This window comes from Cryptomeria japonica, chromosome 5 (genome assembly GCF_030272615.1).
Source record: "Cryptomeria japonica chromosome 5, Sugi_1.0, whole genome shotgun sequence".
Classification (NCBI taxonomy): Eukaryota; Viridiplantae; Streptophyta; class Pinopsida; order Cupressales; family Cupressaceae; genus Cryptomeria; species Cryptomeria japonica.
The window spans coordinates 858,761,587-858,833,675 of NC_081409.1; the positions used below are offsets into that span (position 1 = coordinate 858,761,587).

Below are 72,089 nucleotides of genomic sequence, written 5' to 3' on the forward strand. Positions count from 1 at the left end.
AAAACTGGTACACATAGAAAGAAATGTTGAAACTGCAAACAGAAAGCAAAAAAGAAAGTAGCTATGTTTGGTTGATGCAAGATTTCCATGAACCGGGGCTGATCCTGCATCAATATATATATATATATATATATATATATATATGTATGTATGTATGTATGTATGTATGTATGTATGTATGTATGTATGTATGTATGTATGTATGTCTATGTCTCTCTCTCTCTCTCTCTCTCTCTCTCTCTCTCTCTCTCTCTCTCTGTGTGTGTGTGTGTGTGTGTGTGTGTGTGTGTGTGTGTGTGTGTGTGTGTGTGTGTGTGTGTGTGTGTATTGTAATGGTGGGAAAATGGTGAATGATAGAACAAGAAAGAAACTACCCTTTCCCTCAAACAGAGATGAGAGTTCACTATTGATTACCATTCAAGCACTTTTCACCATGTTACATTAGGAAGAGGAGAGGATAATTCACTAGATTCAATCTCTCCACATGAAGATGGTAGATTGAATTTTGAATGAATTGGGAATGTTAAGTTGATCCCCTCTTCCTTGTTTGAAATGGAAAGGAAATTGATTGAACTATGTAGTGCAAAAGGGACAAAGAATTGATTATAACTTGAGATCGGAATATGGGATGAAGCTATGCACCTGGATCTGGCAGTAAAATGTCAAGATGAAGTCACCCTGCAAATTTGAGGAAAACTTGCCCGGACTGTGGCAGGAACGTACACGGTCCTCCGAAAAATCCGTGAAATGAAAAGGGTTTTTCTACCTCTGCAAACGGAGCCCAAATCCAAAAGTATATTTGGGCACTTGCACTCTACACAAAAAAGAGAGGAAAATGGGTTGGGATTGGGGGTTTGCCTTTAGGTCAAACCCTAGTTTTTGAATTAACCAAGTAATGAAAGAAAGTACTTGCAAGTAGATGTAAATGAAAGATTGAATTGTAAATCACCTAAAGGGATGTTGTAGTGGCAATGTTGATAGAAATTCTTTTGTGGAATTGAATGTTGAATTAATCTCCTCTTTAATGGTTGAATCCTTGACTTGAATGCAAAACCTAGCCTTGAAGGGATACTTGAGAATACTCACTGCTGGAAAAGAATGCTTGGATGCTTGAATGCTCTTGAATGATTGATCTCATGTAAACTTCCCACTCATCCAACCTTATGCAAATGAGAAGACAAATTCCCCTTAAATACATGATATTGGATTTGATTTTTGTCATGGGCTGACATCAGGGGAGTTTCTCGCCCGAGGCACAACCAACAATGCAACCCTAGGAAGGGTCCTGCCCCGAAATAGGGCAAGGATAGGGGCAACACACCCCTATCCTAGGAGGACAAGGGCACCATGCCCCTGTCCAAGGAGGCATAGTGGTGCCATGCCCCTGTCCTACCCCTTTCTCCAGGGGAGAGTGCAGACAAGGTGATGCAGAGGCCAAGAAAGAAGTTGTTTCTATAGACTGAGCAATCTCTGGTCTCCAATCAGGCTAGAGGATTCGAACTCATGTGTGTGAGGACCCTAATGCAATCAAAAATTGCTAGGGTCGCAATTTTATTACACTACAATTGGCCCCCACTTTAGGGGGAGTATAAGCGTATGCCAATACTGTTGGTAAAGTTCAAGGAAAAAAAATTGAAAGACTTTTACCACGTCAAGGAGGCAAGATGTGCCAAGCCCCCAGTGGACTTAGGATCTTACGATTTTGATTGACAAAGTAAAAGGGAAGATCGAGAAGGGGAGAACCATGACTGCAAGTAGCAAAGTTCCCTTCACTATGAGTAATGAAAGAAAGGATACAAAATATTACAAAGCAAAACAAAGTTCACTAAGTAATTTTAAGTATCACAAGAAGGAAAGTATGATCGGAGTGTATGCCCCCACATTAAAGCGATCGCACGTGCCTTATTGGGAGCAATTTCTTTAAGGTAGGATACACCCAAGAGAGAGAGAAGAGAGGGAGCACGTTATCACAAGGATTTAGCCCCTAATCGAGGTATAAACCCAAGGATAATGAGAACAAAACATGAGGTAGTGTTGCTTTCCTCGGGATCAGTATTTTGTATGATAACTAATGTATATCATGTATGTATATGCGTATAATAATATTCATTCCCCAAAGAAGGACACTACCTTGATAGAAAGGGAAGAGAGGATGTCTTTTGAGTCAACATGAAAGAGACCAAGAAAAGATCTCAATGCTTTGCAATGTCCCTGAGTAGACATAAAGAGAACAATAGAAGAATAAGGATACACATAGAAGAATGGTCACAAAAGAGAAATAAAGGAGAGGGAGAAAGATCTACAATGCGAATATTGCTAATGTAGCATGACATCCGCCTCCTAATCTTGTTGATCACTATTTCGGGAAGGCGACAAACATGCCAGAGGAGCGATATTGAGAACAGCAAATGGAGCTATCACAAGATCCAAACAAGGACTATGCTCATGTTGTAAGTCACTTTGTTTGATTCTAGGAGCTAGGATTAGGGTTTGTGAAAACTCATCTGATAAATGCTTCTCCACATAAATATACTCATACTTACCATCAGAAGCATTAGGAATTGTATTGCCATTATGAATAACATTTTCACCCATTTCTTCATCAAATTTAAGAGAAAGAGGAGCAATAACATGAATAGGAGTAAAACCATCACGTGTTTTATGCAACTTATGATTTGGAGATGTTGGTTGAACATCTTACTTAGGAGAAAAGGGAATCATGTAAACTATTGGAGTCTGAGGAGATTGAATATTTTGAGGGAAAGCTTCATGAGCTCGAACACGGCATCTTTGTCAGCATTCTCTCGCACAACAGTTCCATCGAGTCTTAGTGGAAGGCTAAGAAGGAGGAGGAACACTTGAAAAAGTAGGAATGTTTCTCTCCTTGATGGTGGAAGGTTTAGTTTGAGGTCTTTTTGGTTGAACAATAGGAGAAGCATGCCTCTTCTTTCGCTAAGAGGGAGGAGGTGGAACTGTGCCATAGAAAGGAGGAATATTAGGTGTAGGAAGGAGACCAGGTCCATCATGAGGAGGAGGTATAGGTCTAACCTTAGGAATAATATTGTTGTTCTCTTTAATAGAAGGTAAAGTCACATCCATAGGTATAGGTGGACAATCTTCTTTATGAGGGAGATTAGTTCTATCCGTGAGGGGAAGAACCTTATCTTGAATAATAATAGGAATGTCAAGTGTTGGTGATCTTAGTTGACATAAGGATAAGATCATATCGTTATTCAATTTTTAATAAGATTGAAAAAGAGCATTGCTCCTTGATGGAAGAGATTGAAATTGTTTAGGCCAAAAGAGATCAATAGGAACACCAGGGCTTCTTTTGAATGGATGAAATAAATTATGGTTCACAGTTATGATTTCTCTATTGTGAGGAAATTTATGACACTTGTGGATTGGAGAAGCAATAGCCTTCATGGAATATAGCCAAGGATAGCCCAACTTCACACGGAATTGCTCAGAAGAAGGTATGATAACAAATTCAACATCCATGGGTTTAGTATGAACTTCAACAGGAAGGGTGATAGAGCCAATGGTAGGAAAAGAGAAGCCATCAAATAACTTCACAACCACATTAGAAGTATCGTTTAATGGTTTTTGCAATCATAAAGTAGAAAGATACTCTTCATTTATTACATTAACCATGCAAGAGGGATCAATCAGGGCACCACGGTAAGGGATATCCTTAACCTTCGCCACTATGTATAAAGGGCCATTGGGTGCTCTAATGGTCTCGCTAGGGTCAAATGTAATACAAGGATCCTTAGGCACATCATGTGTCTGTACCATATTAACCAAGTTTGGATCCATAGAGGTGAATTCTTTAAAAGACAGAGAATTAGGCACAATCTCAATAATGTTAGAGGTATGAGATGGCAAGGGATTAGTGAAAATCTTAATATTTTGATTAGGAGGAGCTCCTGATTAATTCCCTTTATCATTCACACCTGCCACATACATAGTATTATTATCAATCAAGTCTTAAATCTTATTCCTCAATGCAAAACATTTCTTCTAGTATCATGACTGGGTTGACGATGAAATTGACAAAAGTAATTGTTATCAAAATAAGGAGATGCAAGTTTGGAAGGATCGGTTTGTTTTATAGGAGGAAGTTTGATAAAAATTTATGTTCAACAACTAAGACATAATACTATTTAAAGATTCATTTAAAGGAGTAAATTGTCTTTCTCTTTGGAAAAATTTAGAAATAGAAGGCACACCTGTTGTAGCATTCACATGGTTGTTGTTGATTGGATCATTGAGCTTGATGAAGCTTTTCATTGGTTTGAACTTTGCAAATGGTTGTTGAATTCTCTCCCCCTTATCACTCAGAGCCATAAGACTGGATTGCTCCATTTGACTCACAACCAGTTGATAATTGTGGAGTGTTGCGCACAACTGCAGAAAGAAAGTAAACTCGAACAAAAGAAGTTTTTCCATGATATATTTTTATAAATTAGAAATGAAAATTATTTGAATATCATTATCAGGCACATGAAAATAAATTTGAGCACACAAATGCTTATATCTACCAATGAAAACAGTCACTTTTTCTTTAACACCTTATAGGACCAATATTGTTTTGAAACTATTGGATGAAAGCATTTGCCAATTGTTGAAAGGAGGTGATAGAATAAGAAGGTAAATAGCAATACCATTGTAAATCCTTATCTCTTAGTGTTCTTGTAAACAATTTTGCAAGCAATCTTTGATCATAAGCAAAATAAAGTACACAAGGTTTGATTTGTTTTTACATGTGTAAGAGGATCACCTTTTTCATTACATAGTCCCAATTGAGGGATCTCAACATGTTTATGTGGCATGACTTTAACAATATCAAGAGAAAGTGGGCACACTAAACTTGGATTGACTCATAGAAACAATATGTTGTTGTAAGGAAGATAGGGTTTGGGCAAGATTGTTGATTGTCATTTCGGTAGAAGAATTGATATTAGACATAGGTGATTGAGAAAGTGGTGTGATGTTGTTGAAAGAAGGCATGGACTGAGAATAAGGTGGTGAGACATTATGATAAGTAGGCATAGGTGATGATTGGGTAGGAAAAGGGACACTTAAAGGAGAAATAAAGTTGTTGAAGGAATCACCCCCTTCTATCACATTGATTGGTTCAGGAATAATAGCAACACTCATGGAAGACATAGGTAACGATGGAGGAGTAAATGAAGAAGAGGGATTGCCCCCATGACCACTTGTTGTAGGGATGAAATTTTGAGTTGAAGTAGCCATGATGTTGGATGTGAAAGTAGGAACACTAGTCATAGGATTAGTCAAAGGAGTAGAAGAATTGACTTGTGTTGAAGGTTGTGAGTAACCTAGGGTTTTGGCAGAACTCTTGATAGACGGGTGGCTGCAAGAAGTTGAGTCCCACTTTTGGGCAGAAAGTGGAAGTGTTTTCTCTGTTTTTCAATTTTTTTGTCGATTGATGTCAAATTTGATGCACTTGGAGATTGAATCTCAAAAACCTTCAGTAATAGAAAATGTAGTGCTCGGAGTCTACTTTTCAAATATATAATTTATTTTAATACCCACATGGTAGAAATCACTTTTTAGTAGGCATGTTTAAAAACCATTTTTTCAAAATGCTTGTTTCAGGACCATACCACACGTGTACGACCACCCTTTTTTGATGCAAACAAATAAATTTTTGCATTTAATCCTTTTGGGAAACAATACCTAAGACACCAAATATTGATGAGAATATTTTTGCTTATTTTTTTGTTGAATATATTTTTTTTTATTAATTTTTAACTAACAATAAAGTATATTTTCAAAACATCTGGTGTACGACCACCATAATTTGATGAAAATTTCATATTTTTCATTTTATTTTTTTTAATATTCAATTGAATTGTATGTAGATCGATGTCATTTAATTTATTTTTCTAAAATCCTAAAAACAAAAAGTTATTAAAGGTTTAGTGAACCTTGGAATTTTAGGTTTAGGTTCCACTTTTGATTAATAAATAATACAAAAATAGTAAAAATAATCTTATCACTATGAAATTTACATTTCTAAAATCAGAACGTTGAAAACTCTAATGGGTTTTTGTTTCGTCAAAAAATTCAATCAGAAAGGCCCTCAAAAAATTAGGCCAAGGTAGAAATCTAATGTTGTTTACCTTAGTCATTTTTTTGGAGGTCCAAGCATAGGCTTGGTGGGACCAAGCCTATCCCAAAGCAAAAAAAAATGCTAAGGGTTGTTTCCCGCCCCTAATTTTAACAAACGAAAAATGGGCACATGTTTCGCTTTGTACCGTTGAAAACAAAACGGGCACCTGTTTCATTAAATAACGGGTGCCCCTTTTTGAAAAGATCCATTGGGCCAGAATCTAGCCCACAAGCACAAATCCCAATGATTGAATGATTTTTCAATCATTACCTAACAAGTACGATCTGCAAAGAGAATGTTTTGATTAATCATTCTCTTTTTTGTCTTATTGTCGATTTGGTAAGGAGATCGATTGGAATTCAAAATTTGGTGCATCCATGGGATCAAATCAATGCAGGAAGAGGCAAAGGAAGGTTCTGACAATTGAGGAGATTGCATCAAATAGGGAGAAGGAGGTAATACGTCAACGAGAGAGAAGATCAAGAATGACACAAGGAGCTTCAAGTTCCACAATCATTTTAGAAGAGGAGAACATCAACGAGACCATAAATGTTGATGAAGGAAACACAATAGAACCATTTAATTCAGGTGCATCTTCTAATCCATTATTGGATACATGTATGTCTTCACAGCCCTATGTTTTTTCTCATGAAGAAATTGGTGATTTAGTAGAAGCAGGTTACTTATTGAATCAAACGCCAATTGAAAATCAAACCCCAAATGAAATTAGAACTCAAGTTGAAACTGAAATTGAAATCCAAATTGAAACCCCAAATGAAACTAGATCTCAATTTGAAACTGAAATTGAAACTCCAAATGAAATTGAAAATCCAACTGCAACTAAAACCAATAATGTGTATGTAGACATGGAAACACCAATTGAAAATGAAACATGTTTGAATGATAATCAAATGATGAAAATATTGAAATTAAAAGTGATGTACTAGACAACCTTCCTAGCTTGGTTTCATTGAGACAGATTAGGACATATGCAAATAGATTGTTTAGTCATTTTTTTTATAATAAGAAACTTGGGTTTCAATGTCAATTAATGGTACAACTAATTAAAATGACTAAAATGTGAAAAGTGATGAAGAAGTTAGGCTTTTATGTCAAACCCAAGAAGAAGGACGCATCTTTAAAACAAGTTGTATCGACTATTGCTAGCGCCTTTGATACAATCAGAAAGAAAAGTTGTTCTAAAGATAAAAATATGGCACGACGGTCAATAACAATAGCTTTAGTAAGCCAAACAACTTCTAATAAAAGAATGATGAGTAACATAAGTGGATATCTTAATATTCATCGTAAAACTTTGTCAAGAGCTGTAAAAAGAAGAGTTAATTTTGAAAGTGATCCGGCAAACAAATTGTGGACTTTTAGTGGTAGACTACCAAGGTCTTATATGAAACTTACTGGTGAAGTCAAAAAATTGATCAAAAAATTCTGGCACGATAATACGAGAGTATCACCTAATGTTAGAGATGTTCTTAAATTAAGAGTTGGGTCAAAAATTCGTGATCCATATCCAAAACACCTATTGGGCATGACTCAAATTGAATTGTACAAAAAAAATTTGGATGATAAGGTGTTGACTATTAGCATTTGTCAAAGGTCTTTTGAAAAGTGTAAACCTTGGTATGTTTGAATTAACAAGGAAAGAGTCACATGTTGCTGCAAAACTCATGTTCAATTTCGCTACCATTATGATGTATTTCGATATATACGTGTTACCATGCATAGTAATGGAATGTTCCAAGAATGTGGTATAAATATACCACCTGAAACTATAAAGGAGTTTATATCAAGTTTGTTTTGCAACCCACCAAATGAGCAAAATTTTCTTTTCAATGCATGTGTTTCCGGTGTATGTGATATATGTGGCAATCTTGCATTGTTGGATGAATGTTTGCATGAAAATATTTCAAATGATTTTAGACAACAATTAGTTGATGTTAAAAGATTTGAAACTGTTGAGTATCCACTGAAGGATGGAAAGGTTGGAAGACGATGCGATCTAATCACTGAAAAAGTTAGTGTTCATGCATTTATGAATGAATTTAAGAGTAACATCGTACCTAAATATGTTAAACACACTCAAAATTCTAGATGGCTCGATGGTCAATTTTGAATATGTAAGGATACATTTCTTGTTGGTAGTATACTTTTGGTTGCTGATTTTGCAAAGAACTACACCCTTGCACCACAAGATGAGGTCCAATCACAACACTACAATTTAGTGCAAGTATCGATTTTTGTCCATATTGTCAATAGGCATGCACCAGATAGCACAGAAGAGGATCGCAAAATTTTGAGAGAGTACCATTTCTATATGAGTGATAATAAATTACACTCATCTAAGTTTGTCCAGTATTGCTTCAAGAACTTTTTTCAAAATTTCAGGGAGAGAGAAATTCAGATGAAACAACATCTAATATGGTCTGATAATTGCACAGGGCAATTCAATAATGCTAGAATGTTTTATTGGTTGAGTAGGATTCATAAGAAAACTAATATCGAACACATGTGGAGTTTTTTGAGGTTGGACATGGGAAAGGAGAACGTAATGGTGTCGGTGCATGTGTTAAGAGATCCCATTGCAGAGAGCAACTCAAATTCGAGGAAAAGGCTAAATTTAAAAATGCAAGTGCAATTGTGGATTGGTGTAGTGCAACTTTATACATACAATCAAGTCAAAACTCTACAATTAGACGTTTCTTCTAGCTAGTTAAAGAGGAGAATATCCTTCCAAGATATGTTTGTGATACAATCAATGGGTCAGCTAGATGACATTCATTTAAGAGTTCTAATTCTAACACTTGGGCTATATGGACTAGAGAGCTTGCATGTTTTTGTCAATTTTGTGTTGCAAGTGAATAGGAAGAATGCGAGAATATGGAATGGGTTGAAAAATGGCAACACAAATCCTTAACACCTAGTGAGACACAATATCAAGATGTTAGAAGAAATGAAGACCTAGATCATGCATTTGCATCAGAAGATTATGATCGTGTTTCAGACCTCATACAACCTGGTAATTTAATTCAATTTCCTGTTTATAGCTTTAAATTATATATTTTTATGTATTGTCATATAATTTATGATTGTATTTGAATTATAAATTCTAACAAGTTTTTTTTCTACATGTACTTAAATTTGTTTTCTAGGACATGTGTATGTTGTTGTTGCACCTGAGGATAATGATGAGTAGGTTGAGTATTGGCTAGCTAGATGTGTAGAACCTAAGAAAAAGTTGATATGTGATCAAGTAGATGATGATGGTTTTCAGTATCTAGTTGGGTATGTTGTGGTAGTTGGCACATGGCTACGGAAATACTTAACAAGAAGGAATGGCTTACTAGCTTATGAAGACTACCAATCAAAAAAGAAGATTATACACTATTCTCATTTGGTGGTGGCAACAAACATCAAATTAGAAAGATACAAAGGTAGACCTACTAATAAGGTATTGTGGACACTTTTAGTAGAAGAGCATGAGGCAATCATAGACGCATTGCAGAAGAGAGAGGATGCAGATGGTACATTAGGTTGAATCAAATTTATATGCATGTAAGTTTGTGTTACTTGTGTGAACTCTTTTATATTTAATCATGATAACTATTTTTCTTTGTCTCTTTAACATTGTATTTGTCTACATTTGATACAATTTTGGTTTCATAAACAACATTGTATTAGTTATCTTGTTCTTAATGTTATTTTGTGCACATTTTAATTGTGTTACAATCATTCTAATTTTTTATGATGTATTTATTTTATCGTAATCTCTTCATAGATTAATTGTAAGTTCTTGATTTTATTATTATTTTAAGAATAGGATGTTATTGTAAATTGGGATAATTATTTTATTGAATTATAAACTATTGCACTATAAGATGATCAATAACAATGTTAAAATATAAAGTCATAAATAGATCATATATAATCACTAAGAGCACCAAATCACAAAACAACATCACATATATATAATCACTAGAGGGCGCCAAATCACATAACAAGACCTGATATCATAATAGCAATGAAATGACATAATAAAAAGTCCTATATATAATCACATAACAATTCCTGATGACATAATAACAAATCTTGAAAAAATAATAATAAGGAAATGACATTAAAACAAGTCCAAATAACATAATAACAAAACAACATCATATATAATCACTAGAGTGCACCAAATCACATAACATGACCTAATATCATAATAGCAACAAAATGACATAATAAAAAGTCCTATATATAATCACATAACAACAAGCCATATATATAATCACATAATAACAAGTCCTAGGATAACATAACAAGTGTCATCATAAAAATTCCATAATACAATAACATGACATGATCTAAAATATATAATCTAAGAACTCGTGTACATCTCATCTGCAGTCCTCTTCACTCCATGTGAAGGTGGCTGAGATGAATCATCCTGTTGCATGTGGTCCTGAGATGCACCATCCTGTGTGTGTGCAGTATCAGTGTCTCCACCCTCCTGTACATTATTAAAATATTTTACATGAGAAGAAGATTTAACATGAGAAGAAGTTACTTGCATAATTCACTTATAAAGTAATTAAATACTAAAAATTTAAAATAAATTACCATACGACCATGCTCTACAATGCCCTCACTGGTACGTGGAGGTCCACTACCATGAACAAGAAAAGTGGTTGTAGTCAAGTTTTGCAAAAAAAATATTGTACATAAATTTTGATAATCCCTATAAAAGCCAAGTACACAGTATAAACAAATTAGAAATTATTTTTCTAGTCATCACCACAAATGATAATGTCAACGGTTGCATCTGGCTCAAACCCATAGCCATACCAATACTGGCAATGGTATCAACCTGAACAACATATATAAAGCATGAATCAAACTTGTATATATACATAAATTATAAAGTATATATATAGACAACAATTTTGTCGCATAAAAGCATACATGTGATGCAAGAAAAGTAACTGATGGGTGAAGGCATATATCTGATGCACCATCAAACAATCCAGAAGCCTACAATTGCAAAAACATAACGAACATGAATCAAAGTTGTACATAAATTAGTAAGCATATAAACAGTTCAAATTAATGGATGAAAAACATACTAGTGGTATATGAGGCTGAGCCTCAACGGTCCACGGGTCACGTGAAGAACTACCCACCTCGGTGCTACATGAAGCACCCTACAAAATTGAAAAAACATATCATACACATCATTACATTAAAAAATTTATTGTTTATTTTAAATGTACATATCAATACAATGTATCTAGATGAAAGTGCATACCATAAATGAGGCACCAACATCTCTAGGTATTGAGGTAACGTGATGTCGGTTCCTTAATGATGTGGTATGATCCATCCTCTGTTTAGAAAAAATTGCCTCATGTTATGGTTCATATGTGTATATATAAGGAATTTAATATTGCACTATAAATTATATAAATAAATTAGTACCTCTGTAGGTTGATCATCGTCTACCCAGAGGAGATCAACATATGAAGAGATGGCATCAGCATGTGCAGCCTCCTCGGCATCATCATAACCACCATGGGCAGCATCAACATCATCAAAATCACCATCTCCTCCAAGGGAAGCCTCACTCTGTGGACCCATACATACATCCCCACAGCTCGTGCAAACATGTGCTAAGCTAGGGGCATCCCTTACCTCGTGCAACTGCTTGTTAGGTCCAACTAGGAAAGCTAATGTACTGAGAGGGGAGGGGTGAATCAGTACTTTAAAACTTTTCTTCTAAAACAATCTTACTGATAAACATAAACTGTGTATAGCTGATCTCATAATATATAATGCTAAAACATAATCATAGAAATAACATTCAAACACATTTCACTCCATAACTCAAATATTTTGGTTACGCAGAAACTCTTTGTTAGAGAGAAAAACTGTGGTGGGGATGGCACGCACAACTTCACTACTGCAATAATAAAGGTTGCTCGATTAGAGCTACATGTTAGCTATTTCTGATAGCTTACCCTATTAGGAGTATCAAGATCTTTAGATCTACCTTGCTAAAGGATTTTACAAACACTTTTACAAAATTTTGTACCTGGTTAAAGGCTTTACAATTTATAGACTTTGTTAGAGTCTTTTATCCTGTTAAAGGTTTCTATTACAACTCAAATAATTCAATCAAAATCTTTACAAATATCTGCAACTTTACATCTTGAAATGTTATAGCAGACTCTATGTGCTCAATATGAAATTACCTTGCTCATAGCATCCCTCGGTAATTGATAAATTAACTCGGTGACCTCTTCTCTATACTCTGTCCCTTAAACTGTTTTTTTAAAAACCTTCTCAGTGACCTCTGAATATCTCTGTCACTTATCTTCTCTCATGATTTTCATTTTCAAATCATCAATTCATCAATCTTCCCTCTCTCACTTAGATACTCAAAATCACTCTGAATATATAGATCTCTGAGACGGTGATCTTGTTCATACATCGATCATACAAACATGTTTTATCGAATGAATAAACATAGAAATTATTTCATTAGATAAACTTCCTCAAAATCATACAAAATCTTCGAGTGCAATTCCCTATGTAATAACGGTTCCTTGTTCTCGAATCTTGTAACACGTTTCCACATATGTGTCCAAGTTCATTGAATCTAGTAACACGTTTCCACTCGGTTTAGATTAACTCGGTATACCTTCCTTGCTGCTCAGTAGGCATAGGAACTTTACTCGGTAGGCAGCTCGGTATAACTCATCTCGGTGACTAGCCTTTCTTCTATAACCGATAGCCTTAGTACATACCGACTGAATATTTCGGTAGTAATAACCGGCTAGAGTATATAGGATGACTTTGGACATAAAACTAATGGCAACTTAGTAAATAGTAACACTACTATACTAAATTGCCCGACAGGGCACTCAATGAACCAAGAGAAGAATTCACTTCTCGATGATGGGCAGGTGCGCACATAGTTTCTAACCTTGTTTCTCAATTTGGCTCCTGGCCTATCTTGGGGCATGCCTCTCCCGACCCCCTAAGATGATCTAATATCAAAGTAATTGGGATTTTTACCCAATTCAAATTCGGCCCATAATGTTTTCAAAAAATACATCAGGACCTCATGATTGGAGTGTGGTGGATAGTCAAAGACCATCCACCACCGCTCCCAAAAGTGTCTAGCTATGCCTGGGTGCCTACACCATCAAATTGAGATCTGTGGCTTTTTCGGATCTATCTCTTCACCCGTCTTAAGGTTCATAAAATATTGTTTCAAATCCATTTTTGTTATTTTTAATTCATTGACTTGTTTGTATGTTAGGCCATCAGCATAAAATGCACGCAATCCCTCCCACCAACTATGATAGCTATCCAGCTCACTATCTAAAGCTAGTATAGACTATACAATCCCTTGCATACTATCTGCAAGGCGTAACAACTGTGGAGGTGGATGAGGCTCATGTCTAATGGTATGGATATCTCTAATCAAAGAATCAATATTCCTCTTAATGGTCTTCCTCAACTGATCGGGTGGAGGTGGAGGTGGAGGTGGAGGTGGAGATGGAGGTGGAGTGGGTGGAGGTGGAGGTGGTGCTAGACCTAATAGCTCATCTATCTCAAACTCATCTATTCTGTGAAAATAATCTGCATATATATAAAAACTTGAAAATTTACAATTACTATTTAATTTACATTTCACCTTCCAAAAAAACTTATAATTAAATACAATTTACCAAATTAAATATAAAAAAATGAAACTCACATAGATCTATAATATTGTTAATAGGTGGGTCTATTTTAATAATAAGCATAATTTAAGAAATATTATCCACTTAAATCAAAGTATAAGAAATATTCTACAAAATAAAACATCATAATGCCCATGCAACTCAAACAATATTTTTTAACATCTAAAGATGCATTAGTATAAGTTCCATCAAAATCTTAAAAATAATCATGAGAGAGAGAGAGAGAATAGATAATGAATAAAATGACTCCACTGATTTAGATAATAAATAATCATCTCCTCTAGACTCCACTGAGGGCTCATTCTCGATTAAGATTTTTTTTTAGTTGGCATTTTGGGCCATCATGGTGCATTTGTATGTTTGTTATAGAGAGATGGATGATTACAATACCTATGATAGTTGTACTTTCGGACCCATAATAGTTGACCATCTTGTCATGAGAGGCTTATAATCATATTTTAATGGTAGCATTGTGTAGTTCATATTTTCAAAGAAGATAACTTCCATGGAATTACAATTTAGTACCCTTGTTATATTTAACCATTATCGTCAATTAGGATACCACTTTATATTTTCAACTTGATAGGAATCAATTCAACTACTCTCTTTTGGTTTTAACTAAATTCATTAAAGTCATAAGTTATATCTATGAACTTGTCAATACATGTATTGCTTTGTTGTGTTCTTTGCTAGAATCATGGGATGATTTAGTGATCACAACTAGTAGTACTACACTAAGTTGAAGCTTGAATAAATAGTAGGTTCTCTACTCTTGGAGGAGTTAAAACAAAAAAAAACTCTGTTTTTTTTATATTCAATTTTATATTGGTATTTTCTTGTTCAAAGTCGCAACCCACAAAATGTGATTCCAATATTGATCTATATTTGATTCTTATTTTTATTAAATTTGCCAGTAGTGTGAATTATTGTCCTCTTAACTTAAATCAAGCTATGTAAATTTAAAGCCTCGTAACTTTTGATAGAGAGCATATTTTTTCATGCTTCATGTGGCATTGAAAAGGTAGTTCATAAATCTTCATAGATCACACAATTATTTTCTAGAATATTCCCTTGTATTTTATATTTTATTTTTTGTTATTTCACATTCTAGTCATTTACTTGGACATCTTGGCACTTGAAAATGACCGTCTTACATGAGATGAATTTGTTTGATATGTTTTATATGTATTGATTTTATTGATCTTTTAATTTTTTATTTGAGGAGGTATCATAGGTTTCTCTATTCATCCTTTTGTGGTAAAATTAGAAAGGGATAACTATGATTCTTTTGTAAAATTATATATTGATAAGTTTTAGGTAGTGTAATCATTTTCCTTTTATGTATGGACTCATACCTAAACTATAAACACTAGAAATTATATAATCTTGGTGTAACATCATTGACCATGTAGGAGTGATTTGATCTAGTATCAAGATCATGATTCTATGTGTATTGCATTGGATATTGATTTCCCCCACACACTTTGGAATAGACTTTAGGAGATACATGGAGACCCTCATATCTCTCCATTCCTAGAGGATCCTATTGTAGATTGTTGCGTTCCCTTTGTAGATGAAGATCGCATACCCTAAGACGATGATACTTAAGAGGAAATTTATTATATCATAGGTCTTGCATGTTTTGACAATTTCGAGGCTTGTCTCATTCTTCAAGTACTCATCCTATTAAGACCTAATATCCATCTTATGTTTTTTATTATTTTAGATTATTATCACCAATTCCATAAACCCAATTGATTTAGTCTAGCATGGCATTAATCACCTTCTAAACATGACCACTTGGGATTCATATCTTTTGAATATATTATCCTTGTTTGAGGAGTTTAGAATTACATATGTTGAATATTATTTTGAGGATATTGATATCCTCTTTCATGATAGCTATGCCATCATTGGCAACCCATCATATTAGAGTTGGCACTCATTCTACTTCGATCCTCACAAGATTCTTTATCATTATTTTGTTCCAACATGTGAATATTTGCGAAGTTTTTAGAGACACAAATCTATTTAGATTTGAATTTTGTATTTACCCAACTTATTATAATGACATTTCCAGTCACCAATGTATTTATTTCTTCCTAAAGGAAAAAAAATATTGTTTGCAAGTAATGGATCATGTTTTTTCTTCAATCTTTCATCATTAGCACGTGACCTACTTCTTTATGGGGAGTTTTGTATTCTCGTTTTATCCCTCTTATTAGGGGGGTATTTACTATAAAAAGGAGCCATTGGTTATTAGAGGAAGAGAAAAGGATAAAGCAAAGAGAAAAAATAAAAAAAAGGACATGTTATCATGTTTGTAAATATATAGTATATCTTTAGAGATTGGGCTAAGTTAGGAAGTAGTGAGGATTAATAATGATAGTTAGAGTATTATCAAATTTAAGAACCCTATTTTTCACACACACAAAAAAACACATTCATATTCATTATCATTTTAAAGTTCAATTTAAACATAAATTAAACATCTAATTTTTACAAAAGAATCCTATAATTAAATACAACATTTAGAAATATAAATTTAAACATTAAAACTTTTACGCATGATTAAAATAGAGAGAGAGAGAGAGAGTAGGTAATTTGAGATACAATGAGTTAGAGAGAGAATAGATAATTTGAGAGATAGAGAGTAGGTAATGATACAGAGAGGGTAACGTGTGAAAGAGAGAGAGAGGGGGGTAATCTGTGTGTGTGAGAGAGGGGATAATGAGAGATTGAGAGAGAGAGTGTGTAATAACAGAGATGGTAATGTCTACGTGTGTGAGAGAGAGAGAAGGGGGGTTTATTGTTGATTTTCATCTAGGGTTTATTGTTTGTTAATTTTTTAGGGTTTAATGTTCGTTTATTTTCTAGGGTTTATTGTTCGTTTTTTTCTATCTAGGGTTTAGTGTTCATTTTTCTGTTCAAGGTTTATTGTCTGTTTTTATGTCTAATGTTTATTGTTCATTTACGTTTTTGTTTTTTGTTTTTTTCCTACGCTTTTTACTATTCATGTTTTTTGCAATATTTAAAAACTAAAAACTATTTTAAACATGAAATAAAATAAAATAAAAAATGTTTTTCAAACTTTAAAACACAAAAATTAAAAACTAACAATAAATTAACATTTTTTTAATGAAAAATAATAACAATAAATTAATATTTTTTTATGAAATATAATATAAATAAATAAAACAAAATATAAAAAATAGAACTACGTACCTGGAAGGAGGTAAAAAATGATCTCGGGGGTCAGCTGGGATGAAAAAATGGGGTACTCGTGCTCCTCTGAAACATTTACCCGTTTTTGAAGCAGTGAAAATGATGGAAAATGGTTTTAAAAAAAAAATACATTCAAGAAACGGGCGCCCGTTTAGCTTCGGGCACCCATTTTTAAATGGCTCGGGCACCTGAAGTGAAACAAGTGCCCGATTTGTAAAAATCAGGCACCCGTTTCTAGCGGGCTCTTTTCCCAACCCATAGACTTCCGTGGGATTGGGACCCAACTTTATGCATTTACCCAGGCATGACATTAGAATCAACAATATGTGCAATGCCACGCGATATATCAATTTCATTCTTATCACTTTGAAGCATGTGTTTAAGGCCTTCAATTAATGGGAGAGATTCACTATTAGGTTATTCTTGGGACATCCATTATTGAAAGTTGTCAAATTGATTGTCCAATGTAGATAGTTGATCTAAAGAAACCCTAGTTAAAGCTTCTTCGTCATCATGGGGTGAATAGGCACATGATTAGAATGGGAAGAATTAGCATGATCCTTATTAAAAAAGTCACCCAAATTAGGCTCCATCTCATCGGTAATTAAACCTTGGGAAGCCTTAATTCTAATACTTCGTCTAACAGGGATAGGATAGGCAAGACCAATAGTGGTAAAACTCATGCACTAGAGGGAAATTTGAATTTTGAATTGTGGAACAAAGCTTACAAAATTAGTTAATGCAAAATTTAAGAAAATAATGATTACACATTTTGAACTTTTTTAGAGGAAGAGGATAACACAATTTCCAAAAATTAAAGGAAATTAGAATTTTAAAATTAGGGCTAAGGGAATACCACTTAATTTTAAAATTAGAATTTTTAAAATCAGGGCAGACAATAATTAACCTCTTAATTTTAAAAAATTTCTTGAAATTTGAAATGTTGAATTTTGAAGGTATTTTCGATTCTAGAGGGATCAAAAATCGATAAAATCCGCCAATCTTCTCAATTTAGGCTAGTAAATACAGTCATAATAGTCTCCCGAAATTTTGAGAAAAAAGATGAGGACTGTGGCGGGAACGCACATGGTCTGACCAACTTTTTTTGAAATTTCCAGGGATGGATATTACGATGATTTTAAAGATAACCCCGAAAAATTCGCGAATTTTACAATCTCTAGATGGGCGAAATGAAGGCACAAATGTGAAAATAGGACCCTATTAGGGTTTTGAAGAAAAAGATGAATTGTTTTGCAAGTTTGAAAAGGGTCAAATCTAATGGATAGGGGCACCTTGGAAAATGTTTAGAAATCTGAATGTAAATAAAATTGATTTGAAATTCACACAAAATCCAGTTAATTTCAAAAATTGGGATTTTATGACCTAATCACTTAATTGTAAAATTTGAATTGTGGGAAAAGGGGGGAAATTGAAAATTTGAATTGTAGAATTGAAGACAAATCTGAGAACAATCAGAAATCTAAAAATTAAATGGAAATCCAAAATTTGCACAAGTTCAAGATGATTTTTGAAAATTAGGGTTTTAACAAGTAACCTCTTAATTTTGTAAATTTAAATTGCCAATTGAACAAGACAATGAGGAAATTGAATTTGTCAATCAAAACAATTTTCAGATCTAAGATAACCACAAGCAATATTTACAAATCACAAGTTCAATTTTAAATTTTAAAACTAGAGTTTTTAATGATTTAACCACTAACTTTGCAGAAAGTTGAAACTTGTAAATGAAAAATATGCAATTTTGTTCAAAGGAAAGCATGTAAGATGTTGGGTTCACCAAAATGTAATGGTGGAAAAATGGTGAATGATATATTAAGAAGGAAACTACCCTTTCCCTCAAAGAGAGTTGAGAGTTTTGCCATTGATTACCATTCAAGCACTTTTCACCATGTTACATTAGGAAGAGGAGAGGATAATTCACTAGATTCAATCTCTCCACATAAAGATGGTAGATTGAATTCTGAATGAATTGGGAATGTTAAGTTGATCCCCTCTTCCTTGTTTGAAATGGAATGGAAATTGATTGAACTATGTAGTGCAAAAGTGACAAAGAATTGATTATAACTTGAGATCAGAATATGGAATGAAGCTGTGCACCTGGATCTGGCAATAAAATGTCGAGATGAAGTCACCCTACGAATTTCAAGAAAAGTTGTCTAGAACGTGGCGGGAACATACACAGTCCTCCAAAAAATCCATGAAACGAAAAGGTTTTTTGCCTCTACAAATGGAGCCTGAATCTGAAAGTACAGTTGTGCACCTACAACCTACACATAGAGAAGAGAGGAAAATGGGTTGGGATTAGGGGTTTGCCTTTAGGTCAAACCCCAGTTTTGGAATTAACCAAGTAATGAAAGAAAGCACTTGCAAGTAGATGTAAATGAAAGACTGAAATGTAAATCACCTAAAGGGAAGTTGTAGTAGCAATGCTGATAGAAATGCTTGTGTAGAATTGAATGTTGAAATTAATCTCCTTTTCAATGGTTGAATCCTTGACTTGAATGCAACACCTAGCCTTGAAGGGAGACTTGAGAATACTCACTACTGGAAAAGAATGCTTGAATGCTCTTGAATGCTTGATCTCATGTAAACTTCCCACTCATCCAACCTTATGAAAATAAGAGGACAAATGCCCCTTAAATACATGATAGTGGATTTGATTTTCGTCACGGGCCGACATCGGAGGGGTTTCACACCCGAGGCACAACCAACAATGCAACCCTAGGAAGGATCCTGTCCCAAAATAGGGCAGGCATAGGGGCGCCATGCCCCTGTCCAATAGGGGACAGTGGTGCCATGCCCCTATCCTACCCCTTTCTCTAGGGCAGAGTGCGGACAGGGTGATGTAGAGGCCAAGAAATAAGTTGTTTCTACAGATTGAGCAATCTCGGATCTCCGATCAGGCTAGAGGATTCAAACTCGCATGTGTGAGGAGTCTAATGCAGTCGAAAATTGTTAGGGTCACAATTTTATGGCACATGTATATATGTGTATATATATATGTATGTATATGTATATGTATATATATATATATATATATGTATGTATGTATGTATGCGCACACACACACACACACACACACACACACACACACATATATATATGTGTATGCATAAATATGTATGCATATATATGTGTATATATATGTATATGTATATATATATGTGTGTGTGTATGCATAAATATGTATGCATATATGTGTGTGTATATATATATATATATACATATATATATATATATATATATATATATATATGTATATATATATATATATGTATATATATATATATATGTATATATGTATATGTATATGTATATATATATATATGAGTGTGTGTGTATATGTATATATATATGTATGTATATATATATGTGTTTATATATATATATGTATATGTATGTATATATATGTATATGTATATGTATATACACACACATATATACATATATAGACAGACACATATATGTATGTATATAAGTATGTATATATACACATATATGTATATATGTATGTATATATACACATATATGTATATATGTATGTATATATACACATATATGTATGTATATAAGTATGTATATATGTATGTATATATACACATATATGTATGTATATATATGTATATATGTGTGTGTATGTATGTATGTATATGTATATATATATGTATATATGTATGTATGTATATGTTTATATATATGTATGTATGTATGTATGTATGTATGTATGTATGTATGTATGTATGTATGTATGTATGTATGCACATACATACATATATATACATATAGAGAGAGAGAGATATATATATATTTGATGAATGTGGGCATCAGATTTCATTAATTAGAAAATAGAGTACAAATTCACAAAAAATAGGTGGATGGACATATGGTCACATCCTAAGAGTCATAAGGATAAATCCCAAATCAAAAAATTGAATGACAAGGGAGACCTCGAAAGAGAAAGCAAATAACAACATAAAGGCCACTAGGAAGCGAGATCAATTCTCGTTGGTGGCGGGTGAGCATCCTTGTCATCAGGCCTACCCCAAATGTCATTGGGGTCAGGAGTGACGTTATGAATGAACTAGCCATCATCACCCTTGTCTTCCTTATCTTCTTCACGAGCCACTAGACATTGAGGAGAAATAGAAAGAGTGAGTCAAGGGAACCCTTTGGAGAGCATGGTTGTTGGCCAACCAGAACCACCTCCCTACGAGGCATCAACACCACCAACAGACCAACCATCACCACCACCAACAATGGTTCCAACCCCTCCCCAAGGTGTCAAAGAGGCAGAATGTCGACGTAGAGGATGTACATACCCATGGTATGAGTGTTAAGGGGTGGCCTGGGACCTAGGATAATGAGATCGTTACATAGAAAAACTTTGCCCCCATCCCTGACCCCGGGAGATGGAGCGGACACAATTTGAAGAAGGGTTTTCAAGACGAACCATAGCCACAACACAAGGGGCATTGCCGCAGTGGTTGATAAAAACCTAAAGGTAAGTGACCTCCGAAGCAACTTTATTTGCTTGAACTTGAATCTTTAGAAGCACATTTGAACATATGAGAGCTTTGCAATAAAGCGAGACAATGGTATCCATAGAACTATGTGAAAAAATAACTGCATTTCTATCTTTTCATATCATAAAAATAATTTCCACTCTGAAAGCATGCTAGAGAGGGGTAAAATTCCTAGGAAAATTGGGACAATCACCCAAAAGGATCATGTAATAGGAAAAAGATTCAAGTCTAAAGGGTTTGAAAAAATCATGGATCCAGAGCTAGAAGTTCTAAGCCCTCTTACAAAAGCAGAAGAGGTTCTGAAGATTCAGGATGCCCACAAAACGGACATCGAGGGTCTCGGACTCCCATATGCACTTACCAAGAGCCAACAAGAAGGCCCGGGAAAAGAATTCACTAGGAAAACTGCGCAATCTTAGGCTCAAGCATAGAAGACCACAGATTATGAAATCTATGTTGCCAAACAGAGATGGGAGACTACAAACGCCACCTTTAATTCAAGGCATCCACCATGGGAAGATGGGGAGAAAGCCATCTGTAACCCAAATGAGGTTTATAATTCTGGAAAACAATATCTGGAAACCATTTTCCATCCTTCCACCATGGAGTGAGGGATTTAATGCCAACCTTGTGTATCATTTCCATAGGGAGAGTGATGGGTTGGTGCTTGGGATAGACTAGCCTAGTTTATGCTCTTGGATCCTTTCCTTGGATCACCTGGTGTTCTCCTCACACCCTAGGGTCTCTAGGACTTCCTTTTCTTGAGGAATCCCCTGACCTTGCCCAATCCACCCACCAATGAGTTGCTATGCTACTTCTAAGGTCTCACCTATTCATGAGACTCAAAACCCCTTACTATGGCTAATAAGGGCTAGGCTTGTTCCACACCTTCCAAGGTCTTAGAAAGGTTAAAACAGGTCTATTTCATGGTCTTCCCACCCATTCATGTTCCCTCAAGAGGCTTCAAGCCTTCAACCCCTTACCGATTTCACTATTTTGTGTTTTTCCTACAAAATAGGGCTACAAGGATTAGGACCAATTAGGCCTCCTACCCGGTCTTTTAGGGCTCCCTCTCACAAATGATGCACAAACAACCCTAAATCCCAAAATGGACTGCCATTCATTTGGCAAGGACTCAAGGATTTTCTAGGTTTTTGACCTCCAAGTGTTCGTACACTGTCCTAGGTGGATTTTAAGGTTTTCAAGGGTTTTTGTGAGGGTTTTTAGGGTCTTCCTGGATCACAGTGAAGGTTTTGTGTTTTAGCCACCTTGTTTGGATTGGTGGAGGCTCCTCCTTCACACCAGTGATGCTTCACACACTCCTCTACACCTCCTTCAAAGGATGCACTCTCCATTGACCAACCTTGCTCTCCAAGACCTCTGCAACTTGACCTCTCCTAGTCGGGCACTGTCCAGTCTCGCCTATGGGTCTTTGCTTGGCCTCCCTACATTTTCAAGGGCCCTGCTTGCATGGGACTATAGTAAAGGGTCTTCACTTCCATTCCCCATGGTTTCATGGTGATTCCACAATGGGGAATGGAGTTAAGACTTCATTTGCACAACCAGTCCAAAACTGGACAATGAGACTACAAATTATAAACTATTTACAAACACACTCAACCGGTAAACCAAAACCTAAACTAATCACTCACAATGAAATTATTTACACCATAGAAGACATTTCACACAATTTTGCATGCAGTTCAATCCATTTACTTGCTCGGTAACTTCATTCAATCTGTCTGGTAACCAACAAACAGTCTCAGTCAAGATTTTCTTTCTTGGGCCATACAATCTCTGACATCCAACCCATTCATCTAGGGTTTACAAATACTTATACCACCTTGGCCTCGATCTGTGTGCCTATATTAGGGTTGTCCATGCCAAACTAAGGATTTTGACCTCCTTGTGGAAAAGTTGCTTAACAACTTTTAAAAGTTGTCATGCAACTTTTGCAACTTTTGAGCAACTTTCTCAATGTTGCTTTTCATGACTCCTAAACCCACATTGGGCCAACCTAAGGACACCACCATGCTATGAAGGACCCCTAAACACCTCTAGGACACACATACCCTCCATTTTCAAGAAAATCTCAATCTTGACTTATGACCCCTAAGATCTCCACTAGGACCCTAACTAGGACCTATGAGCACATGGCTCATTATTTTATGTCCAATGGCTTCATAAGAAGCATAACACCAATAAAACAAGAAGGAGGGAGAGCTTGAAAGGGTGCTCCTACACTATAGAGCCTCTCGAGAACCAAAAAGGTCTCATGATCAGACCGAGAGAGACTATATTTTCTCTTAAGCTCCTCCCAAGAGAGAAAGTTCATAGTAGACCTGGAAAAAAGATCAAACCGAGTACAAATTCCTTTCTTGTGAAATTGCAAAGCCTTAATCCTAGAAAGTCAAGAAAGAGAGATCCCCTAAGATTGCATGAGCAGAGACCACCAAAGGTTGTGCTGGTTAAAGGATAAGACATTCCTAAAACCAGAGCCAACCCACAAAAGCCAAGGCTTAGCAACCTCCCAAGCTTTCCAGATGCTTTTAGCAACAAAGGTGCCCTATATGCAAACTAGTTCATGAATATAGAGAAGGTTTTGAAAACCAATCCCCTTCCAAGCCAATTGATGAAGAGGAAAACCAAAAGAAATACAGTGCCAAAGAAAAATTTTCCAACCCTCATTGCAAGAGATGGCCCGAATAACCCATGTGATACATAATGCAAGGCCTTGGCGTTCAGTGGAAATCAAACCAAGACCACCTAAATTGTGCGATAGGGAGGAAAAATCCCAAACAACTTTGTGAAAACCTCTGTGATCCTCAGATGAAGCCCAGATTAAATCTCTAAGGATCTTTTCCATTTTCATATATGAGGCTTTAGAGGGAGTCCAACAAGAAGAATAATAAACATGAGTAACTGCAAGGATCTTGGAATAGATTTAAAATTTCTTTGCCAGAGAAAGGGGTTTGGCAACCCAAAAAGATAATTTCTTTTCGAATCACTGAATAACAGCATTCCAAAGCTCAATAGGAGAAGCCTCGAAGGAAAAAGGAATGCCTAAAAAACTAAAAACCTCCTGCTGACTACCTATAGAATTGATTTTTATTTCATTGAATGGTAGAAACAAAGGCAAGGTAAAAAGTATCGAGGCAATGAAGAGCCTCCTTGATTTTATTCTTATCCTCACACAAAGTGAAGAAGGAATCATCTATGAAATGACCATTAACAAGCTAAGCAATAGAATTTGGTAATGCCTGATATATTTAGTGTCAATGGTAGTTGGATTTAATAATGTTTTGATCAATAACTTGAACCAACCATTCTAAAGGCGGAAGACACATTATCCTTCTTAATAAATATCCCACACTTTCTCTTATAAGGTTACTCATTCTGCTCCCTATAGATTAATTTCTATCAAGCATATGGAGGGATAGATATCAGTCGAGAATGCTTTCATTGCAATCCTTAAAATGTTTCTTAGGTATTTGAAATTACATCATGTATTCCATTTGTAGAAATGTACTCACCATGCATTTGGTTGTCTTTCTAGGGGTAATAGGTTGTATTGTAGGGCCAAAAATTGTCATTATAAAACACTACATACACAATAACCGAATTGACAAGATGGCATTGGAAAATGTCCATAATGATCTCCATGAATATGATGGTGCTTCAATGAGCCAAGATGCATAATAAACCACTAATATAGCCCAAGCATTTTCTCAAATGGTATTGCAAGTGATCATTTTGTAATTGATTAGAAACAACAGAATCATTTGTAGCTCTTTTCTTATTGTAATAACTTTATTTAAACATAGTCATTAAACATGTTAGCCAACTCATGTTTTATGATATGTTTGGATATAACTAAAATCTCAACATAAGTTAATTTTGATGGATATAATTAAGAGGTGAATGCATCATTTTTCATTCTATAAATTCTTGATTTCAAAGAAACATCATGGCATTATTACAAAATCAAACACATTATATTATGGTTATTTATTATTTAAATCTGAATACAGGAATATCTATTTTTCACATTTATGATTTTCTTAGATTATTGTTAGGGTTAAAATAAAGTTACAAATACATAAAACGTAAGGATTATCATTTAATTAAGGCCACACTTCAATCAAATTTAAGATGAAAAATTATACTCTTCGAAGTAGATATCTTCTACATGAGTCATCTACTCCAAGGGAGATAACTGTAGCTTTTGGGGCCCATTGCTTATGCGAACATTTGAGTCATCGACTCCAGTAATAGAATGCCCCTTGATATGAAGATAAAGCTTGACCAGCCACAAGACTATCGACGCAAGGGGCTCAAATGTTCACATAAGCAATGGGCCTCAAATAAAATAGCATGAGTCATCTACTCCAAGGGAGATAACTGTAGCTTTTGGAAAAAACAGAGTAAATACAAATAAAACAGGGCGATGAAAACAAAGGAAACAGAGAATGTTGTTTTACAGAATCTTTTTATTCATTCAATCTATTTACAATTTTTTGCACTGTATTTCAACCGTTACAAAGGGCAGTCTTTTATAGAGGTTGCAGCCTCTTGGAACAAATAGTTCACTTCTATATTAAATGATTATATTCCATGTATTCAACATGCACCATATTCAGCTAATTGGGAGATCTAAAAATAAATCAATGTAAATAAAATCTTAAATTAACTAACTAAAAATATGACTTGAGCGTTGTGTCCACGATGCATGAAGTGTATTAGGGTGGAACTCCTGGTAAGCCAACATAGCGGTGGAACTGGGAGCTCAACTCTACAATAACTACATCATTTGACTTCTCCAAAGAAAAGGAAATAATGTGGAGTAGACACGCAAATGATGAAGGAAATATAAAGAAAAGAGTTTATACTTTTATATATGAGATGATGATCTCCTGTTACCATTGAATTTACAGTTGTTGATTTATGTGAGTACAAACATTTTAACTATTAATCTCAATGTCGACCGTTACAAACAAGGATTGTTGGGAGTGCAAGATAGACTTCCCGCGGTTTGGGTCAATAGTGGCACAAGTGTTCCTAGGAAAACTTTGAATTTCTGCTGAGAGCTGTAGTTGGGGAGTGCTTTCCCTTTGCCAGATGGTTGGAAGTATGCTCCATTTGCAAAACTATCTCTCACGGACTTCCACAACCAACGATTTCCATTTGGGTCCTCACGCCATGTCACCTGCTTCTTATACTCCTCGTTAGGCGCCACAAACCGATTCCCTTCGCTTCTGATGACGGGACCTGCGCTTCCTCCAATTGCATATATTCCCCACGGTTCGTAGTTGTTATTGGCAACATGCACATACCCATGTCTACACCTGCTTCAAGCCAATTGCCAACGACGTGATTAGGCTAAACAAGGTCATTCGTCACGAGGCAAAAGGATTTCAGGTTGAATTGTATTTACCTTGGCATACGTTGAATGAGCCCAGGCCCAAAGTGGTTGAACGCCACAGTCACCTCCATGGCTTTATCAGCTGTATAATCATCGCTGTGTCCCAAGAGCATCACCTGTAGTGTTTCAATGGACAGTCAAGATGAGCCATTCACCCATATACATGAAACCAGTCTACACTGCACATTTTTGTCTATTACTAGTTACCTTATCATGGTAAGAGAAGCGGTTGTTAGAAATGGTAACTGCGGTGGATGCAAGTGTGACATCTACAAGTCCGTCTGCGCAACTGGAGAGGTTGTTATGGTCGATCCAAATGTCTCGTGAAGTAACAACTGAAATTCCATCTCCATCTTGTGTATCCATCATCCCAAGGCTCATGGATTGTGAGAGGAGAACGTTACCAGCTACACTTGCCTTGCAGTCGTGGATGTTTAATCCGTGGATGATAATGTTGCTGACATTGAAGAGGCGTATGCAAGGCCCATTGCTTATGTGAACATTTGAGCCCCTTGCGTCGATAGTCTTGTGGCTGGTCACAAACAGGGGCATCTCAAGCTTTATCTTCATATCACTGGCGAAAACTATCCATAGAGGACCGTCGCGAGTAACTCCATATCTGAGAGTCCCGGGCAGGGGATTCACAGCATTGTCATCCGGACTGGTGACTGTGTATATCTCTCCTCCTTTGCCTCCCTTGGCTGCGCTTCCAAAGCCCACAACACAATCAGCAAGCTTCATTCTGTTTTGTGCCCAATTTGGATCTCTTCGCCAGCACTTATCAATAGGGTTGTAGGACGTTGAAGAAGACAACGAAAGGGAAAGAAAAATAAAAAGGAAGTGCATCCAGCCTGCGGCAGCCATTGAAAATATGTACTTGGCAACAATAGATTGATTGGATTAGTAAATAGTTTTTCTTGTGGACAATTCTTCTGTTTTCCCATGAATTTATAGAGCTCACCATACACGACATAATACTCAGCTATTTCATTCCATATAATATTGTAGCTAACATCTAGCCGCCTCTTTCAGTCTGTCTAAGCGTGCTGTGACTGTTGGATATGTATTCGGATTGCTTCAAAACAAAAATACGCGTGCAGCTCACAACCAGCCGAATAAGCCTCATGTTATTTATCATATCATATACATGTTGCTTCCAAACACAGGATTGGCTGGTCCTCGTATTATTCTTTATTTTATCAGTTTTCACTGTCCACGGATAAGTTAAATGCTAATTGAAACGGCACATTGGAATTCAACATACATCACGTTTAAATTAGTTATGCAAATATTAAACAAGAATCTCTAATTTGAAAATATTCTAAAATTAATAAAATTAATTGAATACTTCTAATTGTTCAAAACTGTTCTATTTTCCATTGCATAGACACAGTTAGTCATAAAGTTAGATATAATCCTACACCATCCAATCCAATATAATACTGGAGATAATATCTAGCCTCCTCTCTAACAGATGGATATGGTTTCTGCTTGGGCATTGCTTCAGAAGTAAACAACCAGCTGGATATGAGTTGTGGTTTTCCTTCTCCATCATAAAATGTAACCTAATCGATACTAACAACGCCATTGGAATTCAACGCATATCATAGTGTTTAAAACTATATATTTTTAAATAGATCCTGAACTTTATATTAATATATAGAGAAATTATATAATAACAGAAGGTTTTTAGAGAAAAGAGTACAAAAAGTTAAGAGATTACTAAATGCAAGAGCGTGCAAGCTCAGCTTGAAGCATTCTTCTAGCTCACAGGGAGGGAAGGGAGTATGTGTCTGAAACACGAGACCATATAGTGTGTCAAAATATTCTTAATAGAATTAAATTATCTCATTAAAATTATATTGTTTGAGGACATACGATTATTATCTGAGGAATATGATTATTTTTATTTATTTATTTTTTATATAAGAACGTATAAAAGAGCTTAGATTTTGATTATATTGCAGGATTTTTAATAAATAAATAAATGTTTGTTTTGATTGTCATTTTTTAAGATTTAGGATTATTTAAAACTTATGTTTATTTGAATCATTTGGTTATGTTTGATGTTTTGATGAATGGAATTGAATGTATAAAGAAAATATTGATAACAAAAAGAACAACATAAATAGAAAGTGATGTTCTATTTCATAAGATCCATGTTTAGTATCTAATAATGATGTCAGCATGACTTTCTGTTACACAATGAGCAAATCAAAGATGGATTCTATGTTTCTGATTAGGAAAAAAGCGGGTTTTACAGGGACCCGAAACCACCAAGTTACGAACAAAAATGTAAAATAAGGAGTCTAAGTTCACCAACACAAAAAAGTTGTCAAACATACAAAAAGACAGCAAACCAAACAAAAAGACAGCAAGAACTAAAACCAGAAAAGAAATAACCTAAAGACTTAATAGTCTCAACTATCTCAATCTCCAGATTATTCATCTCTTGGGCTGATCTTTTCAGGTCCTGAAGCTCCTGATTCAAGGACTCCATCTTTCTTTTCAGATTGGCTCTAGTTCTCTTGGATGGGCAAGAATCCTCTTTCTGGTCTTTTTCTCTGTCAGCATCAAGGTCCACAATCAGAGTGTCGTGCTGGGATTTTTCTAGTTTCTCCACCATCATATTCATCGCGGCCACAGAATTCTTGATGATTTTGTGACTTTATTTCATTATTGCATTAAAGGATTCCCTGATTTTGCTAACTTCCCCCTCAATCTGCAAGATTAATTTCTCATTTTCTTTTTTCATTTTATCGATAAGTTTCACTATTCTTTGTAGACACTCCACCATGGATAACTTTTCCTCCTCTGTCCAGATTGCCCCTACGGTCTTCTAGGGTTGCTCTTTATCAACCAACTCCTCTAATTTACTAGAAGTTGCCCTATTCTTTAGGTTAAGGTCTTTGATTTCATGAAAGCCCATTTAAAAATCCTAAAAAGGTCGACTGCACTATTCCTTGCAATAGCCAACACATCATCAAGAGATTCCTTGTCCAATTTAAAGTAATGTTCATCCGGTTAGAGGTCTTTTGGAAATCTTGGCATGTTCTCTCTATCAGTAGCAGGGTGGGAGGAAAGGGAATCTTCAGGGGAATAAGAAGTATCATAAGGGTCACCCAATGAATCCTCAGAGTAAGACAGAAATTTTTTCTTCAAAGAGGCTTTCATTTTCTTTTTAGCCTTGGAGAGGGTTTTCACAAAGGTTTCTGGTTTACCCGAAGGCCTTCTCAAAGGGGATTTTTTAGGTGTCTTTTTAGGGGGACAAGAAATTTCTCTTCCCAGTCTGGATCCCCATTAGAGTTTCCCTCAGACAAATTGATATCACTTTCATACCCATCAGAGTCCAAGGGCAAAATGCGATTGGACAAAGCAGACAAACTAGCAAAGTGCTCATGAATGAGCTGGATAAGACCGACATGCAAAACAAGGGCTCTCCTAGGACTTTTACAGTGTTCCAGAATACAGTGTTTAAGAGAACACAATAGATAATGGGGGAAAGAAACCCTGACTTTGTACCTGAAGTGGTTGAGAAGGATGAAGTGGTAGCCATACACCCTTGTAAATCCCCTGTCGATAGTTATATATTTCATCACCACCCTTAGAACCTCCCTCCAGAGATTTTTAATGGAGCTGGCCTCGAAGTAGCTATTTGAAACCTTTACCAGAGCTTCTCTCTCCTCCTCTGATTTAGCGAAATTCACAACCACTTCATCAGAAATATTCCTGTCATGGAAGAATTTTATACCTTTGGTAGAGAGGTGTGTAACTTCTCCAATCAGACCCTCATTGATAATCACATTTCACGATGCCTTCCTCCTTCCAATTTTTGATGAAATACCTCACAATATTGGGGTTAGCACCATGAAGCTTTGCCAGGAAAGGTTTTAGACCCCCTTTGACAATCTGATTCCACATTTTCCGATTCTTCTGGTGCTTTTCACAGCTTTTCGACTCCACCCTTTTCCTATTTTCCTCCATTTTTTCGCGGGTTTCTTTCTTCTGACTTGCGGAGCAAATACTCTTGGCAACAGATTTACAACAAAGTCTAGGAACCCACAAATCATGTCATTTCACATGGATAGAAGGGATAATAGTGGTGTTGATGAAGTCTTGAATGAAACAATACCTTGCACTGATCCTCTTAATGATTTTTTGAAATGGCAACTTTTCCATGAATAACATCATATCTAATTAAGGATTTCACCCTTACTTCTAGATCCTTGTAGGATTGCCACATTCGTTGTCCAGGGAGATTAACTCCTCCATTAGGAAAATAGTCAGCGACCACGTTTGCTTCCCTAAACAGGTGTGAGATTCTTACATTCTCAAAGTTACCAATGAGGGATTTTTCTTCCTCAGTCCAATTTTTTATGGTCCATGAGGGGAAAGATTTACCTAAAAGGCATTCAATAATATTTTTCAAGTCCGCCTCAATCCATAGATTATTTATATTCAATTTACTAGCAAGGTCAATGACCTGGAAAACTCCTATGGCTTCGGCGAAGAGATTGGACTGAGAGCCCAAGGGGAGTGCCACCGCCAAAATAAAGTTGTCATAGTGATCTTTTAACACCCCCTACTCCCAATTGGCCCCGGGTTACCCTTAGCTGCCCCATCAAAATTAACTTTTATCCATCCTCTAGGAGGATGGGCCCAAGTAACTCCTTCATGATCATTTTTCCCTTGTCTAGCTGCCTTTTTAATAGCCCCTTTGATATGTCAAAATCTTGCCATCTTAAGATCATATTGGGAACAAACAACTATCATTTTTTTACTCTCATTAGCAAGTATGTTTTTCAAATTCTCCATAATTAATCTAAAAATTCTTTCAAACTCCACATTCTCTGATCCTCCTTATTCCTGAATACCCTGTTATTTTGTTCTTTCCACACTCCCCATACAATATGAGGGAGAGAAAGAGACCACAATCTGTGAATAATAGGGTTAAGAGACGGCACATGACATTGAGCAAATAGTTCCTATAACAAACTAGGGAAAACCCAAGAAATATCCCAGTGACAGAAAAATCCACCCCAAATTGTGTCCACAAACGAACAATGGATAAAAAGGTGATTGGCCATTTCTATTGATTCCTTGCATAAACAACATCTGTTAGGAATTTGAAAGCCACATTTACAAAGATTGTCCACAGTGAGCACCTTATTCTGAAGCAAAAACCAAAAGAAGATGTTAATCTTAGGAGTAAGGTGTTTAATCCACGATTTGGCCCAAACAGGGGGAGGGGCAGAAGAAAGGGATAGCATAGAGACAACCATGGAGACCAAAAAGCAGCTTGAGGGGGAAGGCCTCTAGACAAGATGGTCCCCTTGCTGACTCATCCCAATTTTAACTTCTAACAAAGCATTTTGAATAGTGGGTAGATACAAGGTGGCTTGGCAGAGATCTACCCACTTACCATTCCTCCAATAATCCTTGACTTGACTTCAAATAAAATTTTGCAAGTATCACTCTACGTAGAGAAGCTCTCATAAGATTGTAAGGGCTCCTTCATAATCCATCTATCTTCCCAGAATTTGACTTGATTCCCATCTGTGATACACTAGCCTGCACCCATTTCAATAATCTTTATTCTCGTGATCATATCATTCTAGAGAACTGACCCTTGCGGAAGATTAGTAGACTCAAGGAAGGATATGAGAGAGTCATGGTTGGACAGATATTTAATTTTCACAATACTATTGTTTCATTCACTGTTAGAAGAAAAGGTTCTCCAAATTTGTTTGGCAAGGAGGGCCTTGTTTATGGTTCTAATTCTCCTTAGAGCCAAACCTCCCAAATGTTTAGGACTGCATGTGGCATTCTTTTCCTCTCCTCCACTCTGGACCATAAGAAATTGTTTTGAATTTTTTCAATGGCATCTGCCTATTTAGAAGGGATTTTAAATAAACTCAAAGCGTATGTACGAAGATTCTGGAGAGTAGATTTAAGAAGTTGGATCTTACCAACTTGACTGAGAAAAGAACCCTTCCATCCCGCCAGCTTCTTATTAAATATGTCAATCAGAGCATTCCAGAAAGAATTAGAGGGCTTGACACCCAAAGGAAGACCTAGATAAATAGAAGGTAATGCTTCAATTCTACACTCAAGAATTATGGCCATTTTCCTTTGCCTCGGCTCTGAGGTATTAAAGAAGAATAATGAGCTTTTCTATCTATTCACCATTTGACCAGATGTCAATTCATAATCATTCAGTACCTTTTTCAAGTTCCTAGCTTCAGCAACAATAAATCTTCCCATTGGGATGGTATCATCCACAAGCTATTGGTGAGTGCACACTAGACGGATTGAGCATGGTTTTAGTCCCATTAAGGCTCCGGGATCTACCATTTTCTATAAGTTTCTTCCACGACATTCTACCATTAGAGTAAAAAGAATTGGGGAAATGGGGTCTCCCTGCCCCTCTAGAATTCTTTAAAAAATCTGAGAGGGATCTATTCACCATGATGGAAATGGTAGTCGTAGATATAAGTTGGCCAATCAACTGGAGGACCCAATTGCAAAACCCAAAAGACTTCATAATTTTGAGAAAAAAATCCCAATCAACTCTATGATAAGCTTTGGAAATGTCTAGTTTGAGAAGAAATTCCTTGGTCTTTGAAATCGTAAGGGAATGGTCATTCTCATGTACAATAATGATAGAATCAAGGATCCGCCTTCCTGAAACAAAACCATTTTTCTGATGGGAGATGAGGGAAGGCATTAATCTCAGCAATCTGGAAGTCAAGACCTTAGAAATAATTTTGTAAAAGGAGTTACATAGAATGATGGGCCTAAAAGATTCAAAATCTATCACTCCAGGGCATTTAGGGATAAGAACCAAGAAAGTAGCATTAAGCTCCTTAAGAAGGCACCTAGACCCAAAAAATTATTTGACAGCATTAACAACTTTATTTACAACAATTTCCAAAAAATATTGAAAAAAGAACATGGGGAAGCCATCAGGTCCCGAAGCCTTGTTACCTTCAAAGGAGAAAACAACTCTTTTGATTTCATCCCTTGATGGAATGGATGAGAGCATTCTGTTATCTTCTTCCTTGACAAGACTAGGAATAGCCTCCGTTAAGGTATCTTGAATTTCATTGTTAATGCCACCATTAACCTTAAGGAGGTTGCTAAAGAAAAGGACAACATTCTTTCTGATATCCTCCTTATCAAACCTACCGCCATTGTAGTCAATATACGAGATTCTATTAGCTGCTCTGTGCTTAAGAGTTGTCATGTGAAAATACTCGGTATTCTTATCTCTAGTTGAGAGCCATAGGGCTCTTGATCTTTATTTCTAAAATTCTTCTTTCTTTGAGATTAAATCGTGCATATTACCAGGCACCTCATTTTCCTTTGATTTGTAGTCAGCTAAATATCCTTCAAGCTGGATTTTCTCCTGGATGTCCTTTATTTCCATCTGTAACTCAGACTTCATACCAAAAATGTTCCCAAAGGTTTCCTTGTTTCATTTTCTGACTTTATTTGTCACCTCCCTCAATCTTTTGGCCACCCTAAGCATAGAAGTTCTAGAAACTATAATACACCATTTTGTCACTTCCTCAAAGATCTTAGGGTGAGACAACCACATTCATTCAAATCTAAATGAAAAGTTCCTTTTGGTTTGGATGGGGTCTACCACAAAGCTTATAGGGAAGTGATCAGAGCCAATCCTTGAGAGAGCTTTCAAGGAATAGAAATAAGATAAGAACCATTGGTTGCAAATTAAGGCTTTGTGAAGCCTAACTTGAATCAACTCATTACCTATTCTTCTATTTGACCAAGTGTAGGAAACTTCTTGAAGATCAATATTCATGAGTGCCTGAAAATTAATGAAGTCTTGAAGGTCCATTTTGCTTTCCAAATTCACTTGAGAGCCTCAAAAATTTTCACTGTCCTTGAGTGGAGTATTACAGTCACCAATCACAATCCAGTTTTCATTATTGAACTTTCTATGAAAAACCATAAGGTCTTTCTATAAAAGCTTTCTTGTGCCTCTACCATTAGGAGCATAGATATTGGACTAGATCCAGCAAAAATTATCTCTTATATGGAAAAATTTAGTAGCTACATGATGAGAACTTTGAAAAATTGGTTCTCCTCTAATGAGGTTCAGGTTTCAAAAAGTGACAGTACCCCCTAATGCTCCCTCACAGCTATTACCATGCACCCCTCAAAACTTAAACATTTTGATCTTTTCCACTTTCTCTTTTGACATTTTAGGCTCTTGAACCAATAAAATATCTGTTCTATGATCCCTATCTAAATTGTACATAGTATCCTACTTATGGAGGCTATTCAAGCCCCTTATATTCCAAGACATAATTTTCATATTTTACTTAGGGAGTGGAGCTTACAAATCTCCTGTATTGTTTTCTGAAAACCATCCGCTATATCCTAAAAGCTATCCTGCTCCCTATGCCATTTTGTGGATTTTCTTCCTTGACTTCTCTTTGAGGCTCCATATTCTACCTTGGATCTTGACCTAGTTGAAACTCCTCTCAGAGTTTCCTATTGTTTCTTCCTTGTTTTCTCCTTGCTAGTTTGAGAATGATCCTCCTCCCTTTCTGAATCTTCAGGGCCGAGGTTCTCTTTACCTGGTTCCCAATCTTCATTCAGAAGGCCTCTCTGGGATGGGGGTAGGGTTTCCATCATTCCAAGATGATTCTGACTAAAGTTCTCACTAGAAGTCCCTTGATTTTTGCTTGAGTTGTCATAGGTATCCTTAACAAATTCCTAGGAGTTCAGGCTCCAAGAAGGGCCTTGGCTTGGAGCATCCTTGGCATAAGAGACTAAAGAAATACAGTGAACCCTAATATCCATATTCATGTTGATTTCCTTGAATGGGATAGATGATTCCTGGCTATGGATGTCTTCCAAGCCCATCACTCCCTGCTCAGTGTCTCCTGAGACAAGGATTGGAAAATTGGAGACTAGCTCCTGGTTTTCCATGAGGATCTGGTTCTTTGGAACATTCTCCTTCTTCGAGACCTCCATTGGCTTAACAATACTATTGTTGTCTTTTTCCTCATTCAAATGGACTTCATTTCCAGTCCCTTCCCCTTTATTCTTCATTTTCCAATTTCTCTTGGGCCTAGGCTAAGGAATCGCTTTCTCCTTCTTGACATTCAACAAGCATCTCTTAGCCCAATGCCCTGTCTTCATGCATTAAAAGCATGAAAAAGGGATTGATTCAAACTCTATAGCTTGAATCCATGTACCCAACATAGATTGAATTTTAATAGAAGATGGTAAATCTGCATTCTCGAACACACCCACATAGATTCTAGCAAATACCAACTTCCTCCTAGCCACCATCATGAGATCTATGGACAGAAGTTCTCCAAAAGAGTTAGCTAGGCCACTGAAGACATCTTCATTCCAATATTCCATTGGAAGGCCAGAAAGTCTAACCCAAACTGGGACATTATCAAAGATGGAGTTCGAAAGATCCAAGTTAATAGTCCATTTCTTAAGAGCCAAGGAGTATTTTCCAATAACCCATGGGCCCCCACTTCTAACAACCTGAATATCTTCTTTACAAGAAAAATCGAAGGCAAAATAGCCCTTAGGAAGAGCCAAGACAAGAACCTGGCCATTTGTTCTCCATTTCCTTTTTACAAATGCCCTAACTACTTCTATGTTAGGCCTGGGGCCCATAAATTTACCAACCAGTGTCCTATCCATAAGACAATTGTTATTATTTATAACCATGTCAGGAACCAAGATGGCAAACTTACCCTTCACCGGATCTGAAATATTGTTGACTGGTGGGAACACTGATTTTCCACTTGGATTCACTCCGAACAGTGACATCCAAGGTTTTTGTTTGTGAATAGCATTTCCTTTGGCCCCTACCACATTCTGGACTTTCTTAGCAGCTTCCTGTCCTTTAGAAGGGTCTACATGAGCTTCACAATTATTGGGAATAGGGTAAACAACCTGAGCTGGATTTTCCTTTTCGTTTCCGGATGAGAGTTTCCATCGGTCGAGATACCCTTCCCCCCCCCCCAGCCCACCTGAATATTCTTTACTGGGTCCGGAGCTTATGTCTCCTCCTTTCCTTGCTTATCACTCGGTACCTGTAATTCCTCAGATCCTACACCGCCACTCCCATTCTCACTGTTCTAATTTTCAAAAATCTCGTTCTCCTGCCTAAACGCCTGCTTCTCCCGCTCCATTGTTAATATTTTATTATGTTGACAATCACTTGCACTCGCATATTAAGATTGATTTATAATTATGTTTGGCTTAAGAAGAAATTATAGGAGAAATATTCCAACGGTAATAAACCAAAAGTCCCAAAATAAATCTCAATCATATAAGCATTCCATGAATAAAGTGTGTTGAAATCGTAGATACCAATAGAGAGTATATGAGAATGATTGTACAACTATGAGACCACCTTAGTTTTAAATACATAACAATCCCTTGGAGAGTTTGCTGAAAACTAGATCTAAATATGGAAGTACAGAATTCTAACACCTTGGCTTGAAATAGGTGGATTAACATGTCCGTGAATTAGTTACTACCAAGTGGGACATGTTTTAGCTACCACTTATTAAAGAATGGATATTTATACTAGGTTAATCTTGAGTATTCATGTTCACTATAGTCACATGATGATCATCTTGGTTATAGCTAGATGATTATCGTCTCAACTATAGTTAGATAATCATACCTCTATTATTGAAATATGAGGTTAATTATATGGATAAATTTGTACTTCATCTTGTATACTTGGCTAAATGGACACTTGGTTTCATATCTTTTGGTAGACATCCCAATGTATGTTTAAATATGAGGGCCAAGGAATTTTGGGTGATAGAATCATTGAGAATGATATTTTTGTAGAAATGATTATTAAATCCTAAAAATCATGTCGTTTAGTAGTTTAAAACCTCTAATGATAGTTCAAAATCTCATTAATGCCCCTTTTGAAACTATCCAACTATTGTGAAGTTGAATGCTAGTTCCACAACATAATTTATATTGCTTGTGTAACTATATAACTATTGCAAGGTTGGTTGAGGGGGCGAATAGGCCTAGTTCTTGGTTTTGACCATTCAAGATATTTATAATACATCTAAACAATTTAGTAGTAACATTTATAATTTGATACTATACATTAGTCTTTTTTTTATTATTATTCTTATGATTATGTGTTGGTTTGGATTTATTTTCTTTGGGTACAACTATGCCTGAGTTCCTAAATAAAATTTAATACCACGTTGTCTTAGTAATGAAAATAGATGAAAGGGTGGATACCATATACCCTCTCAAAAGTGTTATCAAATTTTCACAATAAGATCTAACAAGAAACATCTGTCCTACTAAGAGAAATCTTTAGATAACTTTTGATGTATAAACAAGCAAGCAATATTGATGCATAGAGAATTTATGATAATTTATACATGATTTGAATGCATAATTACAATACCATTATTTGACTTACGTAATTGTATGGTGAACCATGAGAAAATTGTCAATAGAATTAAATAATGATTTATTGTCTATACCCTTAAAACTAATCAATTTATTTCAAAGTTTTGTTGAGGATATATTGTACTATATTAGGTTAATGTTGTTAAGCTAATTAGTGTAACAACATTATTTATATAAATAGAGGGATAATTGAATAAGGTCATAGGGTAGAGGAGTGTAGATTAGAATATTTTACACATAGAGGTGGTATTGCTAGAGATATTATATTCTAAAGGTGCAAAATGAATAACTAGCACTCTAATTGGAACATGACGCTCTAAATTAGTCCCTCATTATATATTTTTAGTGAATTTAACCCTTAGAACTTTGAATACCTTAGGCATTTTGCAAAGATTGAGTTTGAATTATATAGTTCTTAGTTTAAAACAGTGCTATAATGCCAACTAAATTAGAGGTTAAATCTACATTGTATCATAAAGTATGTGGATAGTTATATTGTAACCATTTATATTATTGGATTTAGTTGGCCTCCAAAAAATTAAATAATCAATTTATAGTGCTAAAGATAATTTCATAAGTATGGAAGACTTCATGATCTCATTGAAGAGTATGAATTCCATCAAGGTTGTTTAGTTATGTTAGTTTTAGGCCAGACAATTATAGTTAATTGATATTTAATAGAAACTTTATCCTTACAAATTCTAAAGATAAATTTATTAGATAATTAAAACTTTATCTAAAGATGAATTTATTATATAATTAAAAATTAGTCAAAAAATATTTTTTAGTGTAGAATTAAAACATGTTAGACAAGTAACCCTAGTTCTTTGTGTAGGTGTGAGAATCGTATTCCTTGTTCATAGCTAGTTTTATGAATTTTTTTGTAGTTATTAATGATTATTCAATCTTGATCAAGATAAATATCATATTTTAACTTCATTTGTTATTAATAAATCCTTTGTATTTCAACTCCATTTATCATTCTTTTATCAAAAATTGATAATTATTTTTAATCCATTAATTAAAATAATATTTTATTATTCAATTTATAAGAGATAATTACCTATTTCCTACTAAATAAATGAAAATTTCACTTCTCTCCTCGTGAATGAACTCCATCTTAAAATTAGAAGCTTCCTCTTTTCTCATTAGTCAACTAGATTATAAGAAAAAAATAACAATTTTCCAATCTACCTTGAGTTGACTCCATGGTTAGTCTAGCTAACTCAAGCCTTCTATCTTATCCTCATCCATCTATTTGATTTGCTAAGGAAATATATAAATACCTTCATCCTCTCATCATTTTTAATAATCAATTCTTTATAGAAGTCTATTAAATAAATATTCAGTAACAATAAAATATTAATGAGAAAGTCACCACAATAGAATTAATCTAATATTTTCATTGAATATGGTATTTAGGATTAGATATATGTTTTCAGGTTCTTATTTCAGTATTTTCATTTTCATTGCATACACCCTCTCTCCTAAAAGATTCTCTATTTTTATCTTCCACAAGTGATAATTACTACCATTAATATTTTTAATATTTAACTGGATATAGATGTATCCTTTCCTATCTCACACACAAATTAATAGAATTCCCACCATAGAATAATAAATATTAGTATTTTTATTCATGAATAAAAAGAAAACTAGGCTTTGAAACCAAGTATTATAAATTAAGGTAAACAATTATAATATGAAAATATAAAATTTATCCTACAAAAAATTTAATCTATATGATACCAATTTCAAATTTATTTTACATGATATCAAAGAAGATTTGTGAAAAATGTTAATAAAAAAATAAAAGAATCAACAAACATAAGATATTTATACAACACTATATTTATATTGAGAAAAAATCTTTCAAGTTAAAAAAATCTATAAGAAATTGAGGCAAAGTATTTATTAACCTAAAATAAGAAAATAGTAAAATTATTTCCTTTTATTTTTCATCCAAATTGATGGATTATATGTACCTATGCAACTTCACACTTCTCTGCCTTCTTAACCATCTATTTCATAAAAAATAAATTACAATGTTTTTCAATCCACATGGTGTCTTATAACTAGTAAATAATAAATAAATAATTATTAAATAATTATTGTTACTAATGGATTGTGCAACCCTTATGAATACATTTACAAATATTTTCTTACAATATTTAAATACATAGTATTTGCAATATGGATGACACCTTAATCCTAAAAAGGTTTGCATGCTTATTGGGCTTCATCAACACTCCATTTCATCATGATTTTGGTTATTGTAATAGGTGTGTCAATTGAATCTAGGTTGCTCATTTTCTTCTCCAAGTTGTTAATAATGATAATTGAAAACGGGTCAACTTTCTTCCAATGATAATATCAATAAAATTGCCTCTAAAACTTTCTTTCCCTTTATGCAGATCCAATATCTTTAATAAAACTAATTTTTTTAATAATTTTCTGTATATTTCATATAAATGGTACCTCCCTTCTTATTTCTATTAAACATACATGTACATACATATATAAATATGAAGGTAAGAATTATAGAAGTAATTGTGAGAGTATAAAGAGTATTCAAATAAAATGAATGTAGATAAGTATATATCAATATATTACTACTAGCATACATATATTTTATAAATGAAATTTATGTAGAGGATGTGGAGATATCAAATTTAAAAAAATCTTTATCTTTAGCATAGATTAATTAATTTCACATGGTTAATATTTATTAAAATTTAGTCTTACCTTTTAGTATAGATTGATTAATTTCATATGGTTAATATTTATTAGAATTTAGTCTTATTTTAGAATATGAAATTATTTACATGCAAAAAAAATAGAAGTTTCTTTTAAATCTAGATATAAAAACATAATTTTTTAAATTAGAAGCTTCTTTTAAATCTAGATTTAAAAAAATATTTTTTAGAGTCTTATCTTAGAATATGAAATGATTTACATGAAAATAAATAAATAGAAGTTTTTTCAAAATGTAGATTTAAAAACATAATTTTTTAAATTAGAAGTTTTGTAAAATGTAGATTTAAAAATATAATTTATTTACATTTAATAAATAATAATAATAAATTGCTTTTTTAGATTTGTTTCTTTTAAATCTAGATTTAATTTTTTTTGTATTTAATAAATGATAATAACAAAAGTTAATTTTTAATTTAGATTTTAGTCTTTAACTTATTATTAAATTATCCTCTATCTAGTCATAATAAGTAATAATAATAGAAAGATTCTTTTGAATTTTGATTTTAGTCATTAATTTATTTTTAAATTTCTAGTTATTAAAATTACAAGAAAAAAATGGATAAGTGTGACTCTAATAATTTTAACAATAAAATGATCTTAATTCTTTGTTTCATAATTTTTTTCCAATAATATATGTAATATTGTGCAAAATTATTAATACTTTCCAATAATTAATATTTGATAAAATAATAATATAATATATTAACTACAAGCTAGAATATATAATATCAAAAACATTTGTTTCATTTTACAATTTGACTACTTGGATACCAATGTCAACATTTCTATGCTTGATGACATTCATCAACACTTCACCTTTCTCCATCCTTTCATTGACCATACTATTTTTTTCAATATTATCCAAGCTTCTCATTTTTTATCCAATTTGAGGATGCTATCTCTTTACTAAGACAAAAAAAAACTTTGTAATTATTTTTTATATATAACTAATATACTAGGTATCTATATGGAAAAGTTATATAGAAATAGGGCTTCGGCCCTAGCTCACCCGGTCGTGGATCGCAACTTAAGGCGTGGGTATGCTCCCCATGGTCTTGAGTTCGAGTCCCCGGCTGTGTTAACTCTGTGTGTGTTGCTACCTTGTGAGTGGGTTGTACACACTGGGGGATTAGTCTTGCTTCGGCAAGGACACCTCTAGATTCCACGATAGTGAATATAAAAAAAAAGTTATATAGAAATGTAATTATGAATATATAAAGATAACTTTAATCATTTGGAATGAAAATGAATAAATATTTATAGATTATTAAAAATTTAATACTGAAAAGATTCAATTCTTATCTATATAAATCTCTTTCCAATAACATATATAATTTTATAAAAAAAATAAAGATAGTTTAAAAGCGTTTTTGTATAATAAAATAATAATATAATAATCATTAAATAAATTCTAATAATAATTAACTCATATTGAAAAATATAAATTCAAGAGAATAATTTCTTAAGTATTATGATTATAACTATGGATTTTAAATATTTTTGTTGAGTGATATGCTGTGACTTAAGCAATAAAAACATATTTGATATTAAAAGCCTATTTAGAAAATGAAGAATGACTAATAATGTTATTTTTCTCACTAGGATGACGTAGTTGCACCTAGTGGTATCGAACTATTGTTTGCTCCCAAATAGTATTTTACACAAAACATCCTATACTTGTCATTCCACTTCTTCATCTTCACATGTATTAAAACAAAATTTATTGAAATATGAACTAGAATGTCAATCTATTATTGTTATTATATCATTATATTATAGATAATTCTCACTTTTTTAAAAAAATTTGGTATGCGTAGCCTTTTTTCATATAGAACAATGAGTAAATTTTATATTCATATGAGATGACTTTTTTCATATAGAACAATGATTCAATTTTATATTCATATGAGATGACAATATGTTGCATTGACACGTGCACAAAGTTCTTTTGTCTAGACTATTAGAGTCAAAATTTGATGATAAATTTATTTTTCTACATTATTTATATTTCTAAAGTCAAATTATGTAAATTTATATTCCAAAGTTCTCTAAGTTCTACTCTATTAATTTCTCTCATTTTTAGCTTAATTTGAATGTATATTTTTTAAATTCCAAAGTAATTCTAAATTTCTTGATTTACTTCGCTTAATAATGATAAAGATCTATTTTACAAAAGATCTATTTACTTTGTTTAATTATATAATCTACTTTAGTTAAATCTTAAAAATATCTATTTTACAAAAGATCTTTATCAATGTGATCATAAGGATAGAGTTCAATTATTGTTTAAATGTAATCTTAGTATTGTTATAACAAGTTTGCAACAGATATGATTATTTGTCAAGTTTTTTACCAAACGAAACAAAGGTACTTTTTTATTATCATTTTAATAAAAAAGTACTTGACTCAAAAAATTTGGTTGACCGTTTCAAAAGAAAGTCCTACTCTCACTTTAGGTAATGGAACCTAAATGAATGTAAGAAAGACATCAACATCCTTGTTCATTGTTTCAATATTATCAATTAGAGTTATTATGAAGAGAAGGAAATCAAGTTTCTATGTTTTTGCTAAATCAACTTCTAATTAGAATAGCATTAAGATTAATTACTAAAATGACCAAGATTACCTTGTCTAGAGTGTGAGAATACACTTAAGTAATTTTATGAATGTTGATTGCAATGTACCTCTTTGTTGTTTTTCTTACTCTTCCTATTTATTACATTATGATTAGCTTTAATACTACTAATTTAAATAGCTTTTATGTTAAGAATAAACATTATTTATGATACATAGAACATTTATAATTTTCAAGATATTTATGTCTTATTTATTAGATTTAGAGATTTCCTTCTTTATTGTTAATTGTTTATTTTCTATATATCTACATTTTCTTGATATGACGTATGATAAATCTTTTTTAAAACATAGATACTTTATCATCACATGTTAAGTGCCTTAATTTTTTTTTTTAAATGTGTCATTAATTTTTGAATTTTTAAATGATAGACATTATACATTTCCACTGCTTTAATGATTTCATAGGGTTCACAAATATTAAATCAGAGAGCTTTTGCTTCCTCTGGGGAAATTTTTTTCTACAGCGACAGCTATGCATGAGACATTGCGTTTCGAAAACGGTTCAGAAGTTGCTAAGCCGCCATTAGACCAGCTGTCTTCTGGAAGGCTTGAATGATGCAAAAGTTTATAAGGCCACACGTGCTTTTGCTTCAGAACCAATGAAGTTTATCACTACAGAGGTTGGCGGCTTGCCGTTATCTCTAATATTTTATTGTGAAAACTACATTATGATATATGCTGCAAATCTGAGCAAGTAAAACTATCTTCCCTTCGGTTATATATAGCTCCCCTTTACATTTTCTCAATAGATGCAAACTTCATTTATTTACAGAAGAAAATATATCTTACTGTAGATTTTGCTGTGGGATTGGAAGCGCTGCCAAATCAAGCAGGGAGGAGAAATGTAGACTGCCACCAGTGCCAATCAAAATGCTAGAAATCCCTCGCAAATATGCTTGCTCTGTAATACCCACTTGAGATTTAATAGGCCTATATAAAGTCCTCTGCTACCAATAACTTTCAAGTCTTTTGAGAATCGCATTATTTCTGGACTATATATGTATTGTTCATTACATTTTTTGTGTGTCTATGTGAGTCATGTTTAAAATGGGCATCTCTCCTCCTGTGCCTCCTTTGGCTGCACTTCCGAATCCCACAGCATAACCTACAAGTTTCATTCTCCTCAAAATGATTGCAGTGCTTCAAAAAGTCTTCCTTCATCTGGTGAGAAAGGTCAGCAGCGTCACTTATCTCTGTTTTGTTTTGGTAGAAGGTAATGTTATCAACATCACTTATCTCTTCTACTGGTTTTAATCCCTCTTTTCACTGTTCTGTTTATTGTAGTCATGAAAAAGTTAAGAGAAATTAAGTATACCAGTTCTATCGTTCATTAAGAATCAACTGTAAAATGTTCATTTAAACTTGATTTACAGGACTACTGCAGATGAATTTTGTATACTTTTCATTTAAAAGACAAATACAAGACTCATTTGTTTGAGAAAGAGATTAAAATTAGATATCTGGAGTGCCCAAAAGATGGAAATAGATAGAGCGAATCCCCTTTAACAGAAAAATAAAAATAGTAGATCTGCGGATAACAAGGAGCTGGAGCTCTACCTCTTTGAGATATTAGTTGTATTTAATCGTAACTGTACATACATGAACTAGCTAAGAAGTCTTCTGGATGTTGGAATTTTATTGAGAAGTTTACAGAGAAGTAGCGTTGTATAAGCGCTTGGATCATTTTGTAAGATAGAATAGGTCCATGAACATTCTCAAGGGGAAAGTGGCACTAGACATGATCCCGAACTTCCATAGAATTTCTTCTCATACAACATTTATTTAATCCAAATGTCGTATGTTTTTTTTCAATTTATGAGTTCGCTCTTGATTTCTAATTGTTGATATAATCTTTGTTATGAATGTTTTCACCTAAAAGGACAAATTTAAGTTACGAGAATTCGTTTTATGCATAAATAATAGGATGGTTTTATGCATATTTGATATTGTAACCAACTACTTTCATAATAGGATTGTTCTATGCATATTTGATATTATAACCTACTACTTTCATGGTAATATTGTTTCTAGACTAATAAGATTCATGGTACTGAAAATGTAGTGGTATAATCATACTTCTATACATCAGTTTTTCTAAAAGATCATGATTTTTGTGTTTATTTTCATGTAAACGGGCAGTATACATGTAATTAACAAATTTATTGTTATATGGTAAATAGTAGATCAACTACTTTTATACTTGAGGTATTTAGGCTATTGTATGGTAATTAGTAGATCAACTACTTTTTTGTGTTTATTTTCATGTAAACAGGCATGTAATTAACAAGATATATCCACAAATGGGTGAAAAACATTAGAACTATGTAAATGTCTGAAAGCAAATAGCTGATATTGTTTTAGATTTGATCAAATCACGGGAACAATCAAATTAGTTGAGATTCAAATATGATGCAATTTTGTTTCGAAATGTCTTCATTGTTTGGCACTCGTTGAATATGATTTTACTATAAATTGGTTGTCCTTATTCTGTACACATGGAAGTTGTGGCTATGATCTAATTACATTGAAAAGTTTTGAGTATATGTTGTCTGCATCTTCTTACTTTTCTCTGTTAATGTGGATAACCATATAGTTTAACATGATTTTTGTAGAAATTTCGCCAACTGCCATTGCTTGCATTTTCTATACTACCACAGTTTCTATATAGAAAATTCATTGTTAATCAAATTCATTGCAAGTTGATTAGTGTGTGTTACACTCTGCAGTTACTATGATGTGATAAACTTTTAGTTGTTTTATGGTGATCATCTACGAATATGTTTGGTGTATTGAGAAGAAATCAAATTTTGTAGAATTGTTTATCGTTTTTAATCATTTATATGATTATTCATTTATATGATTACTCTTTTTTTATCAAGGTGATTTAGGAGAATTTGTTTTCTAATGATTTCATAGTTCTCTAAAAGTATCATTAAGTATAATAATAATTGTGTGTTGTCAATGTGTCAAAGATGTTTTTAGTTGTATTAGGGTATTGGCTTAAGCTACTTCTTGTGAAGTAGGATTTGGTTTTCTTATTTTGTATTCATTGTAGCTCTATTTAGGCTATTGCATTTAAGTACATTTTATACTCTTTTAAATAACTTCCACAATCTATAAAATTATAGTTTCTATTAGAGCAAAAGATTTGGAAACACGTGACATTGTGGTACCCTTATTAAGGGACCAAAGGAGTTTGTTCCCAAATGTTTTATGAGATATTTCTATTGATAAAATGCTTAATGTAGCTCTCCCCATTCAAAAATTTAACAATATACATAATTGGCTAGAGAACTTTACTTTAATAAGATATTTTATTGGAATGTTCCCTCATGAAAGAATTTGTAAACTTGATCACCAAGGCTTGGGTCCCACATGGGATTCATCTTGGTGTCATGCAAAACCTTAACAAAGGTTTTATCCTCTTTTTAGTTTTTCGAATTGAATCATCTTGGAAAAATCCTTTAACATGGTCCCTATATTGTCCACTCTTCTTTACTTGTTTTATCACCCTTGACAAGAGATTTCATAATATTTAATGAGAAAGCTTTGTGTCCCCTATCAATGTGGATTTTCCTAGTTTATGCTTGTAATCATAGAATATTTTGATGCAAATAGCTATCTCTTTAGGGTCTATTTTGTGTGTTGAACTAGATAGGTTCTTCTTGTCTCAGCCCCAAAATAGGCTCTATGTATAAGTGTATCTCTCCAAGGATTTAAATGAGATAGTAGATATTCAAAATGAATAAATGAGATACGCTTAACGTGTTCTATATTTAAACTTTTCCAATACTTGTTATAGACGCCAATATTTTTAACATAACATCTAGGATTTCTCTTTAGCATCTCCTCATTCTAATTACATCATTCAACATGCCTCTAAGTCTCTACTTCCTATGAAAAGAGAAGCTTAGCCTTCAATGATGATTTGCAAAGCCAAGAACCCTAGTAATAATGGTCTCTCAATTAATCCATCATCAATCTTTAGGGATCGATCCTCAAAATCTCAAAATACAATTTCAAAACCTCTCTACATAGGGAAACATTTTGAATCTCCTCATGGAGATATGTCTAGTGAGGAAAAACTAGCTCGAGTGCCATTAGAAATATCAACTTAGGAATCTCAAAAAGCCACCCTTTCTCAATACACTTATGCGCACCTAATTTTTCAATCAAGGTCCCAAAATCTATTAGGGAAGATGGAAGAAGGAGAATGCATCCCATAAAAATGACATCTTATCTAACCCTCTATCTAGATATACACCTTTAATTTGGAGAAAATAATTTTATAAAATATTTACTTAGATGTAAATAAGCTAGATAGCAAGGAGATGATTCTTGAAATTTCTTCATGAATTATATCTTCTAAAAATTTCAAGGTCTAAGGTACCTCATATCAAAGAATTATGTACATGACACTCTACTATAATTTTTAAGTTTGGACGCTATATTTACAAGAGTTTAAAACTATTATGTTTTTATTTCTACATAATGTCATGTTGTTTATCTTTCTATTTATTCTTTTATATCAATCAAGAAATAACAAGTGATGGTGCTTTCACCTATCTCCCTCCTATTTGGCATCAACACTTAGTTAATCCAAGATGTAACCCAATCAATAAAACATTGTGGGATATTTTTAACATTAATCAATCCTTTGGAGTATTTGATGTTTATACCTTAAATGATGCTATTGAGAGATCTAATTTAACAATGTATCAAAAATTCAATCTCTACAACCACTTGGGTTTTATCTGTTGGCAATATGATGTATCTGGTTAAGTATTGTCATTGATGTCAACACTGTATATCGGTTGCAAGCTATCCTAGTTGGCCCTATCCCGGTTAGTCTTGGTGATCATCTTGGTTTTGATTCTGATCTAATATGATCAGATCTCTGGAATCAGTTTTGGATGCTTACTCTAGATGGTTATATGCTTTCCATATTCTGTTGGTTCATGATTTTGTGCTCCGACTGCTATCGTTGTTGTTCCCGGTTGATATTTCTTGGTACTGGTAAGCGATATTTGATGTTTTGGTTAGATGGTTTTGATCTGACTTATAGGAAAGGTTTCTATCATGCTGAAGGTGCAACTTGATCGTGTCCTAACTGTTTGGTGGCATTACATTGGTTGGCATGTTGTTATGATTTTCCTATTCAGATCCGGTTAGACTTTGTGTGTTATTGCACTGAGGATTTCTGCCAATTGGTGAAACATGTTGGATTTTGGTCTTAACGGAATTCCTGGTGGATATAATTGTTTGGATATTTGAATTAGGTCCATGCCATGTAATTTAAATCATAATATTGGTCTAGTGGTATTGTGTGATGTAATTTTTTGTAATTATGGGTTTATGGGCTTAGGGTTTAGCTGACCTTATCATTAAGGTTGATGATCTATATTTATAGGTGACTTGTTCATGTAATTGTGCGAATGGTTTTTAGGGATCAATGGTTATGTCTGCATTATCAAAGAAAGGATTATGTGTGAATAGAATCATATCATTTTGGTGAAGGTTATATATTACAGGGTAGACATCTGTGCTTAACTAGAACTGTATCAAGCATTAGTAGATGCTACTTTCATAGTTCATTCTTTCTGGATTGTAGTCCGATGTTTTGTAAGTCTGTGAGACTTCTCTTTTGTGATGAGAAAAGAGCTCTAGGTGGTTGGCCTGATTTCAAGTGCAATCCCCATTGTAATTATTTCACATACTACTGCAAAAGTATTATCTGATTCTGGGTAGGGTTTCCCATCATGGTTTTTCCCTTTACCTGGTTTTCCACATCAAAATATTGGTGTCATGTGTGCTTGATGCAGAGGCCTTCTTACACCTAAGCACAAGTCCAAAAGGCTAGGTTTTGACTCTTAAAATGACAAAAAATGACCATACAAGGAAGGAGTCCACATTTTAAGGTTTTGAACTACTCTCCACTACTCAAGCCTCACCCCTACTCAAGATGAGTAAATGGCTTCAGCTTCTCTAAGATACCTCACCAATGACTCCTGCTCTTAGGGACCTTGGATTTGTTCTATTCATTCCATCTATGAACTATTCCTAATATTTATTTCAGACTTAGGCCTCAGTGCCCTATACCTCCTTTAGAAACCTACCCCCTAGGCTAGTAGCCCTCCTAGGCCGGTATTTTGCATTTTACTCCAAAATACCGAACACAGCCTGGAAAACTATTTACCATTATAGATACCCTTTATGGAGTTACACTCATCCCCAAAAGGGATTGGCAAGATCTACAACTTAAGGGTTTGAACCCCTTTGCAGCCTAGAGACCTAATTTACAAAGCAATCCCCTTTACCGGTGTCCCAATGGTACAACCAATTTTATGAGAATGTGGAAGGTGGTAAATAACCTGTAATTATAGGGTTGCACACTTGGAATCCACCGCTATCAGATTTTAAGATGATTGTCCTAATTTTGCTTAAGGTAGTCACATAGAGATGCCTACCTAAATTCACTTCAAGCACCTCGCAACCAAGACTTCCCTACAAAAACCCATGAAAACATTAATTTACATTGGCCAATCTTGCATTCCACCAAAGGAAAGAAATTCTAAAGGAAGTAAATGCAAGATATGGCCATTATTTGGCAAAACCCTAGCCAAACCCTTGTTTTCCAGACTACAATCAGTAAAACAAGGTTTTCTCACTACTCACAAACATTCAGGACCTCAAACCACCACAAGATCAAAGGTGATCCAACCCTCCAACTACTCCATGAATTTTTTTGCTCAATTAAATCCGTACAAGGATGTACAATCTCTGCAAACTCTGAATTTCTTGGGAAAACTCAATTTTTTCAGTGTTTATTTACTTCCAAACTTCAAATCACAACCTCACTGCCTTGGGAACCATGTCCACAAGTCTTATAGACCTCTCTAATGGTTTCCAACCTAATTTGGAAGAGGTTGGAGCTGTTGAGAGACTTACATCAACCGTATTTTGAAAAGTTGCACTTTTGCACTCAAAAGTTGCATTCTTGCACAAAAAGTTGTCAACACTATAAGTTTGGGATCAACCAAACACCACTAAGACATCCTAGAAACCTACCAAACACAAAACCAAACATTCTACTACCTCTATTGACCACATTGTCCCAATTGGCTTATCAAATTGCCTAATTAGTGACATGGGTTTACATGGTGGGGTCCTTATTGAATACATGAAACTTGCATAAACATAAGATACTAAGACAACAACTATTATCCTAGTCTTCATCCATAGAGACATGATTTTCTTGTTGATGAGTTGCCCCTGCACCATACTCCTCGTGAGCAGAGATCTCAAGCCCACTTGAGATCAGAGTTGGTAGGTCTGCACCATGGTTGGAAATTTGTTTATTTGTTATCCACACTGCCTCAGAGTCTAGTTTTCTCTACCAAGCCACTAAATACTCAATGTAATCCTTGTTCCTCATCCTCTTTGTGACTTTGGTGTCTAGAACCTTGCTCAACTTTGGTGAATCATGCCTTGGAATATCATTGTCTGCTGCAACCTGCATTGGTTCCTCCACTTCATTGCTATCACCTTTAAAAAGTGTAAGATCACACACATTGAAAATGGGTGACAATCCGAGATCAGGAGAAAGTTGGATTTCATAAGCATTCTACCCACATTTCTTTAAAATCTGACATGGTCCAATCTTCCTCTGCATGAGCTTGGTGTGCTTACCCTTTGGGATTCTCTCCTTCTTCAAATGTACCCATACCAGGTCCCCAACACTAAATTGCCAATCCCTCTTTTTCTTGTCAGCATAAGCCTTGTACTTCTCTCCAGATTGTTGGAAATGAGACTTCACTTGGTCATGTACCTCCTTTATAGCTAATGCAAAAGCTTTACCATCTGCACTAATGGGCTCTTCCTTGGCCAAATCCCTTAGCTCCAATACACCCCTTAGGTGGATGCCATACACAATTTGGAAAGGAGACTTCCCTGTGCTTCTATTTATGGTCTCATTGTATGAAAACTCTGCCTATGACAGTATATTATCTCATTTCTCTCCATGTTGTCTTGTCAAACATCTTAATAGGTTCCCCAAGGACCTATTGACAACTTCATTTTGCCCATCCGTTTGGGGATGGTAGGCTGATGAGAAAGCTAGGTTATTTCCCAACTTCTTCCAAAGAGTCCTCCAAAAGTGACCTATGAACTTCACATCTTTGTCTGAAACTATGTTTAGAGGCAACCCATGTATCTAGACTATTTCTTTGAAGAACAAGTCTATGACATATGAGGCAGCACAAGAGGTTTTGCATGGCAATAAATGAGTCATTTTGCTAAATATGTCCACCACTACAAAGACACTGTCAAATCCCCTCCTTGTCCTAGGCAGACCCAACACAAAATTCATGCTTATGCTCTCCCATGGCCTACAAGGATTGGGTAGGGGCTGGTAAAAACCTGTATTAGTGGACTTCCCTTTGGCTTTCTGATAGATTACACATGTTTCCACAAACTTCCTTACATCTGCCTGCAACTTAGGCCAGTAGTAGTATCTTTTCACAAGGTCTAGGGTCTTGTCAAGACCAAAATGACCTGCCATTTCTCCACAATACTTCTCCCTAATGATATTAAATCTCATTGAACACTTAGGAATGCATAATTGTCCATCTTTGAATAGAAATCCCTCTTAGATCAAAAACTCAAAAATTCCACATGATACCGATCACCAAAAGACTCACATACCTTGTAGATCTCTCCAAAGTCTTCATCAGCATCATACATGTTCTTCAAGGATTCAATGCCAACACTTTCCATCTTGATTTGGTTGACAGTTAAGACCCTCCTTCTCAAAGAATCCAGAACTTTCTTCTTGACCCCCTTTTTATGCTTGAGGTTGAAGGTGAAGGCTTGTAGGGTCTCTACCCACTTCATGTGCCAGTGGTTTACCTTCTCTTGACTGTTTATGAAGCTTAGAGTCTGGTTATCAGTGAAAACTATGAACTCTTTAGGCAATAAATAGTGCCTCCACTTATTCAATGATTGGACTAAAGCATACATCTCCAAATCATAGGATGAGTATCTCCTCTTGGCATCATTTAAATTTTCAATAAAAAAATCAATTGGCCTTCCTTCCTGACTGAGTACTTCCCCAATATCCATGTGGCTTGCATCACATTTCACCTTAAATATCTTGTTGAAGTCTAGTAAGGAAAGGACTGGTTGTTCTGCAACTTTCTTCTTCAAGGTTTCAAATGAATCATCTACCTCCTTGGTCCAACTAAACCTGCACTTTTTACCTCCTTTTATGGTGTCAAGCATTGGTGTACAAACATGACTAAATCCCCTTATAAACTTCCAATAAAAATTTGCTAAACCATGGAAACTCTAGACATCATTCATAGTTTTAGGTGTTGGCCAAGATAGTATAGCACTTACCTTCTCCTGGTCCATTTTCAACTCACCTTGTGAGATTACAAAGCCCAAGTAAATGATCTCCTCCTACATGCTTATCCAAATTTATCATTAGCTGCTCTTCATGTAACCTTTTGAGGACCATATCTATGTGTTTGAGGCACTCTTCCCCTATGTGGTTGAAGATCACGATATCATCTAGGTATACTATCACAAACTTGCCTATAAATTCCACCAAGACCTCATTCATCAACCTTATAAAGGTACTAGGGGCATTGGACAACCCAAATGGCATGACTTTCCATTCATACAACCCCTCATTGGTTTTAAAAGTTGATTTCCATTCATCCCTTGACCTTATTCTAATCTGATGGTATCCACTTTTTAGATCCATTTTGGTGAAATATTTAGCACTCCCCAAGAAATCAAGTAAATCCTCTATCCTAGGGATTGGGAACCTATACCTTATAGTTATCTTGGTCCTTGAGTCTGTACATAACCTCCAAGTGCCTTCCTTCTTGGGTGCAAGGATAGTCGGTACTGCACATGGGCTTAAGCTTTTGCCAATTAGCCATGATTCAAGCAACTCCTCAATTTGTCTTGTCATCTATGCATTCTGGTCTGGAGTAAGTTTGTATGCTACTTTATTTGGTAAGGTAGATCTAGGGATCAAATTTATGCAATGACTGATGTCTCTCACCGGTGGCAGGGATCTTGGCATTCCATCTGAGATGATGCCTTTGTATTTGTCCAGCAACTGTCTGAATATAGGGTCTATGTGCCTCTTTCCTTCTTCTTTCCACTCTGCAAACTATTCTTTCTTTGTCACCTTGGGACTAGGCATGAGGACATAGCAAACTGCACCTTTCTCTGCAATCTCCTTCATGAACTGCTTTCCTTCTACCATCAACACTTTGGCATCTTTCCCCTTTGGTTCCATCTCTTCCTATATCAGAGTTAAAATTTATATCAGAGGTAAGCCTTCAAGTCAAACTACCATGGTCTCTCAAACAAGAGATGGCATGCATCCATCTTGGCTATGTCAAATAGCAATCTATCCTTATATGATCCAATCTGAAACTCTACCCAAGCTTGCTCTTCTACCACTGCTTGCTAACCTTGGGTGAGCCATGAGACCTTATAGGGGTAAGGATGAGGCAACCTTCTCAATTTAAGTTTCTCTACCATTTCAAGTGATACAAAATTTTCAATAGACTTGGAGTCTATCAAGACCTTGCATACCTTTCCTCCTACCTTGCAGGTAGTTTTGAAAATAAATTTTCTTTGTGCGGGCTCCTTGTCAGGTACCTTCATGCTAGTTACTGCTCTCCTCATCATCAGAGCCTCTCCTCTTTCCGGGTAGCCATAGCTATCAGGAGCATTAACACTTTGGTAGGTGTTTGCACTTGCCACACTTTGGCAATCAGATTCTTGTACCAAATTGCTTCTCCTTTCTCCCATGGAGCTTGTAGCCTTTTTCGGACACCTATTGGCCATGTGCCCTTCTTGGTTGTATTTGTAGCATCTAGGAGGTCCTCTACCTTGGGATCTTCCTCTAGAGGGTGGTCTTCTACCCCTAAAGTTCCCTCTTGGATTGTAGCCTCCTCCTTGGTTGTAACTTCTCTCTCCTCTATTGCCTTCTTGGCTAGACTCACCTTGGTATCCAAAACCATTTCCTCTACCTCTGAAAAGGCCTCTTCCACCTCTTTGTTGTCTCCCTTTTCCTTTGCTATTTTGTTCTTTTCTTCTCTTTAGTTTCTCCTCCACCTTGAGTGCCAATTGAAAGCATTTTTGGACTATCTCTGGGGTGTGGAGATTCAAGTCTTCTTGGATGGCAAATCTCAACCCTTTGAGATATCTCGCCACCTTCTCATCTTCACTCTCCTTTACCTTGGTCTTTTCACACAACTTCATGAACTCCTCTGTGTAGGAACTCACGTCCATCTCCTTCTCCTTCAAGTTTTGTCTTCTCTTATGCAATTGGACATTATAGTCCACTGGAACATAGGCTTCCTTCACCAAAGCCATCATCTTCTTCCAATTAGCAAGTTTTCTTTTCCCCTATTTCACCCTCTCATCTTGGATGAATTCTGCCAAGTGAGTGTAGCCCCTTTCATTTTAGATTGGGCCATCTTCACTCTTTGGTGCTCTGGTATGTCTTCACTCTTAGAGAAATTGTCCAAGGAGTCTATCCACTCCATCACTATATCTAGTTCCATCTTACTGGTAAACACTGGCAGATCCAACTTCATATCCATTGTTCTTCTTTACACAGACTTGAGGACACTCATCGGGGGTCTCTAGTCTATAGGAACCTGTAGTTCTCCCTGCCTAGGGATCTCCTCTTCATCCCCTTCTTCAACACTTTCAGAGTCTCTTTCTCCCCTATCCACTTTGTCATTCAACAAGTCCATCTCATCTCTCAAGGCCTGATTCTCAGCTATGACTACTCTTCTCTCTGCCATATGCTTCTTCACTAGGACATTCAACTCAGCATTGGTCATCCTTGATGGGACATCTTGGGATCCCTCTTCCTCTAACATCTTATCTTCTCCACGGTCCAAAGTATACTCCTAAGCTCTTATACCACTTGATGCAGAGGCCTTCTTACACCTAAGGACAAGTCCAAAAGGCTAGGTTCTGACCCTTCAAATGACAAAAAATGACCCTACAAGGAAGGACTCCACATCTTAAGGTTTTGAACTACTCTCCACTACTCAAGCCTCACCCCTACTCAAGATGAGTAAATGGCTTCAACTTCTCTAACATACCTCACTGGTGAATCCTGCTCTTGGAGACCTTGGATTTTTTCTATTCATGCCATCTAGGAACTATTCCTAACATTGATTTTGGACTTAGGCCTCAGTGCCCTATACCTCCTTTGGAAACCTACCCCCTAGGCTAGTAGCCATCCTAGGTCAGTATTTTTCCTTTTACTCCAAAAAACTGAACATAACCTAGAAAACTATTTACCATTCTAGATACCCTTTATGGAGTTACACTCATCCCCAAAAGATATTAGAAAGATCTGCAACTTAAGGGTTTGAACCCCTTAGAAGCCTAGAGACCTAATTAAGGTGATTAGGCCTAATTTATAAAGAAATCCCCTTTACCAATGTCCCAATGGAAAATCCAACTCTATGAGAATTTTGGGGGTGTTAAATAACCTCTAATTCTAGGGTTGCACACCTGGAATCCACCACTATCAGATTTTAAGATGATTGTCCTAATTTTGCTCAAGGTAATCACATAGAGATGCCTACCTAAATTCACTTCAAGTGCCTCACAACCAATACTTCCCTACAAAAACACATGAAAAAATTAATTTACACTGGACAATCTTGCATTCCACCAAAGGAAATAACTTCTAGAGGAAGGAAATGCAAGATATGGCCATTATTTGGCAAAACCCTAGCCAAACCCTAGTTTTCTGGACTACAGTCAATAAAACAGGGTTTTCTCACTACTCACAAATGTTCAGGACCTCATACCACCACCAAATAAAATTTGATCCATCCCTCCAACTACTCCATGATTGGTTTTTCTCAATTCAATCCGTACAATGACGTACAATCTCTGCAAACTCGGAATTTCTTGGGAAAACTCAGTTTTTTCAGTGTTTATTTACTTCCAAACTTTAAATCACAACCTCACTACCTTGGGAACCATGTCCACAAAGCTTATAGGCCTCTCCAATGTTTTCCAACCAAATTTGGAAGAGGTTGGATCCATTGAGAGGCTTACATCAACCGTATTTTGTAAAGTTGCACTTTTGCACTCAAAAGTTGCATTTTCAAAAGTTGCATTCTTGCACAAAAAGTTGTCAACACTATAAGTTTGGGATCCACACAACTTGTATCAACCAAACACCACTAAGACATCCTAAAAACCTATCAAACACAAAACCAAACATTCTACTACACCTATTGACCACATTGTCCCAATTGGCTTATCAAATTGCCTAATTAGTGACATGGGTTTACATGGTGGGGTCCTTATTGAATACATGAAACTTGCATAAACACAAGACACTAAGACAACCACTATGATCTTATTCTTCATCCATAGAGCCATGATTTTCTTTTTGATGAGGTGCCCCTGCACCAGTGTTGAGCTTTCATGGTTTATCTTTCATTGTGTTGTGCTCTGGTATAAAGTTTAAAATTGAACTAACTATTGTACTTGTGAGAAAACTAATTCACTCCCCCTCTCCATTCTCTCTTGATATCATATCATTCCAACAATTTCTATCAGAGAAAGTTCCTCTCTGTAGAAGATTAACCTCTTGAGGAAATCTGATAGCATAAGCATCAAGTTATACATTCAATCCCTATCAGAAGGAGAGTCCCATATTTGATGGTACAAATTAAAAAATATGGAAGCAGCGAATGAAGATTCATCTGAGATGTCTTGGAGGTGAAGTTTGGGAGATATTAGAGAAAGGGTATATACCTCATGATCCTAATTCTAGAACACCAGAACCTGTTGATGGACAGAAGAGAGCTGAAAATGATGTTAGAGAAAAAGAAGCATTGTTAAGTGCCCTGTCTGATGAAAAGTTATTGAATGTCATAGAGTTGGAGAATGCAAAGAAGATCCGTTTGAAGCTTGAAACTCTTTATGAAGGTGACCAGGTAGTAAAGATTGCAAACTTGAAGTTTTTAGGGTAAGATATGAAACATTGAAGATGGAAGAAGATGAAAAGATTAGTTCTTTCATGGATAAAGTGAATGAGATTGTCATAGGTATCAAATGTTGTGACAGATCAGTTAGTGAGGATGAGATTGTGTCAAAAATTCTAAGAGTTCTACCTCCAGCTTACAAGATGAAGGCTAATGCAATCAATTAACTCCGGACAATATCAATTACCCCTGTTACCAGAGATACATTACTTGGGAAATTGACTGCTTTTGAGCTTGAAGAACTTGGAGATCAGAGTGCTACTAAAACTGAGACTGCATTTAAAGCATCTACTTTAGGTAAGCAAAAGATAGATTGGAAGGAGTTGTATGCCAAAGACTTGGAGGACATTGAGAGAGAAGAAAGAGAACTTGAAAAATGGGAAGCCCTGATTGCAAGACAAATTCCTAAAGGACCAGCTGGAAGTAAGTATGAAGGAAAAGTTCCCTTTAAATGTTTTTCATGTAATAAGATTGGTCATTTTTCTTCTAGATGCCCTGAAAGAGCTGCTAGGAATCATGAAATATTTGTAAGGAGTTATAAGCCTAATCCGGAAGATCAGAGCAGACCTAGATTTAGAAGGAATAAGGATAAATCATGTTATTATGTTGGTGATGATGATTTTGATATTACTGATGATGATGATGAACCTATGAATGGAACCGGAAATGGAAGCTTTGGTAAAGATTGGGTCTTTATTGCTCTCAAGGATGATTCTTTGGAATCAGTCATTGAAGCAACTCTATTGAGGAGAAAGCTTTAGCTTCTAAAATTGAAGAAAAGGATGAATGGGTTATAGACAGTGGGTGCTCACATCACATGACTGGTGACCAGAGAAAGTTTCTAACATTGCAAGAATTTGATGGTGGACTAGTCAGACTTAGAGACAACAAGGCATGTAGGAGCAAAGGCAAGGGAACAATATCATTGAATGGTAAGACTAATATTGACAATAATTATTATGTGGAAGGCTTAAAGCATAATCTTTTAAGTGTAGGTCAGATGGTGGATAGTGGATTTAATTTGTAATTCAAGGATTGAAAATGTAAGATCATCAATAGATCTAGAATGGAAATTTCTTCTGGAACACAAACCAATGGAAAAAAATTTCATTTGAACTCTAGTGAGAAATCTTGTTTGATTGCTCAGATTGATGAAAGTTGGTTATGGCATAAAAGGATGTGTCATGTAAATTTTGATTGCATAGTGAAGATCAATTCAACATAGGGTGTCAGAGATTTACCCAAGATTGTTAAACCTCATAATCTGGTACATATAGAGAATATAAAATGGGTAAGGAAATTAGAAATTCCTTCAGAAGAATACGTGATAAATCTAATGAAGTTCTTGATCTTATTCAAAATGATCTATGTGGACCGGAAAGGGCTAAAAGTTTTCAAAGTGATAGATAATTTATGTTACTTATTGATGACTATTCTAGAATGATGTGGGTAGCATTTTTAAAAGGAAAATCTGAAGCTCTTGAGAAATTCAAAATCTTTAAAGCTATGGTTGAGACTAAGACATGGTTGAAGATAAAGAGCTTAAGATCAGATCAAGGTGGTGAGTTTACATCCAGTGAGTTCAACAACTTTTATGAGAAAAATGGAATTAGAAGACAACTTTCTGCACCTAGAACCCCATAGCAGAATGGATTGGTGGAAAAGAAGAATAGAACCATATTAGATGTTGCAAGGACAATGATGACATCAATGTCTGATATTTATTGGAGAGAATTTGTCAATACCACGGTATACACTTTCAATAGAGTACACATAAAAGATGATACCACTAAGACTCCTTATGAATTATGGTTTGGTCATACTCCTACTATCAGATATTTCAAAATTTTTGGAAGTAAATGTTACATTAGAAGAGATGATGCAATAGGAAATTTTGATCCTAAAAGTGATGAAGGAATATTTTTGGGTTATTTTACTAAGAGAAAAGCATATAGATGTTATAAAAAAAGATTGAATAGGATAATGCAGAGCATAAATGTCAAGGTGGATGAGCAGGGCAATAATCAGATCAGATCATATGACTATCGACCGGAAGATGAATTCATCATACCTAAAATGGTAATGCAAGAAATTGTTCAGAACATTGAATTAGTGACTTTGGCAACATCAGAAAATTTAATAGTGACCAATGAACAGCAGAAAGAGTCATAAAATCAAGAAAATTCAAAGACTCCCAGGTATGTGAAACTAAATCATTCTGAAGATCAGATCATTGGAGATAAAAAAGGAAAGGTGTGATGACTAGAAGAAGACTAGCTACTGAAGAAGTATGTTTGATTTCTCAAATTGAACCGGAATCATTTATTGAAGCAAGTAAGGATGAAAATTAGATGAAAGCAATGGAAGAAGAATTAGATCAAATAAAAAAAATAAGACATGGGAATTAGTTCCCAGGCCTAAAGATAAGAATATTATTGAAACTAAATGGGTTTTTAGGAACAAATTAAATGAGGAAGGTAAATTTGTAAGACACAAGGCTAGATTAGTTTCCAAATGATATTCACAGGAAGAAGGAGTTGATTATGGTGAGACTTATGCCTTGGTTGCTAGAATTGAAGCGGTGATACTTTTTCTTTCCTATGTTGCACACAAGAACTACAAAGTATATCAGATCGATGTCAAATATGGATTTATGAATGGATATCTTCAAGAGGAAGTCTACATTGATCAGGTTAATGTATTTTCTTTATAAGAAGACAAAGACATGGTTTGTAGACTGAAGAAAGTTTTATATGGATTAAAACATGCTCCTAGAGCATGGTATGCTAGATTAGACAGATATCTTTCAAAGCTTGGTTTTAGCAAAGGTAATGTTGATAGTAACTTATATTACAAAATTGAGCATGATAACATATTGATTATCGAAGTATTTGTGGATGATATCATTTTTGGAGGAGAAGAAAGTCTATGCAAGAAATTCATTGAAGATATGAAGAATGAATTTGAAATGTCTATGATTGGTGAGATGAAATTTTTCTTAGGCTTGCAGATTACATAGACTGATAAAGGTATTTTCATTTGTCAAACTAAGTATGTGAAGGAATTGCTTAAGAAATTTGGACTTGAGAATTCTAAAGTTGTAGGTACTTCTATGATAACTAGTTGCAAATTGTCAAAGGATGATGAATCTCCTAAAGTGAATCCAAGCAAATACAAATCAATGATTGGTGGATTGTTGTATTTAACTCAAAATAGACCTGATATAATGAATGTTGTTTGTATTGCTTCTAGATTTCACTCAGATCCTAGAGGAACTCGTGATATTGTTGTTAAGAGGATATTCATATATTTGGCAGGTACAATAGACTTTGGGTTATGGTATCCAAAGAATGATGACTTCAGATTATGTGCCTATACAGATTCTGATTGGGAAAAAGATATGGATGATCGGAAGAGCACTATTGGCGGTGCATTCTTTCTTGGAAAGAAGTTGGTTTCATGGCTTAGTAAGAAACAATCATGTACTTCATTGTCTATTGTTGAAGTGGAATATGTAGCTGCCGCAACCAACTGTACTCAGATTTTATGGATGAAACATATGCTAAAATATATAAGGGTAAGTTATGATGAGCCTATTGTTATTTACTGTGATAATACTATTGCTATTGATATGTCAAAGAATCCAGTATTTCATTCCAAATCAAAGCACATTTCTATAAGGTATAATTTCTTGAAATAAAAGGTTGAAGCAAAGGAAGTCAAATTGGTTTATTTGCCTACTAAGGAACAAATTGCAGATATTCTAACAAAACCATTACCTAAAGATAGTTTTGAATATCTCAGAGAATAGTTGGGGGTTACCAACCCTCCAAAATAGACTTAGAGATGCAGGGATGCATCAATCCGGTGAGCCTATCAGACATATTTTCTAATCCGGGTTGATGAGATGGTGCTACTACTTAGGGAGAGTAGTCAGTTGTTTGGTTTAATATTTTTGTCTTGGTATCCGTCCTTTGTTATTGATGTCAAATTGGGAGAGATGGTATTCATGTGAAAAATAATCAAATCTTTTGGAGAGATATTGTATGGGGGAAGATATTTCAAATCAGCTTTTTGGAGTTTGTTGGCATTCCTTGGCACTTGGATGTTTTTCACATTCAGTGTTGCCATCAATGCCAAAGGGGGAGATTATTGGAAATATGTTAGATTTGGTTAAGTGTTGTCATTGATTTCAACATTGTATCCCGGTTGGAGACTATCCTGGTTGGACCTATCCCAGTTAGCCTCAGTGATCATCTTGCTTTTGATTCTGATCCGGTATGATCAGATCTCTAGATTCGGTTTTGGATGTTTACTCTAGATGGTTATATGCTTTCCATATTCTATTGGTTCATGATTTGGTGCTCTGGCTACTATTGCTTTTGTTCCTGGTTGATATTTCTCGGCACCGGTTAGCTTTATTGGTAAGCGATATTTTATTTTTTGGTCAGATTATTTTGATCCGGCTTATGGGAATGGTTTCTATCATGCTAAAGGTTCTTCTTGATCATTTCCTAACTATTTGGTGGTATTGCATTGGCTGGTGTGCTGTTATGATGGTCCTATTCAGATCCAGTCAGACTTTTTGTGTTATTGCACTGAGGGTTTCTACCAGTTGGTGAAACGTGTTGGATTTTGGTCTTAATGGAATTCCCGATAGATATAATTGTTTGGATATTTGAATTAGGTCCATGCTATGTAATGTAAATCATAATACTGGTATGGTGGTATCATGTGATGTAATTTTTATAATTATGGGTTTATGGGCTTAGGGTTTAGCCGACCTTATCATTAATGTTGATGATCTATATTTATAGGTGACTTATTCATGTAATTGTGAGAATGGTTTTTTGGGATCGATGGTTATGTCTACAATATCAGAGAAAGGATTATGTGTGAATAGATTCATATCATTTTGGTGAAGGTTCTGTATTGCAGGGCAGACATCTGTGCTTAACCAGAATTGTATCAAACATTAGTAGATGCTACTTTCATAGTTCATTCTTTCCGAATTATAGTCCGATGTTTTGTAAGTCACTGAAACTTATCTTTTGTGATGAGAAGTGAGCTCTAGGCGGTTGGCCTGATTGCAAGTGCAATCCCCATTGTAATTATTTCACATACTACTACAAAAGTATTATCTGATTATGTGTAGGGTTTCCCACCATGGTTTTTCCCTTTACCGGGTTTTCCACGTCAAAATATTGGTGTCATGTGTGCTGAGATTTCATGGTTTATCTTTCATTGTGTTGTGCTCTGGTATAAAGTTTAAAATTGAATTAACTATTGTACTTGTGAGAAAACTGATTTCCCCCCCCCCTCTTAGTTTTCTCCCAGTATCAAATCATTCCAACATTATCTAGCGATTTTAAACTAATTGAGATATCTTATGATAAATATGAGGTATCACCTGTGCATTCACCAACTAGTGAAAGAGAGGTATGGTAGTTTATGCATAATAAATTGGGACTTTATACTTCCAATATTGGTTACTATCTTGATCATACAATGTAGTACATGTGGAGTAACACTAGAGTTAGAACTAACAAGGTCCTTAAGTTTCTTGAAAAATCCATATTTTTCTCAATCATTATTTTCTTTTACTAGTTACTCTTTTCTAGTAGAGTCTTTGTCAAATATTAACATGTTAGACTACTTTCCAATATGAATTCATATTCATTGCAACATGCCAAACCTAAGTCCACGAAGGCTCAATTTTCTCTAAAAATAGCATTTTCCTCTCACAAGGCCACATCATATCACATCTCATATGTTTGGAATCTATAGGCATATCTCATGTGCACAAGTATAATTGGATACCCTAGTAAAATGAAATTAGTAATTGCACCTATTTCCTTCTCATCATTCTTATATGTAAAATTTCATATTTCTAGCATCGCTCCTACAAGACTGCCACCTTGGAGAATTACCATTTTTTTTTCTTTTCAAGTTTATTCTTTCAACTTGGCAGTTCAACTTTAGTGTTTGAACTTCATCACTAGAAAGTTCTTATAGATGACCACTACTTATTATTCACAAATCAAATCTTAGTTTCATTGGCTCAAGATTTCCTAGACAAGGTCTCTAATAATTTTTTCAATCTCTATGAGCTCACTATATCTGTCAAGCTTCTAAGAAAATGAAGGCGATGTAAAACGTATCTAATAAGCTTTCAGAAATTATTTAAGAATTTGTATAGTATTACAAGAAAGTTTTTACTACTTGAGAGAATACTTACACACAAAAAAATCTCTTTACAAATTCTTAAATGCAATTACTTGTTGATTTTTCACTAAGGAATATTTTCATGGGGTTATATTCTCTATGTCAAATGTTAAGGAATATTTGGATAGTTTCCCATGTGAATTTTGTGACCTAAAGGAAATATTTAATCGACCTAAATTTGTTTTTCATTAAGATAAAATGGTCTTACGGGGACCCAAAACCCAAATCCAAAAATAGAATAAGAAAAACAATAATGAAATTTAGTCCAAATCCAACAGCTAAATAGAGATAGAAATAGGGGAAACACCCCATAGAGCTCGACTAAAAAACAACAAAAAATCCCTAGGAAAACCTACAAAATGATAAGCAAGAGCTTCCATGAGCTCAAGATTTTTCTCAATGATGTTCTTGTTGATATCTTTTGACTCCTTTATAATGATCCTAGTGGTACTTTTCTCTTGTTTCCTGCTACTAGTCCTAGTGGACGGGCTAGTAGACACCTGCACCTTCAATCCCTATGGACTAGTATCTAGGTTTTTTATTTTAGATTTAGCAGTAGATGGCAGAATATAGCTTTACTCTTTCTGATGTTGTTAGTGCCAAGCATGGTCTTCTGGTGGGGTCCCTCTTCATCAGATGGCCAATACTCTAGGTCATCTTCTGACACTTGAAGATCACGCCAATCCATAGCCATCTCACCCAATCCATTCTCATCTTCAATTTCGGTATCCGACACAACATGCACATCAGGACCAGTCGAGGGATTGGTATTACTTTCAATTTTTTGGACTGGTGAGGGTTTGACTTCATTCATTTTAGCATACTCCATAATGAGAAGGATAATCCCCTCATGTAAAATAGGTTTCTCACTATTTTTAGCATGATTAGAAGGGCCATGCTCTAATGAAGAAAGCAAATAAAATGGCAGAGAAATTTTCCTATTATGTCTAAACTGGTTCAAAATAGTAAAATGATAGGAGAAATTACTAACAAAATGGTCATCCAAGGTAATGTACCTCATAATCACCTCTGCCACATTAGCCCGAAGGCTCATCAAGTCTTTTCTGTTGTAGCCCCCATCAGCCATTTTCCTAACTCTTTCTCTTTTGCTCTACTTGTCAAAGAAAACAAAAAGGGCTTCCTCTGTCACCTTGCAGTCTCTGTAAAACTTCTTCCTCTCCATCTACAACTCAATTATTTCTCATCAATTCTAAACTTTGCACCATAGGCACTAAGAATGCCTTTATTCCAGTCCTTAACAAACCCCTCTGTCACCCTGGGGTCTTGAACATGCAGTTTTTTAAAGTATGGGACAAGTCTACTATCTGAAATCTCAGTCCACATTTCCTTTTTTTGCTCCCACTTCTAGCATGACGACAGCTCAACATTGTTTTTATCTCCCCCCATGTTCAAATTTCCCTTTTCAATTTTGAGATTGACAGTCTCATACCCAGACCCAAACCAGAAGACACAAAACTAGGATGCCAAGAATAATATGGAAGCCCTAGTGCTATATCGACTCCAATTATTGCAAAGAGTGGCTTTACTCATGTGATAAGATGACATCATTAAAAATCAGTTGTTGAGAATATACAAGATATGTTGCATCCTTTGATGCCAGTTCACATAAGTACATTGGGAAGGTTTCCCCCTTCGTCCACCATTTGATTTTCTCATAGGCCAAACCCAAGTTAGCCACATAGTTTGTAGGTTGATTACCTTCCTAAAAGAAATGTGTTATTCATACTTCATACAACTTGGTAATCAAATCAGGGAAATCCTAAATTAAGTGTTTAATTGTTCATCTAGAGGGCATATGTTTAATCAGGCAATTAATAATATTAAGGGAGTCACCTTCAAGCCATGCCTTTTTATCACCTCATCGAATAGAAAGTTAAAGGCCAATGTAGGTTGCATTTGCCGAGCAACAAAGTGAAATGACCTAAATTTGTTGACCTAAACGAAATATGTAATTAGGTCCTTTAATTACTTTATTCGCTTAAACTAAAATTAAGTGATTTTTTATTTTATTTAATTAGGTTAATGATAGCTTAAGTTGTCTCATTTAATATGATTGTCACATTTGGCACTAGCCAATTTAATCTTGCTTTAGGGTTTAGCCTATGATTTTATTTATCATTTTACAAGGATTCATTCCTTTATTTGTAACATAATCATTTTCTGCAATCAATACAAAATTCTTATGTTGTGTTAAGAAAATTATCCTTTCTTGATCTTTCTTTGTGACAGGTGGTGTGATTGCATATAATTCTTGGCTTGTGAGGTTAAATCATCAACTTCTAAATGGTACCAAAGAAAATCTAATAATTTCCTATCCAAATTCTTGAGGGATACAGTCTTGAGAGAATTTTCTATTAAAAATTATTCAATGTTGAGAGGGAGGGTGAATTAGCATAAACTAAAATCTCATAAAATCAAACTACTTGAAACACAACATTTGTTCAAACCAATGTGCGGGAAAGTAAATGACATAAACAGTAAATACATCCACACAAGAACATTAAGATTTTTATGTGGAAAACCCAAAGTGGGAAAAAACATGGTGAGAATCAATCTCACTATTTATATTAACTATATACACTCATTAGGGCCATTGACCAAAGAGCTTATTTCTATGGACTTGTGAAGTAAGGCACACAACCTTAGGCAAGATACAAATGAAGACTTGCACAACTAAAGACCACTTCTTTTGCGAAAGATACAAATAATTTTTCAAATACAATATGAGAAAATAATTTCAACTATAAGAGAAAAGAATCTATCAGAATGCAAATAATAGTTCATTGTTCAAGTACTCATTTGATTAATCTATAGTACTTTTGAATCTTTGTCTAACTTCCACTTTGCATCAAATCCACACTATATATATATATATATATATATATATATATATATATATATATCTTCCTATCACAACACCACTTCACACACCTATTGCTCAATAATTTTGACATATATATACAATATCGATCAATAGAAATCATCAGCAAGTCAACCTAGAGGAAATGTAATGTGTTTTTTACCACATGACTGAAAACAATCGATTCCACCAATGCCAAATGGACAAAATTGTGTAGAGACCTTAATACTATCAGCTTCATCGTCTAGAAGCGTTCTATCCATTCCACACATAATAACATATGTGAAAACATCTTCAAGGGATAGGTCATTATACACTAACCCTTAATCTAGACACTAACGCATCATAATACCCTTATTTGACCATCTAAACATCTTCAGATAGATTTTGATCATCCAGATAATATCTAACAACTATATACATAAACTATGCTTAACTATTCTAAATTGAATATCATCAAACTACTTTCAGACTTGAGAGTTGACATCAATGACAATCTGAGGGCATAATTGCAACAATCTGCCCCTTTTTAAATAATGGTAAAATTGTGCCAACAAAAAACAAAACTCTAAAACTTCTCCCAAAACTCTTCAAAAATGATACAAACCCAAAATCTCTCTCCCTTTGACAACAATGACAAAGGATGAATTGTAGAATAAACCTTCTCCCCCTATGAACAATGTTCCATCAACACAAATATCCAAGAATCTATGTAACTAATAAAGAAAGAAAACTATATCACTAATGTTCACAAATTTTGTAAGGTTGGAAAAATGATAGCTTTATTAATAGTTCTCAATGTTTGCCAAGCAAAACTCCAATCAACTTCAATATATAGTAAAATCTTAATTGGAATTTCTATTTCTCGAATAAATTGTTCAATTACAAGACAATCAATTGGAATTGAAATGGATGCACATAGGTTCTCCAAGTTTTTTAAAATTTTCACCATACTAGTTCAAGATGCATATCCATAATATCTCACAATCTATAGAAACATGTTTTCACGTGCTCTCTCTAACTTACCATTTCATTCAACTATTTCTATAGCCCTTCAATTTTCATTATTCCATTAGAGTCCTCATCATTCTTTAGATCAATGGTTTTTTAACCTCAAATTCCTTATTTTCCTTCTAAATTTGACTGGTGGACTCAGGCCATGTATGACAAAATTTATAAACTTGAATCACACTTTCTACACTCTACTCAAGTTTTGCAGTGTTGTCCTTCAGACGATTGTGTGTCTTGGCACACTTATTCTTTAACCATAACAGAGGAATGCCTATAAATTTCTCTTCTAAAACATTTAAAATTATTGTCTCAAGGCTTGAAGCCTATCCTTTCAATCACTCAAATAGCACTCTCAATTAATCTTCATTACTGAAGGAGACATCAATTTTCACACTCAAAATTTTCTCATGAAGAAACTCCCGCATATCTTCAACTAAATCATTGGACACATAATTCTTATTTGTTACTTCCAAGTGCAAAACACTTCTCAACTCAAGCATTTGTTAGGGGGATAATTTACCCAAAATCTAATCTTCCTTGAGTAACACGTACTTGCAATTCCTCAGATGAAATTTATGGTTCAATAACCATCTTTAATTTTGTTGTCTCACGTACAATAGGAGGTTCCTTTATACATGTTTCTTCTGTCTCTTTTCCTTTTTCAAGCTAAACATCTTTTGGACCTTTCCCATCCTTTCTCTTCTCTTCGTCTCTAACAAACTTACCTAAGTCATCCTATAACATGCCTATTTCATCATCCTCTTCCATATTTTTATCCTTATAAGTATTTGCAAGTGTTTACAATACTCATTTATAGCTTGGTTACATGGATCATCAGAAACATTATCTAGAGTATTGGCACTCATATTCTATTGTTCTACTTTAGCCATCAATTCGTCAACTACAATAAATACTTGTTCAAAATGAACTTCACTATTAGGAGCTAGTTTCGATTTTCTATGTTTCTCCTTATTTTCTTTAATACAGGGACATCTCTACTGGATTCATCAATACATAAATTTTTACTTTCATTCTATGAAGGAGCTAATAAGGACTTCACAACATCCAAAGCAACTTAAGCTACAATATCATCAATTTGTCTAATAACTTATTTAATATCATCTAAGGCTTCACCCATTATCAAATTTACTCTCTCCCTTTTTACGGAATCTTTCATTTAGAGATAATTGATTTTTCTTCTAGCATCATTAGTCAAAGGACTACAAACTCTATCAATAATGGTAATCTGAATATCTTTTTTTTTTTTGCATAGTCTTGCTTCTCTTCTTTGCCAATGCTTCATATAAGCTATTAGGAACAAAGTGTTAAATATCACATAAGTTTTGATTACAGATAATCAAATATCTTACCACAGCTTTCTCAATCACTTCTTTATCAATTGGTTGAGTGTTATCATAAATATTGATGGCATATTTTATAAATTTGTTTTCATACATTAGAATAACTTCTTCAGATCCACTCCCATTATTTCTCAGGGAAGTCTATGGGTTCTGGGAAATGGTAGAAATATAAGGTTTTTGGATGATTGGTGGACAGGAGAGGGACCTTTGTCTAATTTTATGTGGGCTTCACAATTCAAAGAGAAATGCATTAATCTGATTGGAACTTGGGTTAAGGATTATATCAGTAATGGAGTTTGGGTGGACCTCAGAAGCTTGGATGCTTCTTTGTCTCCTTTGTATTCTTGGTTGAACCTGGTCATCATTCCATCCTCTCTGGTGGAAGATGTGGTAATATGGAATGGTTCTACTTCTGGGCATTTTTTGGTGGTAGATGCTTTCAGAATCATCACTAGGTCTTTTTCTCCTCCCCCCTTTTGGGTTGGAGTTTGGAATAAACTCTTAATCCCTAAATTTAATATCTTCTTCTGTTTATTCATGCAAAACAAGATCTCAACCATTGATAATCTTTGTAAATGTGGGATCCCCATCACTAATAGATATTTTTTTATGAAAAGAAGAAGCTGAAAAATGTTGACCATCTGCTCTTATATTGCTCCTATGCTAGGGACATTTGGGCATTCTTTCTCAACCTGTGGAATATTATTTGGGTCCCCCCTGATTCTATTTAGAACTTCTAGCACCAATGGAAGTGCCCTTATGGCAACCATGCGATTGGTATTTTATGGAAATTATCCCTACCTCACATTGCTTGGGTTTTGTGGAAGGAAAGAAATAATAGGGTTTTCACAGATATCAATTCCATTGTTCTTGTTGTGGCTATCAAAATAAGGAATGCTATTAAGGAAAACTTTCTTAATTACTGTCCTGGTAGGAAAAATGATCCTCTAGTTGAGTCTAGCCAGGAGCAATGGGATACTATCAAGTAGTGGCAGATATGCTAGAATATATCTATCCCTGTTTATAAAATTAAACATACTAGAGAGAATGTTTCTTGGAATCCACCCCTTTCGGGGTGGATGAAAATTAATATCGACAGGGCGGCCAAAGGAAATCCTGGGCCGCCTGGCTATGGGAGAGTGGTGAGGAACCATTTGGGTTTGCTGGTCTCTGCAGTGGCACTCCCTTCGGGCACCCAGACTAACAATTTTACAGAGGCCAGCGCCACCTACATAGGACTACACATGGCGAGAAAGGAGGGGTTTAGACAAGTCTGGCTGGAAAGTGACTCGCTTAACATTATCAAATGCATTAAGGGATGTATGGTGCCTAGCTGGACTATTTCAAACTTAATCAAGGATTTCCTTGAAATGATTGTCGGCCTAGAGGATTTCAAGATCTTGCACGTTTTTCGGAAAGGAAACAAACCGGTGGATCATTTTTCCCAAAAACTCTATGCGACCTGGCAAGAAATCATGTCAAGATCTTTAGCCTTTCCAATGAAATTAATCATGAAAGATTATGATGGGATGAGAGTCGTTGGGGTGGTATTTTGAATTATTACCACTTTGAGAAGTTTTAGAACTTTTAGTTTGCCTTATTTCTGGTTTGGTTTCCTCCTGGTTTTTCTAGAGTTTTTTGCTTGAGCTACAAAATGGGAGGTGAAAAGAATAGGTTTGAACCCACAACCTATAATAAATGGAAAAAGAATAAGGAGGTTTGGGAGGAAATTTCTGACGGTGGGATGGTGCCATTTTTGGAGAGACTACATGGTCATTCTTCCATTGTTACAGAAAGCTTTGTTAAAGGCTGGAATAAGGGTGTGTTGACTGCCTTTGGTGCGGAGTTTCAAGTTGATGAAACCCTGGTTGCCACCATTACTGGTTTGGATATGAAAAGCAGGAAATTCTATAGAGATAGGAAGTCGGTGAGGAGGCTATTGCTGCCTTTTATGATAAGGAAAAGGAACGACAAAGGGTTACAAAAATGGCGGATGGTGTCTATAACAAGAAAGAGTTGATTTTCCTCTAGGCTCATATGGCAGAATTCATCATGAGGTACATCACCCTGGATGGTAGATATGCTAGCATTTTCTCACATCATTTTACTATCTTAAATCATTTTAGGCATGGTAGAATTATTTCCATCCCCTTCTATTTGGTTTCATCCTTGGAGAATAGTTTGGTTAAACATTTTCAAAACTAGGATAACCCTATGATTCATGAAGGGCTTATCTTGTTGATTATGGAATATTCCCAAGATCATGAAGTGAAACCCTCCCCCAAGGATAAAACCCACATTTCCTCCTCTAACTTTGATGTGCAGCATGTTTATGACATGGAGATGGATGAGGATGACAATGGTACTGCCATGGATTTGTGTGATATCAAGGATACAGAGAACCCTAAGTATAGAACAAAGAAAGAAGGGGAGCTTATGGTGACCTCACGAACTAATAGTAGCAAGAAGATAAATCCTATGAGGTGGGTGGAAAGTAAGTTCAAATCTAATGCAGCGGGAAAATGCAAGACTTGGAGCCCACCACCAAAAAGAAAATGAAATTAACCAAATCTGGGGGGTCCAAAGTCCCGAACCATGAGATTAGGTTGGACATACCCATCAATGTGG

General features: G+C 34.9%; 1 protein-coding gene across 1 annotated transcript; it reads right to left on the bottom strand.

The window, feature by feature from the left end:
• Positions 1-26,646: 26,646 nt before the first annotated feature.
• LOC131033830 (pectate lyase 1-like) lies at positions 26,647-34,047 on the bottom strand. Its single transcript, XM_057965121.2, has 4 exons — positions 34,035-34,047; positions 27,289-27,932; positions 27,094-27,197; positions 26,647-27,004 (listed from the first exon to the last, which is right to left on the bottom strand). The coding sequence occupies exons 1-4, from the start codon at positions 34,045-34,047 to the stop codon at positions 26,647-26,649; spliced, it is 1,119 nt and encodes a 372-aa protein (XP_057821104.2).
• Positions 34,048-72,089: the final 38,042 nt, after the last annotated feature.

Excerpts from the sequence above, each read along its gene's own strand:
- LOC131033830 (XM_057965121.2), bottom strand. Across the intron at positions 27,198-27,288 it reads GCTTCTCTTACCATGATAAG|GTGATGCTCTTGGGACACAG; the intron begins GTAACTAGTAAT and ends GAAACACTACAG. Across the intron at positions 27,005-27,093 it reads CTCATTCAACGTATGCCAAG|GTGTAGACATGGGTATGTGC; the intron begins GTAAATACAATT and ends GGCTTGAAGCAG.